The sequence below is a fragment of the Eumetopias jubatus genome, unplaced genomic scaffold (assembly GCF_037043125.1).
Source record: "Eumetopias jubatus isolate StellerSeaLion01/CBP00866 unplaced genomic scaffold, mEumJub1_p1.0 scaffold_12, whole genome shotgun sequence".
NCBI lineage: Eukaryota > Metazoa > Chordata > Mammalia > Carnivora > Otariidae > Eumetopias > Eumetopias jubatus.
Window position 1 is genome coordinate 48,252,086 of NW_028274818.1, and position 71,080 is coordinate 48,323,165.

Consider the following 71,080-nt stretch of genomic DNA (forward strand, 5'->3'; position numbering starts at 1 on the left):
GTGGCTAGCCAGTGCTAAAAGGATGGCTGCTGGAGTGTGCTCTGAAACCTAAAGACAGAGAGTATACCTTGTAAAGTGTCTGTCTATAGGGCCGCCTGGGTGGCTGTTGGTTAAGCGTCTGCCTTTGGCTCAGGTCACGATCCCAGGGTCCTATGATTGGTCCTGGGATCAGGCCTTGGGTCTGGCTCCCTGCTCAATGGGGAGCCTGCTTCCCCCTCCCCCCACTCATGCACACTGCTCTCAAAATCTTAAAGAAATAAAATTGTATTTACAGAGTATAGAGCTGGGGTTGTAACAGGATCAGGTATCCTGCATCTTCTTCCCGAGATACTCTAGACTGAGACAACATCCGTAACATGGCTCAGGCTATAGGTCCTCCCTGACTTGAGACAGTGTAAATGAGTGCGTGCCATCAAGTGCTCAATCGGAGAGAGCCCGAAGCGTTCTGTTTTTCCAGGGCTAAAGGTAGGAGGGCTTGGGGAAGGCTTTAAATAAGGGATACGTGAGGTGATGACAAATAGACCTGTGTGCAATTCCAGAAAAGCAAAAGAACAAGAGAAGGGAAAAGACACACAACGCACATCCCCTGTGTGTCTAGAAATACAATGTACACATTTATGTGTGGCCATTCAAACCTCAAAAATGACTTTCTTTTTACAGCTGGGAGCCCGGGAGTGACGTTTTCATGTACAGAGCGCTCTGCTGTGAGAGGCCCCTCAGTAAGAGGCTGAAGTAACGGTTCGGCCTCTGCGCGAAGCCACAAGAAGTGACCTGGCAGAGCGGGCGGTCACCGCGTCCGCCCTCAGCACCAGCATCCGCCCCCAGCTGAGTGAGCGTGATTACTAGGTCTCAGTAAGAAAGGAGGCTGAGGGTTTTAGAAAAATACAAACTTTTAATCTTTACACATGACACAGCCATGTCAAAGCCCCTTGCTTAAATTTTTCTTTTAAATCTGAGTACAAATCTTAACCTCCACTGACATGATTTTACACACACACACACACACACACACACACACACACACACATATATAAAATTCTTCCTTTGTGTACTTTTCCTTCAGCCTGAGGCTCTTTGCTGACAAACCTGCTCCGCTTCCCTGTGGGAACAACTTGAAAGCTAAGCCCCTGTGCCTGCACACCCGAGGTGCAGCCTGGCCACTGGTAAGCAGAGCTTGATTCTCCCTTCCCTGTCAATGAGGACCCCGCGACCTCTGGCCTCACCCCCAAGTCCAGGCCTCTGCGGGCAAGGGCAGAGATGCTAGCCAGGCCTTGGGATTCATCTGGCCTATGGCTTTCTCCAGCCGCCTGGCCCACACTTTAAAATGTGGCTCTTTAAGGCACCAAGTGATTTAAAGCGTTGGCTCTGTTTCTGATTTAAGGCCTTCCCTTTTTACACACCTTTTGTACGTGAGTGACGGCTGGAGGCCAGCCTATCCTCCTGCCCTGAGTCCCAGACAGTGCCCTGACCGGCCCCAGGGTCCTGGTGGTGGAAGACCGGCAGCTGCAGGAAGTCTTCCTCGAGCCCTCAAGGCAGGAAATAGCTAATTCTCTGGGAAATAGATTTGCAGCCCTGAGAAGAGAAGAGTTGCTCCTCCTTGGGGATATACACCATCATCTTGGCAATTTGGTCCAGGGCCTCTTCTGTGTACGGGAGTCCCTGGCTCAGGAAAGCGTCGCGTGCGCACAGCCTCACGTGGTGGTACTCCAGGGGCAGGAAGGGGATGAAGAAGTCAATCAGGTTTTCCTTGACAAGACAGCTGTGGCCAAAGCCAGTGTCTGAAATCAAGAGCAGAGTTACATGACGCCTACCTTGGGGCTGACCCCAACTGGAGTTTTAAGGTGTCCCCGACCCTAAAGCCCATGTCAAGAACTTCAGAGCGAAAGCGTGTCCTGGCTAACTCCGAATGTGTGCCCCAGGTGAAGCGGGACAGTGGGACACTGCCTGCATGTTTATGGTTTCATTTCATAGCACGAACCACTGAGCTCACAGACACTCTTGCTCAGGGTCTGCTGCCTGGGTTTCCAGGGCTGGGGCAACTACTCTGAAAGCGTTTTCAGAGGAGTTCAGCTTTCTTGGACCTTCTCTTGTGTCTACCTGGAGCTGACAGTGAGGTGATGATACGGTTGCCTTGCCAACCTCAGAAGCCCACCTTCCAGTCCAGACCCCCTCCCCCCCCGCAGCCGTCCCCAGAGGCTGGGAGCCACTTACCTGTGGACTCCGCCATCTCGGCCTGGAGCTGGGGTGCCAGCTGGTCCAGCCTGATTTCTTCCCGGGCCCCTCCGGCCTGAAGCAGAGTCAGGACAGCTTCATTGATGGTATTGCCGCCAATGTTACTGAAAGAGACAAGAGCTTGTGAACACATCTTATTCTTTTCCTATTTAGCTGTACAGACCCACTGAGGCCACTGCATGCATGACTGGAAGAATGGAGGTCGAAGGCCTCTCCTTCTCCAGGAGATCTTGTCCCACCCCCAAGTCTGCACAGAAGACATTGTCTTCCCGGTCTTGTTCCCTTTTGACACACAAGTCCATGCAAAGTGCAGGGCGCACAGCAATGGTAGGATGTGGAGCTTTCCCTTGACCTCAATGGGGAAGGACAGGGCTTGTGACTCCAGGACTGCAGGGCAGGTGCTAAAGCAGGAGCGCCTAAGGCCCAGGGAGAAGCCTTAAGAGGAAGGATGTGGCTTCTGAGTGCAAACTGACGGGACAGCATGCATGTCGCAGCCTGGATGAACAGGGGGCGTGTGGGGTTCAGGGCTGGAGCAGCAGAGGCATGGAGGTAGGTGGAGGCTACTGTCTGCCACACACACACACAGAAGTTAGCTTACAGGCCAGAGAGAACCACTGCAGGGGTTTGAACGTGGGAGTGGAGGGTGGTGGGGTGACCTGATTTGGTTTACTGCCTAAGATCATTCTAGGGCCACAGAGGTTGGATTGAAGAGGCATGGGATGGTTACGGAAAGTAGGTCAGGGAGCTTTTGGCAACAGTCCCTGTTTAGAGGTAGAGGGAAGAATTGAAGAACTAGTTGAGGAGGCCCAATGGCCAGGCCTCTGTGACTGAGGGATGTGAGAAGTGAGGGAAAGGAAGTCATCAAAACACACACGCATTTGTCGTAAGCTGCCTGCTGTTTCCCAGCCGCCGCTGGGTGGCAGGAGTGTAGGAGAAGGGTCGTGATGAAAGCTTGGATCTACGCATGCGCGTGCACACACATTTTACACCTGCTTGCGAGCTAAGGGTTGTGACAGCAATAGGCAACTGGAAGGATGGGTCCAAAGCACAAGAGAGAGGACCGGGTTAGAGAGATGAGGGAGACGGGGTAAGGAGAGAAGAAATCAGGGGCGCCTGGCTGACCCAGTTGGAGGAACATGCGACTCTTGATCTCTGGGTTGTGAGTTCAAGCCTCATATGGGTGTAGGGCGCCTGGGTGGTTCAGTTGGGCGACTGCCTTCGGCTCGGGTCATGATCCTGGAGTCCCGGGATCGAGTCCCGCATCGGGCTCCCTGCTTGGCGGGGAGTCTGCTTCTCCCTCTGACCCTCTTCCCTCTCGTGCTCTCTATCTCATTCTGTCTCAAATAAATAAATAAAATCTTAAAAAAAAAAAAAAAAAGCCAGCACCGGGGAAGCTAGGAGGAGGTGGGGACCTGGGGCCGGCAGCACTTCCTCCGTGGCGCCCCCCCCCCCCCCCCCCGCCAGCTCCTTAAACCAAGTCCTGCTCAGGCTCGCAGCGTGAGGGGGTAACTCCGTTCTCTTCTCCCGAAGCTCTGGCTGGCCATCTGACACTCACAGGTACATTAACCCATTTGTCTGCTTGTTTGGTGTTAGAGTGTGTCCCTTGTGCCAGGCTCTCCCCCTGCCTGCCGCCACTGCTGTGTGAGCCAGGACTGCCCAGTGATCCAGTGCCTCCTTCCCGTGGGCGCTGGTGCACCCCTCCCAGCCAGATTGTCCCAGGGGGCCTGAGTCCCAGCTGGGGGACTCGCCCCCACCCCTTGCTCAAGTTCAGCTGCCCAGCCAGACTTCTCGTGACACCTGCACGCAGGGAGGCTGCTGTAGGAAGGCCTGCCAGGCAGGCCATCTTCCATCAGCAGAGGCCAGAGGCAAGAGCTGTCCCCTGCCAAGGGATTGCCCCATCCTGCATCCCCCGCGGGAGGCAAGGGCAGGTGGACACAGGGGTGGACTGGAGCGCGATGCACTCATCCAGCCCCAGGAGCATGGACTGCTGTGCTTGGTGCTCAATAAACGTTATTTAACAAATCGACACATGTGTCTGCACATTTGTCTACACTGTTGCATCCCTCCTCAATTTCTCTTCTTTGTCCCATCGCCCATGTCTTCTTCCTCTCTCTCACCCACCAAGACAGACCCTGAGCCCCGTCTCTATTCACTTGCCCTAGTCTTCAGCTCCTCGGGACTGCTCCTCTGGCACTAGGACTGCTCCTTTAGAGAGCTGGGGCCTTCCTGGAGGACCTCCGTTCTCCACATCCTCCCAGGTCGTCCCTGGCTGCTGAGGCACTGAAGGCACTGAAGGCACCTCTGGAGCCCAGCCTGTCCCCTGGCTCTGGGACAGGACATGTCCTCTTCCCAGCCCTTAGCCCCAAGACCCCAAAGGAAGGGGACTTCAGAGGCCTCTCCAGAACTCTTAAACCCCAAACCTTAATTGCTAAGTCTTTCTAAAAGAGATATAAACAAACACTTACTAATCTTGTAGAACCTCAGTGTCCTTATTTGTAAAATAAGAGAATTGGACCAATTTGATTGCCCCCTTATGTCACCTTAGGTTCAATCATCAACAAATACACATTTCTACAAGGCTTTTGATTCCATGAACAATTTACATTCGTATTGCTCTTTTAATTGTTCAAAGTCCTTTCTCTCCTTTCCTTTCACGGACCGCTTCCCTAAGAAGAGGACCAGAGTTCCACAACCCCATTCCAGGAGCACTCTCTAGAATGGCAGAGACAGGTGAAAGTCCTCGGCGTTAGTGGAGGCCCTCGAGCCTGGCGCCCAGGACACCCCTGCTCCGACTGCCACCACCACGGGGCAGGACTGCAACCCCACAGCACCTCACTTCAAGCAGCACGTTTAGGAGTTTTGTCAGGATTAAACTGCTGGCCTTCAATGAATGTGACTTGTTCCCACCAACAGCTCGAATCAGCCGTGCTTTCCTTTCAAACACAAGAGCCCTCAGCACAGGGGTGAGGCCACCGTAGACCTCAAATCCAGAGACTCAAATATGGCCTTCCCCGGCCCATCCCTAGAATACAGACAGCCCCTGACTTAACGATTTTTCTACTTGACAAGGATACAAAGGCAGTAAGCATTCAGAAGTCTCACTGTGAATTTTGATCTTTTCCTGGGCTAGCGAAGCACACAGTCTGATCCTGACTCGTGATGCTGGGTAGCGGCTACGCGATCACAGGGGTTGACAAGTGACACCCTTACAACCATCTGCACCCGCACAACCACGCTCTTCCTGTCAGTACGCCATTCAGCCAGTTACATGAGACGGTCAACACTGTTAGAAGATGGGCTTTGTGTTGGATGATTTTGCCCAACTGCAGGCTAATGTGTGTGTTGTGAGCACATTTAAAGTAAGCTAGGCTGAGCTGTAGTGTTCGGTAGGTTAGGTGTGTTAAATACATTTTCAACTTAGATGAGCTTATTGGGACATAATCCCACTGCAAACTGATGAAGACCTGTACCTGGAAACCTTCACGGTTTAGAAGTGCTGCTCTCTGGGTGCCCGGGGGCAGGGGTGGGGATGGCGCTGAGCTGCACGGGGTCAGCTGGCACCCAGGCCTGTCAAACCCCACTGACTCCCTAGGCCGGGCCCAGGCCTGCACCAGAGCCCCTGGAACCGGAGACCACTCCCTCGAGCCTTGTCACAGGTGTGTGTCCTCCCCAGGGGTTCCGCATGGAGAGCTGGCACAGCCTCTGCATCCCCCAGCAAGTGTGGGTCCCACGGGGTGGCTTCCCCCCACCCCCGGTGGCTCTCCCCACAGGCCCGGCCGCCACCCCAGCCTCCTGTCCATTCCCTGGTGACTGCCTGGCCTCGGACACTGCACAGAGGCCAGGTCACTGGGGGAAAGGGCAGGGGTAAAGGAGACTAGGGCACTGCCCGCAGGTCAATGACCAAAATACTACAAAGGCAAACAGTTGCCTAGAGACCGCAAGGTCACCTGGGTCACATTAGGAAATGCGGTGAAGCTGCCGTCACCACACTGAAATCCCAACGGGGCAAGTTTCAACTGGTTCCATCTTGTCTTGTGGGTCCACAGTGACACAGGATCTGCCTCCACACGTTCCAAACTGGATGAAAATCCAGACTCCCTATTTCTCTACCTTCAGAGGGTGCATGCAAAACTGAAGAAAAGCCCCTAGCCAGCCCGTACTACCAAACGGGAGAAAGGGGTTTGGGGAGCGGGAGCAATGGGTTATTCTTCCACTCTGAGTGTAAGAAGCGGCTTGTGAAGCATTTCAGGCTGGGCCAACAAGAACCCAAACTTGACTTCTAACAGACGTTAGGCAGGACTTTCCCAGTTGGAGCCACCACAAAAAAGATAGGATTGGACAAGCTGCTTTCTCAATTCACTTTTTACAAAGCCACTTCCAGAGTATACAGGCAAACAAAACAGGTAATGTCATATAGTGACATTAGAGTCCTGCATGGTCAGGGTGCAGATCTCAGCACAGGTGTGAAAGCATGAGCTTTTCATTCAACACAACATACCCTGAATTTTGAGCCAGTGACTTCCTCTCGTGATCAGAGAAGAAACAGACCTTCCAAGGCTGGAGAAAGAACCAGCCACATTGGACTTAATGGGACACCATCCTCCAACTGAGTCTACCTTGGGAATTTTCAAGGATAGTTTGTACTTAATTTTCAACAAATGTGCTGCTTTGAAAACTTAATGCCCTATTTAGAAGGGATTCACAGTATGTGAGTTATATTCCAAACTATTACAAAGCTGTAATAATCAAAACAATATGGTATTGGCATAAAAACAGACACCCATAGATCAGTAGAACAAAATAGCCCAGAAATAAACCCAGGCACATATAGTCAATTTATGACAAAGGAGCCAAGAATATACAATGGAGAAAGGACAGTCTCTTCAATAAATGGTGTTGGGAAAACTGAACAGTCAAATATAAAGGAATGAAACTGGATCACTACCTCAAACTGTACACAAAAATTAACTCAAAATGGATTAGACTTAAATGTGAGACCTGAAACCATAAAACTCTTAAGAAAAAAATCAGGCAGTAAGCTCTCTGACATCGGTCTTGGCAATGATTTTTTGGATTTGACACCAAAAGCAAAAATAAGCAAGTGGGACCACATCAAGCTAAAAAGTTCTGCATAGCAAAGGAAGCCAACAAAATGAAAAGGCAACCTACTGAATGGGAGAAAATATTTGCAAATCATATATCTGATAAGGGTTAACATAAAAAATATAAAGAGCTCATACAACTCAGTAGCAAAAAATAATCTGATTAAAAATGGGTAGAGGATCCGAATAGACATTTTTCCAAAGGAGGCAAAGAGATGGCCAACAGGTAGATAAGAAGGTGCTGAACATCACTGATTGTCAGGGAAATGCAAATCAAAAGCACAATGAGATACCACCTCACATCTGTGAAAATGGCTATACCCAAAAAGACCAGAAATACCAAGTGTTATTGAGGATGTGGAGTAAAGGGAATGCTTGTGCGCTGGGGGTGGGAATGTAACTGGTGCAGCCACTGTGGGAAACACTGTGGAGGCTCCCCAGAAAGCTAAAGGTAAAAATTACCCTATGATCCAGCCATTCCACTTCTGGGGATTTATCCAAAGGTAACAAAAATATTTAAAAAGATATACATGCCCCCATGTTCACCGCAGCATTATTTACACTAGCCAAAATATGGGAACCACCTAAGTGCCCACTGACGGATGGATGATGAAAATGTGCTACACACACACACACACACACACACACAGTGGAGTATTATTCATAAAACTCCATAAAACAATGAAATCTTGCCATTTGCAACAACAACCTTGAGGGCATCATGTGAAATGAAATAAGAGAAAGACAGTAACAGTAACAGTAACTCCTAAAACAGTAACAAGAACAAGGAACCAAGCTCACAGAGACCCAGAACAGAGGGCCGGCTGCCGGAGGCCGGCGGCGTTAAGTAATGAGTAAGTCATGGGACGCAGAGTACAGCGTGGTGGCGACCGGGGTTAGTAACACCGCATCACATATTTGAAAGCTGCCCAGAGCAGATCTTGAAAAAAGTTGTGTAATCATGTATAGTGACGGGTGTTAATCAGACTTACTGCAGTCATTTCGCAATACCGCATACACAAACGCTGACTCATGTTGCACACCTGGAACTAATGCTGTCTGTCAATTATAGGTCAATAAAAAAGGCCCGCAAAATGCCCTTCGAAGGGGGGATTCCTATATGTGAGTGGTCCGTCCCCGAGGGGGCTGTGTGCTCTAGGGAGTCGGAGGGGAGCCTCACCGCCCTCAGACAGCCACGGGGGTGCTGGGCAGGGGAGGACAGGTGAGGGATAGCTGCTCTGCTCTTCCGGCGGGTGGCCCGAGCCGGCGATGGGGGGCCGGGAGGTGGGAGTCAGTCCTTCCAGGAGCCTTAGCGGTAGAATCAGGGCAGGACCAGGGAGCCTAGGGCTCCGCACCGCTGCTACCACCCAAGCAGCCAGGCTCCTGTTTCCTCTCGGTTTCCCGAGCAAAGAAGGGTCTGCAGCCCCGGGGAGCGTGGAAGCACCGCCCCTCCGTCGGCTGACTCCCAAGCCCGGCCCAAACGGCACCTGGACGGAGGCGCCTCCCTCCCCTCCCCCAGCCCTCCTGACTACTGTTCCTCAGACCTCACCTGAGAAAAAGAAAGATGGTTTTCTGGGACTCTACCCTGTGGTTCTCGGGAGCCTGGCGTTCCAGGTGTGGCCTGAGGGCCTCCAGCATTCCCGGATGTAGCTTCTCGGCCTCATCGAAAATGAACAGGGTCTGGTGGCAGCGCTCCTGCGTCTCCTTGATCTGACTTGCCAGCTTCTCCTGCGCGGAATACAGGGAGCTGTTGCGAGCTGGGGGGGGGGGGGGGGGCGGGGGCGGCCGTTCCCATCCCCCAGCCCTGAGGGCCGCGCTTGGCATCTGCAAAGGATCACCTGGGGTCCCGCCCGACAACTACCAATCCACACGTGTCGGGGTGGGGCTAGGGCCCACACCTCTGATGAGCTTCCCAGGTGATTCTCACGCATCCTGGGCTTTGGGGAGAGGAAGCGGGCTCGCCTGGCCTTGGAAACAGGCCCCAGGCTTCGCCCTGCTCCCCGCGCTCCAGGATGAGGTCCCATCCCAGAATCAACGTCCAATCAGCCTCCCTGGGGGGCAGGAGCCAGGCTCTAATATCGGGGAGGCGGGCACAGCAGGTTCACGTGCCCACAGGCCACCCCAGCCCCCTGTCTTGAACTCCCCGGACTGGGTGCTCACTAGTACCCAGGCTAGGCTGAGACCTCAGGGGAGAAGCCTGGGTGGGACCTGTCCGGGACTCAGCCAACTGGCCCCCAGGGGTGCCCCACCCCCGGCCAGAGAGTCGAAAGCCCTCTGAAGGCTACAGCAGAAGGGGGCCAGCTCCCGAACCTGGTGGGTGTGTCAGCAGAGCCCCCACTCCATCCACCTCTGGCCTCCCTGGGTCTGACCTCGGCCCCTCATCACCCTACTGTGTGTGGGGGGGAGAGAGGGAGAGAGAGAGAATGCACAGGTCTGTTTTCACAGTGGGGAAGCAGAGATCCAGAGCAGTTCTGCCACAGAGCCCGTTTGTTCTTTCTGGGAAGGCCTGGCGGACTAGCCACCAGTCGCTGGCCCTCCAGCACCGTGCTGCACCTGCAGCTGGCTCAGCCGGCTCTGTGCTCGGAGCCTCACAACATCTTCCCAGGGTAACACACTGCAGAAAGTGGGACGGAAACCCAGAGACAATGTAGTCCTCTCTGTCACGCTGCAATGGGGTTTTGCCCATCGTCCGGCTTATCTGAAATACATGTCTGAATGGAAGAAAGCCAAAAGAGCAGAGTGGCAAGGACAATTTTTGTCTCCCTACCTGTTGGCGATTTGGGGAAGACATGGAAAATCGTATATGATACGCCTCTTAAAAAAAAAAGGGCAGGATATGGGTGCCTGGGTGGCTCAATCCGTGAAGCGCCTGACTCTTGATTTCGGCTCAGGTCATGATCTCAGGGTCATGAGATTGAGCTCTGCATCGGGCTCCACGCTGGGTGTGGAGCCTGCTTAAGATTCTCTCTCCCTCTCCCTCTTGCACAGCCTCCCAAAAAAACAGGATCTACAACTTTCTGTCCAGTATTAATCACAATGACATAAAACCTGAAGGAAGTACACCCAAATGCGAACTGTGCTTGTGTCTGTGTGTGGAGATTCCGATAAAGTTTTTGCTTTTGTCTGTTCCCCATTTCCTGCACAATTACCACTACTTCGAGAACAGACAACTATCACGTGGATTCTCTGTTTAAACTCAGTGGGCAGCTGATAAGGAGACAGGGCTCAAGACGCGCAGTGTTTGAATATGAATCTTTCCTCCACACGCTCAGGGCCGTATCTCTGTGGAGTGGATGTCTCTGTGGGTTACAGGGCTTGTCACCAGGGCCGCCAATGCCCACACTCAGGCGTCTCCGAGGCCACCCCCTCGCAGGGAAGGGCTGCTTTCAGGGCGTCCGTCCCATCCCAGAAGGCTGCGGCTCAGGTTGGCCGAGCCTCGGGCCCGACCCGCTGGCAGAGCCCCCCGGCAGAGCACCCCGCAGCCTCACCTTGTACAGGTCCACATACTTCGGGTGAGGGAAGTGTAGGGTGGCGATGAATGTCTCAACACAGTTGCTCCGCAGCCCGTCCCTGTATAGATTCTCTGCCAGCAGCCGAGCCACGAAGTTCTTGCCTGTGCCCGACCAGCCGTGGAACGACAGAGCCAGGGCCTTGTCCGGCCGGGGCAGCTCTAAGTAGTCCCTCACCGTCGTCAGGACCAGCTCCCGGGCCAGATGCTGGCCGTGCAGTCGCACACTCAGGTCCCATTCCAGGCCTAGGAGGGGGAAAGAAGCCGCCATGGTGCGGTGGCACAGATGGGGTCCCCACCAGGCTCTGTGATGGCTGGGAGACACCTCTGAACATCCCTGAGCTGGGGGAGGGGTTGGCAGAGGGCGCCTGGGTGGCTCAGTTGGTTAAGCGGCTGCCTTTGGCTCAGGTCATGATCTCAGGGTCCTGGGATCGAGCCCCCTAGGGGCTCCCTTGCTCGGCGGGGAGCCTGCTTCTCCCTCTGCCCCTCCCCCCACTCGTGTACACGCTCTCTCTCTCTCAAAAAAATAATCTTGAAAAAAAAAAAGAATGGTTGGCAGAGTCCTGTCTGGAGAAGGAAGCCCATCCCTGATGCCCAAGAGGTTGCTCCCACCCAGAGGTTTCAGGAACCCCTAGGTGATTTATGGAGACTCCCTCACATGAATAAATTCAATTCAGCAAACACTTGTTGAGGGCAGCTAGTGTGTTCAGAGTCCTCTGCGATGCCTTCCTTCCAGCCATGAGGTTACAGGGTGTGGAGACAGGGGCTCTGGGAGCCATGGCGGAGACAGGAAGGGCGTGCTGTCAGCTGGGGGCAGGACGATGAAGGGTGCCTTGCATTGCCCCCGGACTGCCTCTCCTCCCCACAGATCCCCAGCCCCTCAGGGCCATGCAAGGTGCCACCTGTGAAGTTGTTGGAGATCCTGCAGTCCCCACTGTCGCAGCAGGCCTGGAAGCTGCAGTACCACGAGGTCAGGATGTCCAGGTACTGCTGGCCCAACAGGGGAAGGCTCCAGCCTGGAAAAGGGGGAGCTGTGAGACCGGGACAGAACCCAGGGCCACGGGGAAGGTGGACACTGTCTCCCCGCAACCAAGCAGAGCAGTTCTTCCTGTCCTTGGTCCTCCCTCCAGGGCTGCTCCTGACTGCTCTTCCCTGGGCCTTCCTTGTGCCTAGCCAGGGACTGAGCAGGAGGGGGCGCCCCCAGCTTGGAGGAAGTCGATGGCCTTGTTGCGGATACAGATCCAGCAAAGGTCAATTTGCTCAACATATATGCCTTAAGCACCGTGTGCCAGAAGCGTAAGAAACCCAGAGCTGCCCACAAGGAGTTTGCAGTCTGGCAGGGAGACCAACAGCCGCTGGTGATGATCATTCTGCCTACTTGCTGTGAATTCCAAAATGGTGTGATCCCAGCCAACCCCAAGGGCCTCTCAATTCTTTTGTCAAATGTCAGTTTGAACATTGCCAGCACTAGCAGAAACGCAACCAAACAAAGCCCAACCACTGGGATTTAGAAATCTTTTGATTGAAATGAAAGACATTTACAGCACCATTGTAGGATTGCCATCAGAATTGCATTAGGGACCTAGAATGATCTCCACAGACTGCAAGGAGCCTCAGAGAGCATCTGGTCCATGCCAGATTTGTCACTGACGGAGTGGGAATCAGAACACAGGTGTCCAGCCGGGGACTTTGCCGAAAAGCCCAGAAGAAGGCGGGAAAGAGCAGCTCCTTGGAATAATGCCAGGTGGGCTGGCCGACTCAAGGAAGTGTGAGCTGTCTGGAGGGGTCACGGACGGGCGCCGAGGGCGGGGCACCCGGGGGAAGGAGATGGTCTTGTGACGGACACAGGCCGGGGAGGCGGCCGCGTCCCCAGAGGCGCCCGAGGCCGGGCGGGGCGGTAGGGCGGGCAGCCTGGGCGCCTGCCTGGTGGCCGCGGCCCGGCGGCTGGGACAGCGGCGCCCGGCTTCCCCCGGCCAGCGCACGTCCCGGCCCCCCGCCTGCCCCTCCCCCCAGTCCCCCCCCCCACGGGGGCCGCGGCCGGAGGAGCCCGGGCGGCCGCTCTTACCCAGGAGCCCCGCGCCAGCCTCCTCGGCGCGCTCACAGTCTTTGGGCCACACGCGGCAGCGCAGGAGCGCCCAGTACCGTCGGGAGAGGGCGGCGGCCTCCCGCAACCGCTCGCGCAGGCCCGGGAGGGGCTCCTGGGCCGCGTCGGGCGGGCTCGCGTCGTCGCCGGGTCCCGGGGCGCCCGGCCGCGGCAGGAGCAGCAGCAGCAGCAGCAGCAGCAGGCGCAGGCGACGCATGGCTCTCCCGCCGCCCCGCTCCCGGTAGTGCCCGGACGGCGGCGGGCGTGGCCGCGGGAACCGAGGCCTAGGCCCGCGGCCCGAGCGCACCCCGAGGCCGCCCGCAGGCACCGCCCACCGCCGGGGCTCTCTTCCGGTCGCGCGCTGAACTGGGGAGCCCGCGGTCGCCGAGGAGGCGCAGTCAGGCCTCGGAAAGGTCACCGCCGGCCACCCGGCGACTCCCTTCGGCAGCCCCGGGGCCCGTCCGACGCCGACCCAGTAAGGGCCCCCCGTTTATGCCCTGCCCCTGGCGGCAGCTCAGCCCCGGGCCGGCTCGGGCGGCGTGTCACCCGGCGCCGGGTGGAGAGAGGCCCTGGGGGCGGGGGGCGGGGAGCCACACGGGTCCGCCACCCCGGGAAGTGAAACCGCTGCGAGCAGCCCCAGGTTTCCACGGCTGGGAGTCCGCCCGGGGCCAGTGGAAGCCCGAAGCCTCCAGGCTGGAGATCCTCGGCTTCTGGAAACTCCCAGCCGGGGGAGCATCACGGAAGGAAGTTCGGCTGATTACTGTGTGCGCTCTCTCGGCCCCGCTTGCCGCTTTGAAGCGCTGGTGACATTGAGCAGCTCCTCAGATACCACAGGCAAGACCTGAGGGCGCCTTTCCTCTGGGGCCCCTTCTCCACAGCATGAGCCTGCCACGTGCCTGTCGCATTTCAGAAGAGCTTAATGCATTTTTCAAAATCACCTGAGTGACTGAAGCCACTGGCCCATCGGGGCCCTCTTGCCCTTGGAACAAAGTGCTGTCTAGAAGTCGTGGGACTCGACTGATGGCACAGGCTCCGCGGCTTCGAGGCTGGGTTCTGCGGCATCCCGGGGCCAGCTCACGATGTCCCCGTCTCTCAGATCGCACTCGGTGCCGCGGCCACTCGTCCCGCAGCCGCTCACCACATCCGCCCTGGCTCGCGCTCAAACAGCACCGGAACTCAGCCGTGCACCTGTTAGGACACCACCACAGACTGCAGAGGGCTTAGGGATGTGCGTACTGTAGGTCTCAGCCCCTCCGAGTGATGGCAACACCGAAGCCAAGCCTCCCACGGAGCCGCGGCCAGTTCCCAGCCCTGCTGCGAGCGCAGTCAAGCCCAGGAGAGCTCGCGCGGACCGCTACCAAGGAACATGCCCTCCTGCTTATCTGGAAATTGAAAACACGAACTCATCCAGTGAATGCGGGTGAATGGCAACCCAGTATGGCCCCTGCCATTTTCTGTGTGTCACCTCGGGTATTATTTGCCCTATGCCTGATTCCCCACCGATCAAATGGCAGAATAAAACAGTCACTTGACGGGAGGCTCTAAGGGTTCATGGGCTCACTCAGTTACATGCTGACTTTTATTATGTATGAGGCTCTGGATGGTCTACACAGGAGGCTTGGATGATTTTATAGTAGTGATGTTTACAAGTGAATTTATGGTGATAAAATTACCAATAGTAACACTAGTTTCTTTTAAAAACCCAAGTTTTAGGACTGTGAAAATAACAGTCTCTGCTTTTAACTTTCATGTAGGACTAACTGCTAATTTCTGCAGTGTTCTGATTTGAATTTGGCACTTAGTGGTAAATAAAGGAGATAGCTGGAAAGTTCTTGGACAAACATCTTGATTTCAAGATGACTTTTTTTTCCTAAAAGTAAACATTTTTTTTCCACCGTTGTCAGTTCCACACAGAAACAATGGATCCAAACACCAGTTTTTAGACAAGCCTCTGGTTTCAGTAAACCGCCAACATTTCATTCTCAGGGCTTGGAGGCAGTTGGTTCGGAGTCTAGGAGCGAGATCTCGTGGACGATGGGGACATCTAGAGGCTGTCTTGAAAACTACAGGTCGCCATGATTCCTTAGCAAGCAAACCCCGCTCCCTGCTGCTACTCAAGCGTGCTCCAGGGACCAGCAGCACTGGTTTCATCCCGGAGCTCATTAGAAATTCAGAATCCCAGGGGCGCCTGGGTGGCTCAGTCGGTAAGCGTCTGCCTTCGGCTCGGGTCATGGTCCCAGGGTCCTGGGATCGAGCCCCGCATCGGGCTCCGTGCTCCGCAGGAAGCCTGCTTCTCCCTCTCTCGCTCCCCCTGCTTGTGTTCCCTCTCTCACTGTGTCTCTCTCTGTCAAATAAATAAATAAAATCTTTAAAAAAAAAAAAAAAAAAGAAATTCAGAATCCCAGGCCTCAAACCTACTCAATCAAAATCTGCATTTTAACGAAGTCTAAGAGAAAATGGACACGCAACACCTATCTGAGGTCATTGAAATGGCACCAAGCTTTGCCACACACCGACACGGCTGGAGGCAGGCAGAACTCTCTCTGCCCTGAAAACAATCTCTGAGTAAAAATCAAGCCTTTATCTCGTTACACTTGGCATGTAAAAAGCAAACTCTGAAAACATAAAATCAATATTTCACAGCTCATCTCTACACCAGTGGCTTATTTAATGTTTATTACTAAGGAGCAACTGAAACGACAGTGGACTCGGAGGGTCCTTTCAAGAGACAGGACGTGCCCGATGAAAACCTTCCCATGGTTTCCCGCAGCCCTGAAGGGATGAAACAGGGTACAGGCCCAGGAGGCTGTGTACTTTGGAAATCGGGCTTCTACACACACAGCAGGCCTGGCTCACTCTCCCTTTCTTCCATGTGGGCTCTGCCTACCTCTCACCCTTCTGACCCCCAGTGATTTGTTCCTGCTTGCATTTCTACTGTAATTCATTGACATCATTCCTGACACATTGGGTGCTTCACAGTTTCCTTCTGTTGGGACCGTCAGTTCTGAGGGGACTCCCAAAGCCCAAATATCTACCGAAGACTGAACACTCCAGGAACCCTCCCTACTCCCAGCTGCCTTTCCCGAGTTTTAATACCAGTCCTTCTAATACGCCTGAGAAGCAAAGCCGGAAGCCCACCTGAAAAAGGATCGCAGGGGAGTCAGTGAAGAACACAAGGTGGCAGCCTCCCACCGGTATCCAAGTGCACGGGACAAAAGGCGGCGCAAACAAAAATGCGGCAAACCAAGTAAAAACTTAAGAAGTCTGCTTCGTTGTCTAGTTGAGGCTTATGATGCTGGATTTCTGTTTCGAAAGTTAAAAACCTGGCTGTCTGAAGAATAATAATCAGGGCCCTGGTCTTCTCCCATGTCTGTACAGTACTGTGCTGACATGTTCTTCAGGATTTATAATGTTTTACTTATAAAAGCTGCAGGAATGGGCTGAACTTATACCAAATATACAAAAAGCACCCAAGAATTATCCAATGGAAATTTCTGGTAGAGCCACAACCTGGGATTGGCCTTTTGGAGGCTAGCGAGCACGTGCAAAGGTCTTACTCATCAGATACTATGGAACAGTCCCTGCGAAGGTTGAAGTGGGAGCAGAAGGGGTCTTTTTCCGTCCCCTAACAAAACAGGAAGTTGGAACAGAACATTGAAAATAGCTTGAAAGAAGGGGAAAAAGGAGTAAGAGGAAAAGATGATACATCGATACTTATTAAAATCTTTATTTTTTTTTTTCTTTTTCAGAATTGAAACCCATAGAACGCATTAGAAATTTCGGTGCGTATCTGTCCTGTATGGTGTCTTACCAAGCCCAATCCCCTACCGTGTGGCAGCGCTGAGAGGAAATCCTTGGCAGATCAAAACAGAGGGTAGTGGTTCCTACACATCCCTTTTAAGCAAATAAATTAGCTTCCCAGTAAGTTATTCCCGGCTCCCCCCCTTATGTTTGTATTTGTGAGTAACACCTTAGTTCCTTTAAAAACCTGTGGCAGTGGCTCCCCAGACCCTGCCTTTCCAACCCAGACTGGAGGCATCGAAGGGAGAGAAACTGGCCTTCCCCTGGACAACAGGCTGCACGAAGTCAGGTGTGTCTGGCTCCCGCGTGTGCCTAGCTGCGGCCGGCTCACCACAGCTGCCCAGCAGGTGCCGGCTGAATGGTCTTTTATGTCACGTCGGGGCCACTCGCAGAGACTGAGGAGTGACCCTTTCACTAGCTTCAAGTTCTTCAGCAACATAAGTCAGTGTTTCCCTGTGTCAAAATAAATACATTTTTTTCTTGCTACAATACAGATATGACTATATACATACATATGCCTTTACTCATGTTTCCTGAAGCTCAAGCTCACAAGATCACGCCTATAGGACAGCTCACTGACAGACGCGGTTTTATCGCCACTGAGGTGTGGTCACTTACAGTCAAATGAGATGATACAGGGGCCACTGAGAATGGACAGTGAAGGAATATGGTGGATGCGAAGGAAAAGCCAAAAGCCTTTTTTCTTTTCTTTTCTTTTTTATGGAAAAGAAAAGACGAATTTCCTTGGAAGAACTTGTTCAGGTGACACTGAAAAACTGCCACGTACAGGATTCATCTTTCCTCAAATAATATGCAATGGATGTACCTGAATTCTTCCATTTCCTCCTTAAATTTCATTTGATCTATTAGTCCTGAGTGCAACAGGGAGAAATGCCTTATTAATATATTATCGAACAACACTCTGAGCAAATCACAGATCCTATTAATTTGTTTTGCACAGAAAATTATTTACACCCAAACCCACAATATAGCCTCATATTAAAAGAACAATTTAGAATAAAACTTCTATACCCATATTTCCCCACTCTAACTCTGGAATAAACGTATTTATGGAGTGGGAGGAGATGAGGAAATGGCAGTCAGTTCTCATTTTCCTAATGGGATTATATAAAATGTATCCACCTCTACCTTTAGATGTTGGCTAGGCACACCCAACCTAGGGCTGCCCAAGAATCCTTCTAGTGACTTGTCTGAGTATATTAGTGCTAAAGAAACCACAAAGAGGACCCGGTGACAAAACTTACAAAAAAAAAGATATCAGCCTCTGTTTTTCAAACAGAATTTGGTTTTTGTGCATTTCATGGCTATAAGCTTTTGGTCGGTTTTCTCTAAGATTTGCCTAAACTTAGCTTAATCCAATCCTGATGAGAACATAAATCTATGTTCCAAGAGTCCTGTGACACCACCCTATCAGCTTAAGACTTCAACCTCAATAGATCTGAACACCTCTTAAGATCATGAATTTTAAAACAGTAGGAAAGAGAATGAAATTATACATTTTCTGCAGTGTTTTGAAAAAACGATGCGACATTCCCTCCCGTTTCCTTAGCAATATCTTCTGCCTTCAACATTATGAATGAAGCTCCCAGTTGGGGAACAATTCTTACTCATTCCACTGTGGCAGACTACAGGCACCCTGTGTCTGCAAGAACACTGGTCCATCATTTAGTTGAACCAACATTCACCCAGGCGAGCGCGCTGCCTCCTGCCCGCTGCCTCCCTCCAGCCAGCTCCCCGACGCTCTGCGTGAGCACCATCCACGGTATTCTCCAGCTCAACTGGGAATTTTACTTGACGCACACAGGAAATGACCTTAAAATTGGAATCTAAGGCCTCCTTTTGTTAACACCGTTTCAGTGTTTAGTGCTAATACCTGGTTTCTTAGTTAAGTTCAATACCTTCTTTTTATAACTCAACCCATTCTTGTGGATGTCTCAAAATGTACATACAAAGTACAAAAGCATCCTGACCTCACGCTGTTAACAGTTATAGGTTACTCAGCTGTCTTTCAATGCGAGAAAGTGAGAACATAGATTCTAGGCTGTTTTTGAAAGGGAAGCTGCCCCACACTGGTCTCCACTGGCTGGCATTACATTTGCTCCCCCACACTGTTTAAATAGCAGCCCCTGCTTGACAGGAGTGCAAGGCTGGCCCGGCCCCCAGGCAGGCTGCGACGGCTCACAGGTCCGAGAGGCTCTGCTGGAACACAGACGGAGCTGAGCCTGGGCTTCTGTCGCCCGGGCCAGGGACACCGGCGCTCCACCACCACCTCCGAATGCCCGATGAAATTAAACAAGGAAATGAGGGCTTGACATAAATCAAAATCTTAAGGCTCTTCCTGGTAACCTCCTTCATTTTGAGGCTCTGAGAGCTTCAACTCTTCGTTCCCCGTCATCGGCACGGCCCACATCACAAGACAGGCCCAGCCACCAGCAGAACGCGCGCGGTCAGCCGAGCCAGGGAGCTGACTTTTCCCACGAGAAAGATACAGACGGGACTGCCAATCTCTTGGGAAGAGCAGCTTCAGTGAGTGAATGCCTTAAAGGCTGAGGTGGAAACTCATCTCAGATGAGAAATCATGGTGGCAGAGATCGCAGGCAACTTAACTCTCATTCAAGGGGTTAGCTCAGTTTGCTTTGTTAATTCAGAAAGGATTTGCCTGCTTGGGGCAAAAGGGAGAAAGAAAAGTCTCCATGAGAGAATCCTGCTTGGACAGTTTGGGGGCTAACTGGGACACAGCTGTGAGCATGCAGATCTTACTGAGGTTCCAGTCATGTTTGCTTTTCCACACCCACAGAACTCAAATACTGGGAGGCCCCCCCCCCGCTTCCGGTGCCGTCTCTTCCTCCCTCCTCTAAGAGATCAGGAAAAGCACTACCAGCCAATTGCTTAAAAGCCCAAGCATCTTGCCTGCTTTTGTCGTTCCCACTAATTCTATCCCAAACACGTATCCCTTCCCAAAGAGCATGCTATTCTGGCTCAAGAGAAGGCCAGGTTTTCCCGGCTGCCCCTCCTCAGGAGGCCGTCAAATTCCCAGTTGGACTAGTCCCAGTGAAAAAAGGACTCCAGAGCTGGCCAAGTGTTTTCAGAAACTCCACACGAGCGGAGAAAGGATTCTAAGGATGAACTCAAACTACACACTCCGGAACCAATCCCAGCATTAGCCTAGCCAAACGTCACACCTCTGTCTGTCCCGCAGCGCGCGAGGGAGGCCGGACCAGCCAGGAGGCCTGCCGCTGGAGGGGCCGAGGCCGGGGACGCCGGGTGGTTCAGCAGCAACGCTCCTGTGCTTGGACACCTGTAGTCTTTGCTTTCGCTTCTCCTACAGAAATCGCCAAAGGCATCCAAGGCCCCCCTACCCCCCGCCCCCGTCACCAGAGCTTGCTGCCGGCCGTTTCCGATCCACCCCAGACCGTTCAGAAGTGATTGTGCTGTTTCTCTCGCTTTGTAAAAAGGAGTCTCGCTTATCCTGTGGTGCGATTACAAGTGGGAAAGAGGCATCCTATCTTCCACCAGCACGGCATCTGCCCCGAACTGGTCAGTGCACTGCTTCACAGTGGCCAGGACACTCAGGAGCCGCTGGTCGGCGGCGTCCAGGTGAGGCTCAGACAGCACGGGGGCGATGGGGTCGTGGGCCGTGGCAGACTTTAAGGCAGACTTGAGCACACCATCCTTCAGGTAGTTCAGTCTATTCCAGGTGGACACCCGAATGCTGGAAGAGAGGGTTTTAAGGCAGATTATGTGAAACCTCTTACTATCGAGAGGAGATGAAAGCCTGCTGGGGAAATAATTATGTAAAATGCTTCAACTAAAAAAAAAATCTGTTTCTGAAGGACCTCTACATGATGAAAAAGTCACATTACCACATTTTGATATGTTTTTCTAGGTAATTCATCAGAGGTATATGCAAAGATGTTCATCCCAATGTGTACTAAATTTGTAACGGAAAAATGTGAAAGATCTGAATGTTCAGCTACCGGGAAACAAATGTATGACTTATCCATTCAAGGGAATACCATGCAGCTGTTAAAAACAGTTTTGAAAATTTAGTGGCTTGAAAAATGCCTGTGATATAATATTGGGTGGGAGAAAAAAGTTAAAGGGAGAAAGTTTTACTCCAAATCTGTGGGGAAAGAAAATGTGTATGTATGTACAAACACACATACATACATATACAGACAGACACACATGACTGGAATGAAGTCACTGCAATGTTAACAGGAGTTACCCTTACATCTTAATGGATAGTTTTAATTTTCTTCTTTTTGTGTTTCTGAATGTTAAAAATTCCTACCATTAATATTATAATTCAGTTATAATATCAATATTATAATTCTACCCACTTCCTGTGGGTAATGTGGGAATTACGAGGTAGACATAGAAGTCTGACTCTGCAAGAGGCAGCCCGTCCTGCGTCTATTGAAAAAGGAAGAGCGACCTTTGGACAAAGCATGGAAGGGGTGTGATTTTGCTATTGTCAAGTCCATAAATGCCCAGAGCATCAGAGCTTCCCTTGTGTGACTAAGGCATCCCTTGTCCGCCTCTCAGCCCCACATTTGCTCTCCATATATGTATGCTCTGCTATAACGCGGAGAATTCCTTGAAGCATCTCTCCTGTCAAGCTTTCTCCGTCGATGTCACTGGAGGGATACTGCAGACACTTCCGGTTGCTGCACAAGCGGGTCGGGAGTCAGGGGGAGGTGTCACCAGACGTCGCTCCGCCCCGGCCACAGTGCCAGGATTAGCAGGCCCTCTTGACATGGAAACCCGGGCCCCGAGGGCCACTTGCCCATGCTGGCGCCCCAACTCCCTTTGCAGGCCCGCACATGTGCCCTGCCTGCAGCCCAGGTGGTTTCGTCCCTCCCTCCATGATGCCCTGACCCCAGGTGCAAGTCATTGCCTCAACTTGCACCCCAGAGGGTTGCTTCCTGCTCGCCCAGGGCCTGCAAACTGGCCAACTTCTCCACTCTCCTGTGGACCGGACTGTCCTTCACGGAGGTCCACACCCTAGCCTTGGGGACAGGGTTCCCTTCCAAGTTTGTCCTTCCTAGGGTACTCTCCCTCAGCCCTAAGAAGTTTCCTTTTATAGTTACGCTTGTATCAGAGCTTCTTTATACTCAACTTTCCCATTTAACCTACTGTGTTTTTTCTAGCTTCTGACTGGATCAGACGGACAACACTGACTATTACACAAAAACATCTTCTTTCAAAGACGTGGTTTTTGACTGGCCGTACTATCGCCTCCTATTAATGAAAACAAGGGGTGCTTGGGTCAGTACTCAATGCAGAATACCGTACTGCTGCTATTAAAAAGAGAGACAAGAGAAAGAGCCCGGCTGCCAGGAGGGGCAGTCGGATGTGATGTGAGTGTCTCGGGCAGTTACCCGGGAGGATGTGGTGTGCTCCTGGATTCCTGTTTCCTTGTGGCTGAGCGATGTACAACCCAGCTGATTCTTAATGCTCCCCTTTAAATTTTAAACCAGCAATAATCCTCTGAAAAGGAGCTCCTTAGAGCCCGGTCTTCATCTCATTTTGATTTACCTTTTAATTTCTTTGTTTTCTAATACAGTCTTTAAAAAAACACATGACTAAATGCCTCCGAAAAAGTTATATCTGGTTTATACAATTTCAAATTGAGATCTGCAAACCACAGATGATCTGTGGTGGGGAGTGAGAGCACTTCAAACCCCAAGGTAAACACGGTAGAGCAGCCAGGGACACAGACTGTACTAGAGTTCTGGCAAAGGATCATATTCTGATATTAAAACAAACATGAATACATATTATTTAATAGGCTGAAGATTCCTATTCATATAAAATTTGAAATGAATTTTGAGCTCCATGGGTTCTGGGATGGAAAAGCATGAAAAGCACTTGCTCAGGTCTTAGGAAGTTTTAAGGCCCAGGAAACGGATGTACTGTTACGTGAGCCTGGAAAGGAAGATGACACAGGCCCATGTATTTGCTGTGCGGAACTTACATGCAACACTGATAGAGGGGGGCAAGAATGCTTCTCTCATCCAGCGACGGGTTCCCAAAGCTGAAAATTAAATTAAAACTTAGTGAATTACTCAGTGGCACCAGTTGCCTTCTTAGCATCAAAGCGAGAGCAAATTCTCTAAGACGACCCAAATGTGATCCTAGATAATTTCATGCTCCCACGGCTCAAATCACTTAAATTAAAAATAAACAGGGCGCGACCAATCAGACACAGGATTCCTAACAGTCTGCACGTGGTATCAAAAACAAATGCCCTCATTTACAAGCCTCCTGTCTTCTGCCAGCTACGGCGAGGTGCTGAAGCATAACCACACAACACAGTGCGGAGCCCATGGACCAAAGGGAGGACCCCAAGACCTGGAGGTTTTATGGGGGCGGGGAGGGGGAGAGAGAAATAAAGGCTATCCACATGGTTCCCACTAACACACAGATAGTCGTCACTTGTAACAAGTTTTCTACCTTGAAATCACCTATGAGAAAAGAGCAGGATTATCTACCCCTACAAGTAAGTATATGGCCAGATTCAAACTGGACAAACGGCTCACGGAAGCTGAGAAAACAGTAATTCAAAACATCTGTAATAATGACCTTAGCAGTAATTCAGAGTTACACGAGGAGAACCGGTTCTGGGAAAACTCTCAACTTTTATTCTTCTCCTGGAAGCTCACCGTGATAGCTGGAAGGTCTGGGAGCCCTGAGCACAGTGCAGCCCTCCAATAGTAAACAGCAAAGACTATTTCCATGTGTATTTCCACAGTGCATACACTCATTAAACACACACAAAAAGATCATGTGTGTAAGTCACAGTGCAGGTTTTCAGGAACACACGTAGCACTGGCCCCTACCAGCTCTGCTGTGTGTGCCGGCACCCACTTTCTGCAGGCGTCAGGCCCTTGCTCGGGATAATACGGGGGCGCCACCCACAAGTGCCACTCGGCCATTATTCACTGAGGTTATTCAGGGTTATTAACCGTCTCAGGTTATTCTCAGCAACCAATGTTAGTGATAGTGACCTAGAGCCTGGACAATTCTGGGCTCCAAGGAAGTATTCTATTTAGCAAACACTAAATGTCACTAAAAGTACGGTACTGAATCAGGCACCACAGAGAAGGCACAGGGCAAACTGAAAACATTATATGCTCTTCAAAGAGCGCACCCCTAAAAAAATTAAGGACCATCCATTTATTCAAAATAAATAAGACTGTCTTAATCAAGACAAAAGTAACTTGTTTTTATATATCAAAAGGCACTACTCTTCTCATGATCGCAAAAAGTCTGGGTCTAGACTGCCATAAATACAGCAAAACATCCTATCAAACAAATTAATTTTTTAAACTGCATGAGCCTTTGGACAGCATCAATTTAACAGGAATTATATTTCATGTTTTTTCTTTTTTTTAGATTTTATTTATTTATTTGACAGAGACACAGCGAGAGAAGGAACACAAGCAGGGGGAGCAGGAGAGGGAGAAGCAGGCTCCCCACTGAACAGGGAGCCCGATCCAGGGCTTGATCCCAGGACCCCGGGATCATGACCTGAGTCGAAGGCAGATGCTTAATGATTGAGCCACCCAAGCACCCCTAAATTTCATGTTCTATTAAATATGTATCTCTCAAGATTCTAGACATCACAGTCAAGGAAGAACGATATAGGTAGCGATACATCAAAGACCTTGGCGTCCAGTTGTCTGTGTTGAGAATCATAGAGTCTTGGCCTCCTTGGAAAAAAACCCACTTCTCCATTTTTTAAAGTCCTCAGAACCCTGAGGGCAGAAGGAGTACGAGCCCTGAGCAGGATGGAAGGATGGGTGCCAAAAGCAAAGACCCTGACCAGGCCCTAACTGACGAGGATGGTCCTGTGGTCCTACCTTTTGGCATTATCAAGAAGGATGAGCATACTGGCGCCTTCATCATCTTGAAAACTCTCGTAGTGATGGCGGTCAGCATTGCCGATCAGGTAATCAAAGATGGCGGTGTCAATAATGTCCAAGAGGCGGGGACCTGAGTCATAGGGGGATGTTTTCTTCACAGCATCACAGTAGCTCTCGTCGTACTCCCACCTGGAGGCAAAGAGCACCACCAGGGTTACTGGGTGCCAGCCCTGTACCTGGCACTGTTTTGTTCTGAGAGAGAGAGAGAACGCAAGGGCAGGGCGGGGGCAGAAGGAAAGACAGAATCCCCAGCAGGCTCTGCGCCCAGCGCACAGCCCTACACGGGGCTCCATCTCACGACCCTGAGATCACGACCTGAGCCGAAACCCAGAGTCGGATGCATAACCAACGGAGCCACCCAGGCACCCCTGTAGCTGGCCCTGTTGAAAACACAGAGAAGAGGCGTCCCTGCCTGGCAGGTCTGCCCTCAGCCCCACCTCCGTGGACAGAACGAAGTGGGGGCTCACGGGAGACTCACCTGGCCAGTTTGCCCTCGCGGTAAGTCCTGCCCCATGGGTGTCGGTGTTTCTGCAGAGGCCACACATCTGGAAGCCAAAGTGTGACAGATCCCTCCATCGTGTCTCCATCAGCACAAGCCGGCTCTGTTTCTCGGCAGTAATAACACTTCCCATAGAAACAAGTGTTATTTCCTACAGGAGAGAAAGGAGCCAAATACACTTAAGGAAAAAAGGAAGACTCTGAATTCTCCCTAATGATGTAGAAGGGAGCAGCTAAGTGAACAGATCCTGTGAAAACAATGATCCTGAATGATATTTAAACATTTATTTTCTATACAGGTCATAAAAAAAAAAGCACACAGTGGGAAAAAAAAGTCAAAGGGCAGGAAAGGATGTATATCAAAGTCTCCTTGCCCTCGGGGCCCTGCTACCCAGTCCCTCTCCCAGGAGTCAAGTCTAAGTAAAGGAAAGTCATGCCCTCTCCTCTTCTGTCAGAGCCGACACTTTGGCCAGAGTGCCTGCGGGAGGGAGAGTGGGCCCATCCAGGGACAGGCTCTGGGCCAGGAGTGTGGGTACTGGGGGGTGCGGTGTCAAGCAGATAAATAAATACACTGAGGATAATGGGAACAAAGTTTTTCACAGATGGAGAAGGGAGGTTAACTCATAGAAAGGGAGAAAGCCAGAATAAATCTTGTGGTGTTGAATTAGAACTGGACTGGAGCGACTGGTCAGAAGAGAGATCTAGAAAAAGATACAGATGCTTGTGTGTGTGTGTGTGTGTGTGTGTGTGTGTGTGTGTGTGTGTACAGCTTTCCTCCCTCTGTCCCTCAAGAGAGCCTAGAAACAATGGAGACCAGGCAGCAATGGCAGTAAACACCTAGCACTCACACATCAGTTTCTAAATATCATTTTACTACTGTATTAAAGGGACCCAGGGCTCCTTGGACAAACAGGTGACTCTAGGGCTGGGGCAAAGAAAGTACAAGATAGGCCTGCATCTGACTGCTATGCCAGGGTAAGGAAGCACTGAGAGAATGATGGGGACATTCCAAAGGACTCACGAGACAGTGTGTAGGAGTTTCCGCTGGTCAACTCTGGGACAGTTTGAGCATCAAAATAAATAATAGCAAATCATAACTGAGTAAATTAAGAGTCTGAGAGTTCATAGTGATATACTCCAAAGTACTCCATTAATAAAATACTTATTAACTGGACACTGGAGAAACCTTACAGAGACCTACCACCTTAATCGAGGGATACAAGCTAGTATCACCAGTAACGGGACACAGCAACAAATCTCCATCGTGTGTCTCCTGACAGGACGTACCAAGAAAAGCACAAGAGCACTTCTCTAGTATTCCTGCCAGCATTTTTAAATCATGAGGAAATATCGGAAACACTCAAATAAAGAGATGCTCTTTAAAGTAACTGACCTACACTCCTACCGAATGTCAAGGTCACAAAAAAAATGAGAGTGAGGAATTGTTCCAGAAGGACAGAGGCTAAAATGACATGACAACGAACACAACGTGTGATCCTAGACTGAGTTCTGGACTTCTACAGGGCATTACAGGAACAAGTGGCAAAACGTGGACGGGGTCCATGGGTCAGATGCTGGCGCTGCATCAGCGCGCATCCCTCACTGTCGATGACTGGATGCGGTCGTGCAGGAGAGGGTCCTGGTGGTTAGGGAGTACCGAAGTCTTCACACGCTGGTGTAAGGAGCACTCGTGTCACACGTTATTCTCAAATGGTCTGAGAGTGTTACTAATTAAGGAATCTGGGGGACTCTGGACCACCTCTGCAACTTTTATATAAATTCCAAATTATCTCAAAATAAAAAGTGTAAAAAACGAAACGATCTAAAAAGGTAAGTAATGCCTTCTTGACACTCCATCCCTATTAAATACAGCCATCAAATGAAATGAGCCGATTTCCTGCCTGTAAACCCCTCACATACTCCTTTAATGACTGTTCGGTTCTCACGCACGTGTGTCCCTGAAGAGACGAGCAGCCCTCAAGCCTTAGTGTTTCCAACCCCTGGTACAGCGCACACTCCACACCCACCCACGAAGCTGATGCTATCATTCTTCTACCTTAAAAACGTTTCTAAGTAAAGAATATTTGAACTGATGGAACAATATACCACATATATAATGTTTATAACTATAAAAATATAAACTTATAAATTTAACTTGATCTCATCAGAAATACCAACAGATCTTTTAAAGGGTAAAATGGATTTTTAAAAAAAAGATTTTCTTTATTTGAGAAAGAGAGAGAGAGCACAGAGGGAGAGTGAGACAGAGAAGCAGACTCCCTGCTGAGCAGAGATCCTGATGCAGGGCTCGATCCCAGGACCCTGAGATCATGACCTGAGCCGAGGGCAGATGCTTAACCGACAGCCACCCAGGCGCCCCGGATTTTTTTTTAAGATTTTATTTACTTGAGAGAGAGAGAGCAAGCGAGAGAGAGAGAGAGAGAGCATGAGCCAAGGGGTGGGGAGAGGAAGAAGCGACTCTCCACTGAGCAGGGAGCCCGATATGGAGCTCGATCCCAGGACCTGAGCTGAAGGCAGACACTTAACTGACTGAGCCACCCAGGCACCCCTGGAAAGGATGATTTTTAAGGTTATAAGGAAAAAGAAAGAACTGCTAGCAAACTCTTAAATAGCAAAGAGAGGGGACTAATCTTACCAGGTATCAAAACAGATCAATTCATGAACAGACAGGAGAACAGAAAATCCAGAAATGAAAATACATAGAAACGAAAATTTATTTCAGTGGAAAAAAAAAAACCCCAACCAGCTGGAGCCATACTTCATTCCACATACTAGGATAAATTCTAAAACTATGTCAAAAACTTAAACATGAAAAATAAAACTATAAAAGTACTTAAAATAAAAAAAGGCGGAATTCTTCCATAATCTTCGAGTAAGCAAGGCTATGATTCACAATCAGAAAATCTCTAAATGGACTGATTATATTAAAAACAAACAAAAATGTCTATAAAGGCAAAAAAAATTACCATAAGCAAAATCAAAAGAAATAAAAGAATTGGGAAAAAATATTTCTATCACAAAGGACTATTTTCCCTGTGTATGAACTCCTATACACTGAGAAGATCAGGGCAGAGCTGAAAATGAACAAAGGATACACAAAGACAGGTAAAAGAAAATACAAATGCCTCTTAAATATAAAGCTGCTACACGTGAAACAGACAAAAGCCAAAGCTGGGAAACATGGCGCTGGTGCCACTAGTGGAAAAGAGACCTTCTCTCGCGTCACTACCAGGAACATAACCTTTGACCTGTGCCCTTTGACTCTGTGCTTTCACTTCTGGATATATTTGATCATGTGTGAAGTAACATCTGTTCGTGTTAATTCTGGGCAACACTGGTAGTAAAAAAAGGATTGGAACGTGTATGTGGACTAAAGGTCTGGTTAAATGAATTAGGGTAGATCCATAAGACGCAGCACTTTGCAGCTAGTGACACAACAAAAGAATGAAGAAGCTCTTTATGTGATAATAGATTTCCAAGATCTGTTAGGTAAAAGATTTATCAGGTAAAAGAATAAGATGCAGAAGTATGTACAGTGTGATGTTTTATATAATGGCAGTTAAATAAAAATATATATTCCTATTTTGTACAGAAAGGACATAAAGAAATTACCAATAGAGATGACCACCGGGAGGAAGGAGAAGGAACAGAGGGATGAAAGGAAAACTTCTCATTTCAATCTTTTTTTTTTTTAAGATTTTATTTATTTATTTGACAGAGAGAGACACAGCAAGAGAGAGAGGGAACACAGCAGAGGGAGTGGGAGAGGGAGAAGCAGGCTCCCCGCCAAGCAGGGAGCCCGATGCGGGGCTTGATCCCAGGACCCTGGGACCATGACCTGAGCCGAAGGCAGACGCTTAACAACTGAGCGACCCAGGCGTCCCTCATTGCAATCTTTCTAATATTTTTTTAAAAATTTTGAGTTATGTGAATGTATTACTGATTGAAAAAACAATTAAAAAACAAAGCAAAACACTGCTTGGTGTAGGAAACCTGCTGCCTACACGATAAAATCCAAACTCCTGAGTTTGGTAAGACCCTTCATAAGTGAATGGAGTATGGTGTATTGGTTGAGTGGGAAGTAGGGTCATGTTTCTGGGATTAAAATATGGACCATCAACAGTCATTAGACGTGAGACTTTGGGGATGTGATTTTACCTCTCAAAGCTTTCTCTGCAAAATGGATACCAGTCCCCTACCACTGGACTGTGAGGAGTAAATGAGATAAATAAATCCACAGTAATGCTCAGCACAAAGCCTGACATAGTGTCAGAGACCAATCAATGCCGGCTATTTATTATTAATAATCTCGCTCCAATCTCTTTCCAGACTTCAATATCCCCGTTTACCTAGGCTCCGAAATCTTTTATTATTTCCTGGATTTTGTAACTTTTATAACTGGTTTTCTGATCAACAACCTGGTCTCTGTGCTCTCCTTGGATGAACTACCACCTCTAATAACCAACTCTAAACCTCCAGCCCACACTTCTCTCCTAAGCTGTAGACTAAGTCTAAAGCACCTAAATGACCAGTCAACATTTACTCCTGGATGCTCCTGTCGAGGTAAGATTCTGTACCCAATTCCATTGTGGAGAACTGCATTCTTGGACACCAGCTGGGTATCCCACAATTCCACTCAATTCTGACACTGTCTACCCAGAGACAGGAACCGATCCCACAGGTTGAAGGCTCGGGCCCACGAGACTGCGCTCCAATTCAGAGGCCAGCTGCAAGTCTGGGTTGTCACCTGCGCTTCTGACCTGGCTGGCTTACAAATCTGAGGTTTCCATGAGCCCCATCTTGGGGTTTGGTTAACTTGCTAGGGCAGAAGAATATACAACGGGGAAAGGACAGTCTCTTCAGTAAATGCTATTGGGAACACTGGACAGCCATATGCAGAAGAATGAAACTGGACCACTATCTTACACCACAGACAAACATTAACTCAAAGTGGACTGAAGACTGGAACGTAAGACCTGAAACCATAAAACTCCTAGAATAATACACAGGCAGTAAGTTCCCTGACATCGGTCTGGGTGATGAGGTGAAGATTTTTTGGCTATGACACCAAGAGCAAAAGCAACAAAAGTGAAAATGAACAAGCAGGACTACATCAAACCAAAAAGCTTCTGCACAGCCAAAGAAACCATCGACAAAATGAAAAGGGGCTAGTATCCAAAATATATAAAAAAGTTCTACAACTCAATAGCAAAAAACAATCTGATTAAAAAATGAGCAGAAGATCTGTGAATTGGCGTAGCCACTATGGTAAACACTATGGAGGTTTCTCAAACAACTGAAAAATGGAACTACCATATGATCCAGCAGTTCTACTTCTCAGTATCTGAAAAAAAGAAAAGAAAATACTAACTTGAAAAGATATCTGCACCTCCATGTTCACCGCAGCATTATTTATAATAACCAAGATATGGAAACAACTTAAGTGTCCACTGATGAGTGAATGAAGAAGATGTGCCATATATACACAATGGAATATTATTCAGCTATAAAAAAAGAATGAAATCTTGCCATCTGCAACAACATGGATGGACTTTGAGGGCATTATGCTAAATGAAACAAGTCAGACAGAGAAAGACAAATACCGTATGTTCTCACTTACACGCAGAATCTAAAAACAAAAACAAAAACAATCCAAAACCAAGTTCTTAGATACAGAGAACAGACTGGTAGCTGCCAGAGGTGGGTGAAATGGATGAAGGGGTCAAAAGGCACAAACTTCCAGTTATAAGATAAGTAAGTCCGGAGATGGAAAGTATAGCATGGCGCCTATAGTTAATAATACTATAATGAAAGTTGCTAAGTGAATAGATCTTAAGAGTTCTCATCACAAGAAAAAAATTCCGTAACTATGTACAGTGATGGGTGTTAACCAGATGCTGTGGTGATCATTTCACAATATATAAAATTTCAAGTCATTACAACGCATACCCGAGACTAATATAAATGTTGTATGTCAATCATACCTCGGTAAAAAAAGTTGCTGGGGAGGCTCACAGGACTCAGGAAACCAGTTTACTCACTAGATTACTGGTTTATTACAAAGGATACATGTCAAAAGCCCGACAGACACACAGGGCAAGGTCCCAGACCCAGGAGCTTCTGTTCTCATGGAGTTCGGGGCCTGGTCAGTGACACATGGAAGCGTCCTGGTTCACCAACCTGGAAACTCCCAAACCCCATACTATTGGGATTCTTATGGAGGCTTTCTCACGTAGGCATGATCTATTGCTAACTCTCTTCTCAACCCCTCTCCCCTCTCTGGAGAATGGGAGGTAGGGAGCTGAAAATTCCAAGCTTCCAATTATGGCTTGTTTTTCTGGTGACTAGCCCACTTGGAGTCACCTCATTAGAACAAAAGCTATTCCTTGTGCTCTTATGGCTTAGGAATTTACCAGGGTTTTACGAGCTCTGCTCTGTGTCAGGCACCCGGAGGCAGAGACCAATACATGTATTCCTTGTTATTTCACACAAGGAAACAAAATGTCCAAAATTTGATTCACAATCTTCCTCCTCTTCATACATTCCTAAGACAGCTAACAGCTTTGTTATACACTGAGTCATCCAATCCAGGAACTGGGGAGTCATTCTTAATTTTTTCCTTCTCTCTCAGTTGTCCCACTCAGCCCAAATGTTCACCAAATTCGTTCCATTCTAATTGCTGAGTGTCTCTTAACGCTTCCTCCCCGCTGTCCTTGCTCGAGCCGTGACTCGCCCTGCACCCACAGGGGGTACAGCAGCCGCCACGTCCTTCCAGCCCTCACCTCACCCCCTTCCCAGGGCAGCCTCCACGATGCTGCTGCGGCCGGTTTTCCAACACTCCAATCTGATTTTCCCAAGCTCCAGCTCTTTTCATGGCCTCTGAGTGTCTAAGGAAAAGGTGTCCCGTTCTAAGCCTGCTGCATGAGGCCCGTCAGTGACACCGTCCTGACCACCCGCCTTCCTCCCTCACCAGCCCCACATCTCCCTTCACTTCGGCTCAACTACACAGTCCCCCGAGCTTGCCACGGGCTTCTCACTTCTCATCACCCTTGTCTATGTGCTGTCCTCCGCCTGAAGCGGGGTTAACTTGGAGCCTGTGCACTGGACGGGAACAAAATTACATTCTTATTTTCATTAACTTTTTTTTTAAAGATTTATTCATTTTTGAGAGAAAGCATGTACGAGTTGAGGGAGAGGGGCAGAGCAAGAGGGAGAGAGAGAGACTTTGCTGAGTGTGGAGCCTGACATGGGGCTCAATCCCACGACCCTGAGATCACAACCTGAGCTGAAACCAAGAGCTGGATGCTTAGCTGACTGAGCCACCCAGGCGCCCCTTTACTTTCATTAAGTTCTATCTTAAACTTCAGCATTCCTTCAACTATGATAGTAGGAAGCAAACCATGGTGGTATAAGCATTACCTGTGACTTTTTCACCAGAAGAAACCACAGACTTTTCATAGCATATCAACCATTGTTGCAGACACTGCAAAGTATCATTTATACTCAGTCTGAAATTATGAGTTACTGGATCACTGCGAGATCTATTATTTAATGTGTTAAATAATAATGAAGCACATGCTAGTATATTTTTGATAACAAAACCAGATTTCAGTATTATTGGTTTCATTTGTAAGTCTATGTATTCGAATGTATGCATTGAAAAACACTATTGTGAGGAAAGATCCCCAAGCTTCTCTAGCATGCCAAGAGTCTGCAGTACAAAAAAGGTTAAGAGTCTCAACACCTAGGACGTTCTTTCCCACTGTACCTCCCTGGGGGATTGCTATTTTCCCTTTAAGACCTGTATGAAACGCCACCTTCACCAAGGAACCAACACCTTGACCAGCGCATCTCCCCTTTCCATCCACACTGTCATAGACCCTCTGTACATGTCTGGTTTCCCCATCAGACAAAGCTCCTTGAAGGCAGGGAGGTGTCATTCATTTCTGGATATTCAGCACCTAGTTCAGAGCCTACCACACAGAAGTGAAATAAAATTGTGTTGAAAGAATATAAGCAGATGAAATATGTGAGAGTCTGAAAATCCAGGTCTGAATCCTGGCTAAGAGGTAGTAGCTATGTGACTCAGGAAAGTCCTCGAACTCTTCTGAGCCTCTTTCTCAGTATAAAATGTGGGTAAATCTCCCTTACTTACTGCACTGTTTTGTCAAGAGGATCAAAACAAGGTAACTGTGTGAAAGTGCTTTGTCAAGCTGCAAGGGTTACTCAGAAGTTAGTTGTTATTATATCAAGTTATCTAAAAATACCAAGTTGTCTAAGAACATATTTTTAAAAATTGTGCTAAGGTCAGCTCATTATTTAAAGCCTATCTCCCGTGCAATCCCTCTATCTGCCCGAATGTTTGTGTACCCCCAAATTCAGATGTTGAACCCCTAATCCCAGTGTGGTGGTATCTGGAGGTGGGACTTTTGGGAGGAGCCCTCACACTGGGATTAGTGCCCTTCTAAGAAGAGACAGGAGTGACGACTCCTCTCTCATTCTCTCTCTGCTGTGTGAGGACACAGCACGACAGTGGCTGACTATACACCAGGACGAGGGTCCTCACCAGAACCCCAGCGTGCTGGCACCCTGATTCGGACTTCCCACCTCCAGAATTGTGAGGAATAAATCTCTACTGTTCAAGCCACATCGTCCATGATTGTCTTGTGACGGCAGCCCCCACTAAGACACTGTCCTGCGCTGCAGGCTGTATCCAGGAGCTCATTCCCCAAAGGTACCAATCCTGTGTACTTTCAGGTCTTTAGGCCCTCGTTCTCATTATGACTTCCTGTTATTGTGCCTCATGCCCTTTCCTCTTTGCTGCCTGGGTAGCTCTTATTGATTCTTCAATAATCAGTCTAGTTGCTAAAAGCCTCCTCTACAAACCTTTGCCTGCCCTCTCCGTCCCCCACACCTGGCACCATGTACGAGAGTTAACCTTCTGTGAGTCTCCAGAGAGCTGGGACTCTGGCCTATTCTTCCTGACCTCCTCTCATCCATCAGGAATTCATGTCTGCCTGAGCATAAAATTGGACAAGCAAAAGTGATTAGAAAACATATGAAACAAATCAGTGACACCGTCCGCTTTGGATTATTTGTAAGAGCAGCCTTAGCCTTAGCCTTGGAGGTTTAAAGTCTGAAAGATGACTCTGTCACAAGTCCTTTAAATATTCAATTTCACCTCATTTCAAATATAAATCCATTCATTCTGGCAAAGCAAGGTGAAATCCATCTGGCAATGTCTGTTTCAACAGTCATATTGTAAAGCAGAGCTCTGTGTCACTGAGAATGTCACCACAATGAGGCTGAGACAAGAGACCCCGGCCTCTCTGACTTCTTCCCATTCTCACTGTGCCCATGAGGAGAATAGGAATAAGAATTTTAGCTCAAATGCCTTACTCAGAGCGAGACAACAGAGCACCGAGGCCAGAGGGACCAGGGTCAAGTCCATGCACAGTGGGTTGTATACAGGCTGACCCTTGTACGGTAGAAGGACAGTGGTGACCTTCCAGGCCCAAACCCAACCCTCCAAGGGCATTTCTAACCCTCCTTCAGAGCTGCCTTACAGTTCCCTCAATTCTAAGGGGACAGTTCCCAAGAAAGTACACGTATATGAAAAAACCACCAAGTCAATGATATACATACAATAACGGATTTAGGCCAAAATCAGAGTTTAGATCAGGCAGCAGGAGAGGTGCCTGGGTGGCTCAGTCAGTTAAGCGGCTGCCTTCGGCTCAGGTCATGTTCCCAAGGTCCTGGGATCGAGTCCCGCCATAAGTCTCCCTGCTCAGTGGGGAGCCTGCTTCTGCCCCTTCCCCCTGCTCATGCTCGCTCTCTCTCTTAAATAAATAAAACCTTAAAAAAAAAAAAAGATCAGGCGGAAGCAAGTAAAGTTATTTATCACCTACTTACACTATCAGTAAATGACCTCACTTCCGAACTTCACAGACACAACCAAGCATGTTAGGGAAAATTTTCACTTTCTGGCCACCTACTGTTAGATCCATTTCCCCCAAGAGCCTGAAAACCCAAATGGCCCAATTTACTTTTGTAGTCCCTTGAGTTCTTCAATTCTTAAAAGTCACAAACCAGCTTGCTCAATGATGTCCCACTTAACTTATTAACTATTCCCCTATTTAAATGTCCTCTATAATCTTACCTACGGTTAGGAAGGTGCTCAAGAGCTGCTCCGTGGCAACGGGCTTGATCTCTGTCCGTAGATTAACATATCTGCCAACAACCAAGGGGGCTCGGCGGAAACCCAGAATCCTGGTTTGGGAGGTTGAAGAACAGAAGAGAAAAATCTTTGGGGGGTGTATTTTATAAAGTAGTCTTAGAAAAGACATTGCTGATTGGTAGGTATATATGTATATTTATACTTACACGTATTTTAAAGATTTTATTTTTTTAAAGTAATCTCTACCCCCAATGTGGGACTTGAACTCACGACCCTGAGATCAAGAGTCCCATGCTCTACTGACTGAGCCAGCCCGGCACCCCTGCAGGTCAATATATTTTAAAGGTACATATATTTATGAGTTTAACATCAAGATGTATGTAATGTATTTTAATATGCACTTCAGCAAAAAGGATAAGGCAAATCTAGCAAAATGTGAGCAACTGCTAAATCTGGGGAATGGGTATATGGATTCATTAAACTATTCTAATTTGTTAGAAATTTTTCATAGTAAAAGTTTTAAATAAATTTTAACAAAGCATCAAAAAAAAAATGGGCTTAAACCCATACAAAGGTTCAAAGCTTTGGATAAAAGCACACTGACAGAAAACTATATAGATTAATCTAAAAGGACAAGCCCATAGGACAACTAAATACAGATATATTGGAAGATACTTCTCTCTAATGGTCTAAAAATACAACCTTATGGTTGAGCAAAATCATTTTTTAAAAAATGAAATTTCCTGGCTAAAAAATACACACTCCCTGAAGAAAAGTTGGAGGGGCAGGATTTGGAACATACAGAAAAGTTATGATGAAGAAAATAAAGATCATCCATAATTCCACAGCCCAGAAATAACTACTGACATTTTGGCATATGAGCATTTTTTTCCTTTACTCATATATATATAAACACATACACACTCTTGTGTATAGACACACAATTAAGATTACATTATGCGCAGTTTTGTATCCTGCTTTTCACTCATCATTATAAGCCTTTTCTCATGTCATGATAAAACCTTTCGAAACAGCTGCACAAAGAAATAATCCATTATTCAGGGCTCCTGACTGTCTTACACTCAATCTTTGAAAAGCCACAAAAGCAAGTAGATCAACAGATGGGTCAAAATAACAGAAAAATCTAGAGAACCTCCCGGGGCCAGAGAAGGTGGTTAAATCCTAATGTAATGGAGAAACAGCAACCCAGAGCAGAAAAGGATCAGGAGCCGTGGATGGCAAAGAGAGTGGAGAAGTCCTTTTTCTCCCCCACTGACCACGCCAGGCCAACGACCAGCAGCCAGTGGAGTGCTGAGGGGCCACGTCACTTGAGCTCAGCTGGGGTAGCAGTTAACAAAACAGGTAGGGGCCCTGGCTAGAGAACTTTTCAACTTTGAGGTAGGGAAGGACTTTTAAATGCAAGACCCCCCAGAGCACAAGTCATGAACTAAAACATTAGTATATTTAATTAACATCAAAGGGAGTGATTTCTGTACAAAGACTATTTCACTCTAAGTTAACGAATAGCTGTTATGCTATGAAAAGATAAGGAGATGTTAAATTTTGCTAACAATAATAACTGGGGAAAAACAAATAACTAACAATGAGGTACCATTTTACATAGATTAACACAAATTTGTGTGTTGGATGAAATATTGGTTTATGAAATATTGGTATAGATAGGGGAAAATGATCTTCATGCATTGCTGGTGTCCGTCAGTTGGGAAATAGGGTTTGGGAATGAAGACAACAGGGAAACAAATGAGCTCTTGGAAAGACTGATTCTAGCATGCCTTTAAGTGAGGAGCAGGATTTACCTAATTCTCTACCACTAGGTCCTAAAAGAGGCAGTGAAAATTCATGGTATTGTGAACAAACATTTATTTAACCTTTTCCATTATCACTCGATATTTAGACTGCTACTAGTTTTTCACTACTGAAAACTCTACAGCTAAGATCCTGGATATATGTAACTCTGGATTTCATTACTTCTCCAGGGTACTTCCTAGAAATACCTTCCTAGAAATATCTTAGATATTTGAGTAAAAAGGTAGTTACTCATCCAAAGGGTAGGAGCATTCAGGTTTCCAATACATAATGCCAGAGTTCTTCAAAAGACTGAACTGATTAACAATGCCACAATCTCAATGCATTCCTGCCAATAAAATACTACTTTTTTTTTTTTTTTTTTTAAATCCTGGCCATTTTCAGCAGAAGAAAATAGTATCCCATTGTTTCAACTGGATTTGTTCTTGTTACTGGTGAGGATGAACCACCCCCCTGCCCTCCATATTTATCAGCAATTGATAATTTCTATTCAGTCAATTGTGTCCTTAGATCATTTTCTATTAAAGTTTTAGCATATATATAGATTTGTATAAACATTTATATATTAAGGTTGTTAATGCTTGGATTACATTAGATTCAAGTATTTTCTCCTAGTTTGCTTTCAAACTTCATTTGATGTTTCCTGACACAGGAGTTAATTGTATTTAGCTGAGTCTACTGAATAGCTTTTCCTTTGCAATCTTTTAATTATTGCCTTTATGCCTACAAAATCCTTCCTAATCCAGAAAACGACAAAAATTCACCTTTATTTTCTTCTGGTTTTTATATATTCATTTAACAAATATTGTGAATATTTCTTTTAAAGTCTGTCAACATGCCCTGATGGAGATGTTGCTCAGACGGGGAAGTGGGCTACCAGACGTTCCTGTTACCAGGCTCCCGGCTAGCCCAGCCCCGCGGTGAAAAAATATTAATCTTCCTAGTTAGCTTACACATTTCGAATTTATATCCATTTTTCTTTTGGAATTATTCTGGTTACCGAAGCCAAGCGTATTTTGTATGAAGGACAATAAAATTCATTATATATGTCATGCTGTATGCTTCTAGCATATGGGGTAAGTGACTTACTTACTCAAAACAAAAATAAAGCAAAACAAACAAACAAAACAGTACTCTCAGGCCCAATTAATGATCAATTCAATTTAGGGACTTGAGTTCCAACTCTGGTTTTCATCCTGCCATTTTATTTACCAAGAATATCTTCACTCATGGTGGCAGAGGGCATACCAGAATGAAATGATCTTAAAAAGTTTGAAGTGAAGATATTTACTCTGGCATTCCGAGAACCACTAAGGTTCTCGCTAAGGACTCATGCAAATTTAGTGGGATCCGTCCATCAGCTATCTCACGTAGGTACCAAGTCAAAGTTATGAGTGTTGCTCCCTTTCGAAGGAGTCCACAAGTCCTCTCCAAGAGGTTTTTAAAAAAGGAAACAAAGCAAATGTAACCCTCCGTGGTGACACATACCTGTCCAAGTGAAAGGCTGCTACCTCTGCATTGTGTCTATCATAACCAGCATAGGGCTCCCCTTCTACCACATAGTCTCGGTTATACCTGCAGAGTGAATGGGAAGCACAGATGTAGACGTGAGTTACATCGGCACCGCACGAGACAGCACAAGAGAACATTAGCAAGCCTGACTCCGCCCTACAGACGCCTTCCCTGTCAAACCTGAGCAGAGGTGTGGATTCAGACGAATCACTGGTAAAGGGGGTGGAGATGAAGTGGAGAAGGGAAACTAGATTTCTCTATCTGCTGCAGCAGTCACTCTACGAATAAAACATGCAAGATGTTATTTCTACCCCTCTTTCCATGGAGTTTGAGTAAAACTCAAAGGTCATTTTCTGGAGGGCAAGGACTATCTCTGCATCTCTACCTACAGCTCGTGCTTAATAAACGTTTGCTAACGTTTTTATTAGACTGAACTGAAGAAATGAAGGAAAACATACAATTAAAATGTTTGTGTTACCAGAATGGCTATGGCAAGGCTTATAAGAGAAGTTTAAATTTCTTGGAAATAAACGGTCTTGATATGCCTCAGTGTTCGTTTAATGAGTAAGCAAAGGTGCATTTGAAAAAAGCTGTTTGAATAACCATCTTTTTTTTTTGTCTGTTTACATTTATGATGATGCAGCGACAGAAATACTGGACTGGCGTGAGAGCCAGGTGTATAGTTCTGTCATTACCTGTCTGGGTAACCTTGAGCAAAACTGTTCTCTTCTCTGGGTCTTAGATTCTACATCTATAACATACTAGACTAGGGGGCAATTTCCAAGATCTCTTTCATCTCAAACTCCACTCTGATGATTTTTCCATCACATGCATGACATAAACAAAAGAAAATAAAAGCTGGCATATTTCTTTCTACCAGTCATAAAGACAGATACCATTTAATGGTTAATTGGGAAGAAAGAGATACTAAATCCACTTATGACCTCTACTGTTCGCCTGCATTTCCCCAAATCAAAAGACCTATTAGGCTTTACAGGCAAGTGTAAAACAGAAATGAACAGAAGCTGGAGGGAAGAGGCAGCTGCTCCGCTGGGGACACCTGGATTGCGGGAGTGGGAGACGGTGCTATCAAAGGCTGTGAGCTTCAGTGTAAATGACCTTGGCGTCTAAAGTGAAACAAACCATACCCACAAAACACATTTTCAAGGCAAAGTGACGGAACACTTCTGAGAGAAGACAGCCGTGCGTCACCCCCTGGTTGGAGGCCAGTTTCTTCTTAGCACGGTCAGCATCCTCAAACATCGCTTGCTCATTCCTAGTGTCAAAGCATTAGTCAGGCTACCTAGGATTCCACTGGCTGCCTCCCCAATAAAGCCTCCATTTTTAAATAGAACTGCAGCAAAAGCGGACACTATATTCGAGCACGTCTCTCTTCACCACAGCTGCAGGCTGTCCATAGAGCTGGGGGACAGTCCTGAACGCTTTCTCTGTCAGGGCTCCAGCGGAGCCACAGGGACATGTGTACACTGTGCGGTCCACTCCTTCCAGTGAAATGTTCGAGAGCTTTCCAATACCTCGAAAGGCGGCTCGGGGTGGAATGTTAAACCCTTGGGGAATCCAGGGACATTGGGGGTGGCCTGGAGGGGAAGGGAGGGAAAGAAGAGGGAAGGAATAAGAATCAAAGAGCTGCGGCAGAGTCAGGAGATCTAACTCCCTGGCTCCCCGTGGGCTGTGTGAACTGTGGCACGTCTCACCCGTCAAAGGAACAGCTGGCCCGGCCGGCCCATCCCCAAGGTCCCTTCCCGCACATGCTAGGATCACTCCCTCACGTCTCCCCACTCCGAGGCCTACCCTGCCATCTTGTTGCCTTCCCACCATAACTGCAGGCTTTGCCTGTGAAGGCCCATCTACTTCCAGAAGGCCGACAGCTACACTGAGGAAAAAAAAAAAAATCACTTTTCTAATGTAAGGCAAAACGTGCAAATAAAAGCATCACCGTCTTCCCATAAATTCCACCCACCACACGCGTCTCCTGTCTCTGACAGGAGGACACGGCCATCCGGGCTCCGGAAGCGCGGGAACCACAAGCGGCTCGTAAAGAAGGGTGCACGCGCCGCCTCAGCAGCAGGGGCGTGGAGCCTCCTCTCAGCAGAGAGTGATCCATCTTGTCACTGGCAGAGCAGCAAAATTCATACACCAACTGCCAATAAATCACTCCTACCCTTCTGCTGAAGGACATCGGCGTCTGACCAAGGACATTAATTTGCACTTACACTAGGACTAAATAGCCTCGGAGGCCCCCAGGGTCAGAATAGCAATTTGCTGGGCGTCTCGGGGCCAGAGTCAATTTCTACAAGCACTGAGACGTGCACCCACCACCCGCAGCCTGCAACAGGGCCGGGTGTCACCAGCGCAGGTCAGCGTGGGCCGTGACCAAGGGCGCGACCCCCCACGGCAGGGCCCTTGCAGCTGGTGGGTGGGGGGAGGACAGTTCCCTAGGGCTGGGAGTGACGTGGGCTGGGGGGGGTGCGGGGACCAGTGGGGCAGGAATTGAGAGCAGGGTGTAGAGGGGAGGACCGGCCTGCCAGGGGTGGACCATGACGCTGTGGAGGCTGGGTTTTGTCCGGTGAGCAACCGGAGGTCCCTGGACGTTTTAAAGCTGGGAACACAGTGCTCACATGGGCATTTGGAGGGGGAATGAAAGGGGCCCTCAGCAGGGTGTGGGAGAGGGAGGTAAGGGGACAGCTGCGGTGGTGGGAAGAGACAGGAGATGAAGTGACAGTGACCAGGTTAGTTTGTGCGGTCCTCTGCTGCCACCTCCCCTGGTCACCAGCCAGGCCTCCCCTCCCTCCACTTCTACCCGGTCTGAACACCCTGGGCCTACCTGCCAAGCGCCTGGACTAGCACGGACAGTGCACACTACCCAGAGTACCTGCCTTCTAACGCCTCCTGCTGGCCCACCTTACCCCCAGTGCCCCCAGTACAGACGGTGCTTATGCAGGGGACATCCTCTTCTTTAAACACGAAATGCCCACAGCTCATCTCTGTCCACGAATTTCATTTTTGTTTTTACTCTGCCTTCTTTCTGCTTACACTGCTACTCGCCCAGGCCACCAACCAAGACGTCAAGAACTACATTTCAAAACCAAGCTAGTGATTTTTGATGACGGGTGCTGCCTGTCATCACACTCACAGGAAGGCAAACAAACTGAAGAGAACTACACGTGTGTGGCAGAACACCAGCCGCTCAGACTCAGATCCCAATGCCACTTACGGCGGGATGACCCTGTCAAGTTAGTTATTCTCCCTCAGGCTCAGTTTCTTACTCTAGAAATAAGAGGTGTAACTGCCCACAGTTGTGATGGAGGCTGAAAGCATGGACAGAGACAAAAGTACTTAGTGTGGTGCCTGGTGAACGGTGTGTGTCCAGTGGAAAATATATCGCAAGGCCCACATAACCACACTTTTTCCACATCACCTGCCAATCAGACTTTTCTATTCTCCAAAAGCATACTGTATTTTTAACTTTCCTAATTTCCATATCTTCCATACATCACGCTTCCCAGTTCCAGGCAAATACAGACTTCCTCCCTTTCTGGGATCCCAATAGATTTGCTCTCCGGCCGTCTATTATCTAAGTGATGGTAGGGTTGTGAAGACGGCTAAGCTAACTACTTTTGTCACAGTTGAATTCTGTACATCTTTACCCCATATTTCTTATCCCATCCCAGCAAGAGACTCAAAAGCTCTATTAAGGAATGAAAAAAACGTTTAGTACATAGAAAATTTCAGACATTACCGACTTTGAGAAAATTCACTGGTAACTAATTCCTAGCAAAAGAATCTGAATCACCATCATGTTAACCTATTTCAAATTCATATACTCACAGAAAACGATTTAAAAATTGCCACACAAATTATCTCTGTAGAGCCTTAGAGAAGTCCCCAAGGGATCACTGTCTAACAACATACGACTCAGAGCTCACTTTCTCAGATTTTGGACTGAGGGAGCTAAAATGCTCAGTTCTCTCCTTAAACCAGGTAGAACAACAACAAGGCATCACTACACACATATCAGAATGGCTAAAATCCAAAACACTGACAACACAAAATGTTAGTGAGGACGTGGAATAACAGGAACTCTCATTTCATTGCTGGTGGAAATGTAAAAAAGTACAGCTACTTTGGAAGACAGTTTGGCAGTTTCTTACAAAATTAAACATACTCTTAGCATATGATCCAGCAATCGTGCTCCTTGGTATTTAACCAAATGAGCTGAAGACTTCCATCTACAAAAAAAATACAAACATGAATGTTTGTAGTAGCTTTATTCGTATTTGCCAAAATGTGGAAGCTTGGGACCAAGATGTCCTTCAGTAGGTAAATGGATAAACAAAATGTGGTACATCCAGACAATGCAATATTGTTCAGTAATAAAAAGAAATGAGCATCAATCCACAAAAAGACGTGGAGGAAACTTAAATGCACATTGCTAAGTGTGAGAAGCCAATCCGAAAAGGCTACAAAGGTATGATTCCAATTATATAGCACTCTGCAGAAGGCCAAACTATGGAGACTGTAAAAAGATCAGTTGTTGCCAGGGGTTTGGTGGGGGGACAGAAGGATGAGTAAGTGGAACAAAGGGGATTTTTAGGGCAGGGAAGCTGTTCTGTAGGATACTGTAACAGTAGATACTTGTCATTGTATGTTTATCAAAATCCACAGAAGGTACCACATAGAGTGTGAACCTAACTGCAAACAAGGAACTTGAGTTAATAAATTAATACTGGCTCAACCACTGTAACAAATGTGCTACACTACTAGATGTTAATAATGGGGACACTGGGGGTAGGTGGGGAAGCTCTCTCTATACTTTCCTCTTGATTTTTCTGTAAACCTGTAACTGCTCCAAAAAATAAAGTTTATTAATTGAAACAAAACCCATGTGAAAGAATCATTGCTTCAGTACTTCAAGGGGACTTTAGTCACCTGCCCAAACCCACTCCAGCTCTGGCTAACTCCTGCTCTACCGCATCCCTGACATGTGGTTAGTTATCCAGCCTCCAACTGCACACTTTTGGTGACAAGTCACTTAGTTCCTAACCAGTTCATTTTGTAACGCTCACATCTGGCACAAAGCACACATTTGATAAATTCAGAAATTAAGGAGAGCTTTAAGTGTAAAATGTTCAAGTCTTATACAGAACCAAAACACGTTCCCATAAATTTCCCCTACTCAAAGAATTATAGAACATTAAGAGCTAGAAAATACATCAGAGATCTTGTGGTCTACTCTTCTCATTTTATGGAAGAGAATACCAAGAGAAGGAAATAAAGTCTTATATAAATTGCAAGCTATGTGAATCAACCAACTAGCACATAGAACTTCCAAGATGAAGACTTACCGCTTAGGTTTGAAGACAACTTTCTGTCCTCCTTCAAGTATGAGTAAGGCTTTCAGTTGTGTCCCTTTATAACCCACATCAGCTTTAATGATTTTCTTGGTGGCCATGGCATGCATGATTGCCCCCAGCTCTGGTGTCTCTTCTGGGTACACTTCCCGGGGAACCACCCACTGGGCTGCAATCTCCCAGGGAGACTGCAAGGTGTGGTCCAGCTTGGGCACCAGCTCCACCCGCAAGCCAGCCATCATTCTGTGAAAAGCCCTCTGGTCCTCTCGGTTTGCAGCTGATGTGTCTAGGTTGTCAATCAGGAAAACTTTGGTGAAGATAAAGATGACAAGAAGAATCGCTAACAGCACGACTCGCTGCTTTAGCTTCATGTTGACCTCTTTTCCTTCTCCCCTGACCCACTCTCTCTCACTTATCAAGGAGAGCAGGTGGTGATGGTCAGCAAGGAGAGTCCATGATTATGCACACTGGTCCATTTCTTCACTGAAGCGCCTCCCACAATTCCTGCAAGCCCAAGTACAAAGCAAAATTCAGTCAGAAATTCTGTCCCTTCCACCCCTGAATCTTTCACAAGCCTCCACCATATTACTCATTGTGTTTCATCCTCGGTAATCCCATGCTTGAGAGGATCCAATAGTTTAAAACAAACTAGTGTGGGGAAGGACTTCATAGGTAAGAACCCAGTACAATAAAATTTTTAAAGCAAATTCTCGTTTTAATAGGGTGCAGAGTCAGCTAGGATCCATGGGACTGCCTACAAATTCCAGAACACCAACACAATGAGAAAAAGCAAAACGAAAGCAACATGAAGAGATGCCTAACTCCTTCACTTTCATTTTTACCTTTCAAAATCCATAAAGGACTTCTGAACAAACCACCAGTATTAGGAAACTTTCCAGTTCTTATCTTCTCTAAATGTATGTTTTATGACATGTTGTAAGTCAGGAACTCCTAAAAACGCCACAGAGGATCCAGAGGAGAGTACTAACTCCTCCGAATCCGAATCCCCAGCCACCCTGGAAGTGTCCTGTCTGTTGCTCACATATTTAAATACAACACCCAGACGTGTAGCTCTACTTCATCAGTCTTCCACTAATTATTTTCCAAAATTAAAATCCCTGTAAATTAGGGGTAATCAAAGCTGGATAAATTAAGCAAAGCAAAAACATATCCCTATCCCAACTAGCTATTAGTAGAACACGACCAGAAAACGAAAGAAACCTGGTGCTACAGCAACACTATGGAGTCTGGACTGGTCGGGCAGAGGACAAAGGGACTGATGCCACAGATATCAAGCAGCATCTGCCTCCGGTGTGGAGCAGACCACACTCTGGTCAGGTCTCAAGCTCACAGACTCCAAACACTAGATTTCTGCAAGGGTGTCAAGAACACACAGTTCAGTCTCATTTGCATGCTGACAGGTGGCTTTCGGCTCCGCGCATGAGCCTGCTGTGCTGTATGCCTATGGACAGCACGGCCCTGGGCTGAGACAAAGGAGACAGAAGGTAACAGGGAGCGGCTTGACCCCAATTCCTTTAACAACTCAGACCATTAAAGACATAATGCCAGTACAAACGACAGGGCAGACTCCCACCCCAACTGGAGACCCCGTTCGATTGCAGGAAGAGGCGGAAGGTGAGAGTTGAAGTCAAATTCTAAGGGTCGCCAGCCACCTGTTTTGTGTCCTCCTCAACTCCCGGGAAGTACGTAACACTTCTGGCTGAAGCAACGGTTATTCAAGCGCATCCAGAACGCAACTGTGAGGGTAGCGGGTTTGGTGTGAAACTCAGCACAAGAGCTCTGTGGGATTACAGGCACGCGCAGTGCGAGGAGAGCGGATTTCCGAGGTTTCTGCTCGTCCCAGCGCGACCTCAACCACACAGCTCCTCCAATGATCCGTTCCATGGGACACATCACGGCCACGGTGACAGAAGGTTAACGTGGAAATCTTGCTCTGCCAGGGGTCCCTTTCTCAGCCCCTCCGGCTGCAGCAAGCAACAGGCCTGGGATACTTCTGGTGCAGAGGGGGAAGCAGGGTGGGCGGCCTTCCTCCTCCTAGAACGCAGTCTTCAGGACTCAAGTCTGGTTAACCCCTAAACTTCTGATGATGCTGCTCATTTTATTTAGATAAGTTCCTCCCTCATGTTATAAAACATTTCATATCTAAACACTCACCATAAATGCTAGGGAGATTGAGGTTTTGTTTTAATTACTAATGCAATAGGAAATTCCAGCAACTCCAAAATTCGGACACAACAAATTGATTCTGTAGTCTTTGTGTGCTTTTAAGTTCCGAAACCTCGCTACCCTTTGAATAGGTCCCTTCCTCAATTCGGGGCTGCAAACAACGCATCCACTCAACTAGGAGAGGAGTTTCTATGATGTGAACTGAAGAGTTCCGCTGTTGGATTGTTTCACTATTCACCTCTGCAGGTCAGGAGTGAGCACAGGTTGCGAGAGCCTAAAGGAGGTTTCGTTCGCAATTAGTCACCACATCCTGGTAGAACAAGATAGCAATTTGGCATGGTTCTCTACAACTGCCCTTCATTCCCACAGCCACCGCCTTGATTTAGTGCTCAGCCCCTTCTACTGAATCACTGCAAGAACCGCCTTCTGGGCCTCCAGGTTCTCTGATGCGGACCAGATGAGGCGCCATACTCACTGTTCTGATCATACGCCACTTCTGCTTTCTACAGATTCCTTAGTGAGGCGGGAAAGCCCTACCCTAAATGGCTTCAGCCAGTCGGCTTCGCCAGGCATCCCTCTTCTCAGCTTCAACCCAAACGGACCACGACCATGCTCTGCCCTCCCCGCCAGGTGTGGGGCTGACCTCTGCCCTTGTCATTCCTCACCCTGGGACTTCCTCAAAATTCTTGCTCCTACCCTTTTTCCCCATCTACTCCTGTTTAAAGCCTAATCTATTTTTCGAGGGCCATCTCCAAAGCCATTTTTGGTCCCTCTCCACACCCTAGAGTAATCTTTCTCCTTTAGACCAGCACTTAACTACATTCTGCCTTGTTCAGTATCTTCTCCTATGTAGTTTTCAATTGCCTTCTCAGAAACTTGGCTCCTTGCTGATCTCAACTGCCTTCCCGATCCCTATAGTACCTAGCATAGTAAGGGGAGATGCTTTATTCACCTGAACAAACCAATACAAATATCTTGGGACTCTGGTGTTTACTTCCTTCGATATGTGGGATCACGAGTATGTGGCACCTTCAAGCTGGCACTCCTTTATCAGCTTTCTTCTTTTGTTTGGCAAATCTATTTCTCTACTGACGCTCTAACTACTCGGTTTAGTTCAGAGTATAGTTTCTTTCTTTTTTTAACATTTTTATTTATTTGAGAGAGAGAATGAGAGCCAGAGAGCACAAGTAGGGGGAATGGCAGAGGGAGGAGAAGCGGGCTCCCTGCTGAGCAAGGAGCCTGATGCGGAGCGGATGTGGGGCTTGATCCCAGAACCCTGAGTTCATGACCTGAGGTGAAAGGCAGACACTTGGGGTGCCTGGGTGGCCCAGTCGTTAAGCATCTGCCTTCGCTCAGGTCATGATCCCATGCTCCTGGGATCGAGCCCCGCATCGGGCTCCCTGCTCAGCGGGAAGCCTGCTTCTCCCTCTCCTGCTCCCCCTGCTTGTGCTCTCTCTCTCGCTATATCTCTGTCAAATAAATAAATAAAATCTTAAAAAGAAAAGAAAAGAAAAGAAAAGAAAAGAAAAGAAAAGAAAAGAAAAGAAAGAAAGAAAGAAAGGCAGATGCTTAACCGACTGAGCCACCCAGGTGCCCCTATAGTTTCTTTTTCTGAAGAAACACAGTTCAGAATGAGGTTTTCTTTTAGCTGGAAAGTTGTTATTCCTTCAGCCCACAGGGCAAGCACAAAGATATTTAAGAAATCGACAATGTAGGGATTATAGTGGAATTTATACTGAAGAAAAGTCTCTCCAACTCCAGAAAAATGTCTGAGATGCATGATACGGAATCATACCATCCTCTAGTGATGGTATACTTCTTACTCTTCACAATGATCCCCTTCACCCCTGTATGCCTGAGAAGGGAGGGTACCCAGGACGGGGTTTCCAGGATACCCATGGGGCCATCTTCTTGTCTTGCTGGAAACAACAGCATACATGCCATGCACTCTGCAAACTGGGTTTCTAAGAAGATACCCCATTACAGATACTGAGGAAATTAAAGCAGGATCACTGAGTATATTCCAACTTACTCATGAAAATTTCACTTGCATTCCCAGAGGACTCTGTCTGCTCTATTTCATGCCTTCACCTTCTCCCATAAATGCTTCCAACAGTGTAACACTGTCCGGTTTATATTATGGTCATTTATTTTAATGGTTCTGTTATGTGGAACAGAGCCCAGCTCAAAGAACAAATAGACTCAAGGCAATAACATAAGTCAAAAAATGTTAAGCACAAAAAAAGGCAATGCAAATGGTAGTTTTTGCACTAAAAGCTGGCATAAGCTCTCAAATTGGAGCTCTGGAAAGTAGACCTTTATGAGGAATTTTGCTCCTGAACCCTGGTTTCACCCACAGCTCCATCACCTCAATAAGGCTTGCTATGGAGGCTCATTCTTCACACTCTCTCTCTCACACACACACACCATCCTACACACATGACAGTTGTTTTATGAGGACAAACTTATGACTATTAAGTTGCCTGGGGAGAAGAGACACAGATTCCACAGAACAAAAGTGAAGTCTTAGTATGAAGTCCTCCATTCAGTGCTGGTGGAACGTTTCCAGAAACACATGTCAGTGCACAGGTCTAAGTCACTGTGTGACAAGATACAACATCTGTGGCTGCTGAGGAACATGAGAACACCTGGCCCCTTACTCACTACCTTACTAGAGACTCCCCACAAGCCACCAGTGAGCTTCCGGGTCTCGTTGGCAGCAGTACCCCCTTGAATCTCCCTCTGATCAACGGACACCCTCACACTATTTCTCCTCAGGTCATGGAGAAGAAATCCCAACCTTTGCGCAGAGTAACTGAAAAGTGAAAGCTTCAGGACTAACCCTTCCTTGTGCATTCAGTTCAATGGTCAAATCAAGTTCTTTCCACATAAATAGAATGTAACATGTCTGCGAGTGTAAAGTACTGTGAGGAAAATGTTCAGAGGAAAAACATTTCATGCAGAAGGCTATTAACAAAGGAGATTTCGGGCAGAGCAGGTGGAATTTATTATATAACTAGTGTATATATATATATATATAACTAGTATCGTTATTTACTCACATAACCTCCTTGCCCTTGATCTTCGGTAGGAGTTAACAAGGACCGTTTTACAAACTTCTTCTTTAAGTAACTGTTGGTTTCAGCAAAGCTCTGATGGCCTGGTGAGTATAAGAAGAGGTAAGGCCTGAATTTACTTAAGAGTTTTTGGTTGATTATCTACAAAGACAGACACCAACAATTCCTTCCATCAAGAAGTAGAATCTAGGGGTGCCTGGGTTCACTTGGTTAAGTATCTGCCTTCAGCTCAGGTCATGATCCCAGGGTCCTGGGACTGAGTCCCAAATCAGGCTCCCTGCTCAGTGGAGAGTCTGCTTCTCCCTCACCCTCAGCCCCTCGCCCCACTCGTGTGCTCTCTCTCTCTCAAATGAATGAATAAATAAATAAAATCTTAAGGAAAAAAGAAAAAAGTAGAATCTATTTTTTCCTCCCCCGGAACCTGGCCTGGCTCTGTAACTTGCTTTGGCCAACAGAATGCAGTGGAAGCAACTGTGTGCCAGGTCTGGAACTAGTCCTTAAAAGACCTGGCAGCTTCCAGCTGGGACCCAGCCACTACGTAAAGCAGGTTGGGCTAGACTACTAAATGATGAGGGACCTATATGGAGAGAGAAGTCTGACCAGCCCCAGCTGAGGTGCCAGACACAGAAGTGAAGCCATCCCAGTTCCACTTGAAGCCCCAGTTGAATGGGGTCATACATGTGATCCCAGTCTATAAACCCTGGGGACAGAAGAACCAACAGGCTGAGCCCAGCTGACTTGCATGATTGTAAGAAATAACCAATCACTACTTTAAGCCACTAAATTTTGGGGTAGCTTGTAAAATCCAACATTCTCATGTCTAGTCTGTCCTTATTAACTATTTTGGAGACATTAAAAATATTGAGGGAGAAGACACAGGGAAATAAATCATGTGACTGAAAACAATTCTCTCAGAAAGAAGGAAAACATTATAGTAACCATTAAATATAAATAAACATTGGATTAATAAATTGTTAGGTCTTATTTGTAAATGATTATTAATGCCTTCTACAGAGCAATAAACTCATTATGAAAGTTACACACCATTTCTACTTATTTTGTCTTCGTTGTAGATGCTTAAGAAGATACATAATTAAGGTCTCTTTAAGGTAGCACAAGGAAAAAATATACTCTCACCTGGATCATTTACTAAAAACCACTTACATACTTTAGAATAATCAAGGCTAACCTGGCACCCTCACACAAATACACATGCCCAGTTTATAAAACCTACCATTCATACTTCAGCCAAAGCATAAATAATAGCAAAAATCACAACCTGTACTGAAGTACAAAAAAAAAAAATTAGAAAACAATATACTTTCGCCCTGGGCTGAATCTAATATAATGCCCTTTTGGGGTTTTTTTTGTTGTTTTTCTTTTTTAAAGATTTTATTTATTTAATAGAGAGAGACACAGTGAGAGAGGGAACACAAGCCGGGGGAGTAGAAGAGGGAGAAGCAGGCTTCCCGCGGAGCAGGGAGCCCAATGCGGGGCTCGATCCCTGGACCCTGGGATCATGACCTGAGCCGAAGGCAGACGCTTATCGACTGAACCACCCAGGCACCCCTCCCTTTTGTTTTCTAATTGGTAGTGACATCAGAGCATTGTGCTGTCCCCTAGAAATAAATGCAGTTTTTCCTGATGGTTACTGGCAATTCTAAGTAAAATCAGAGCATCCAGAAATCTTTCCATTTAGCACTGTATGCTTCTTTCTATACAGGAAGTCAAAGCACCAATACCAAAGGGCATCAAGTGTTTAGTACCTGAATAAATCCTGAGTATCCCCAGAAAACCAGCCCATTCCTGCACTGCCACCCACTGCCCACCACAAGAGCGTATTCTTTTTATCTTCAAATAGGTCTTCAACTAAAACAAAAATACCAAATAATATTAATCAGTATCTACATATAGTTTTCCTTTCTCTGCCAATTCTCTGCTTAAGAAATACTTCTTAAAGACAAATACCATTATGATTTCACTCATATGTGGAATTTAAGAAACAAAACAAATGAACAAAGCAGTGGGGGTAAGAGACAAACCAAAAAAAAAAAAAACAACCCAGACTCTTAACTATAGAAAACCGGTGGTTACCAGAGGGGAGAGGGGGGTGATGGGTGAAACAGGTAAAGGGGATTAAGAGTATACTCATCAAGATGAGCACTGAGCAATGTAGAGACGTGTTGAATCACTACCTTGTACACCCGAAACTAATATAACACTGTACATTAACTACACTGGAATTAAATTTAAAGAAAAAAAAAGAGGTTCTTAATTCACCTGCTTATTCTAAATATAAACTCTTCCGAGGCAGAAGGGTTAAGAGGGGGGTGCTCTGGATTCAGAATGTCTGCTTTACCACCTACTATGGGACTTGGGAAAGTAATTTAATGCCGAACCTCTCTGGACCTCAGTTCTTTCATATGAAAAGTAAAATAAGACTATTACCACTAACATAATAAAATTAAATTAAAAAAAAAAAAACACTACTACCTAACTCACAGAGTTGCTAAACATGAATGACGACATTACCACATATACTGTGCCTGGACAACCCGTAGTGATCACTTGTTCGTCATTACCACCAGATCAAAAACCCAAAGAGGACGACCTGAAAGGAGAAAGAATGACAAAGAAAATAACCCTCCCTAGTCATGTTGTCTTCTAGGGTGCAGAGTGAGGGGCTGAAGTAGAACACTGGGAGGCTATGTCACTAATGGGACCAACCTATTTCTCTTCTCTACAAAGTTCAATTCTACCACAGTCAATGATTAATAAAAGCATTAGGATTCTTCTATTCTATTCCATGAAAAAGGCTGAAATAAAATGGTTTCACAATCTTCTTCAGTTTGGAAAATAAGCTCTCTGTTTTAAAGATGACAGCTTTGCATGTCCTAAAGCTCTTTTTTAAAGATTTATTTATTTAAAGAGAGAGCATGTGCACAACAGAGTGGGGGAGGGGCAGAGGGAGAATCTTCAAGCTGACTCCCTGCTGGTCATAGAGCCTCCACAGGGCTCGCTCCCAGGACAGTAAAATCATGACCTGAGCAGAAACCAAGAGCCCATGACCCTGAGATCGTGACCTGAGCTGAAACCAAGAGTCGGATGCTTAACTGACTGAGCCCCCCAGGCGCCCCTGTCCTAAAGTTAAGGTAAAGCCTTAGGAATAACTTAAAGCTACAGGTATAGAAAACTGAACTCCCACATAGTCCAAATTACTGAGTGTTACATTTTCCTCACTGTTTTCACTTCCACTTAAACATTTATTCATATCTGTAAACTCGCAATGCCCTACATGAAATCCTCTAACAGTTTTTCATGAAGGAAGGCAACTAAAATGATCAGTAGGCATTAACGAGGCATTAAGGTAGCCTTTCTTCCTGGGCGTGAGAGCAAAAACAAAACAGGCAATAAAGAGTTTGCTTCCTCTGAAAAAATTCAATTCCTGTAACCTGTCCCATTTAAACCCTGATTTAGGGCAACTCTCTAACCCTATTCCTTGAAAAATGAAAAGAAAAAATCTTTAGCTCATACTACTAGTGAGGTCTGTTCTAAAAAACCAACATAGGCTGTGTTTACTGATCTAGAAACTCTGTGGAAATGCCCAAGAATTTGCATTCTGTTTCAAATGGGCCAGGTACAATGAACCTTCCCACGTTCTAGGTATTTCACTGCTCAGTTGTCACTATATAACCACCATTGAAGACTATAGCATAGAAAGTAATTCCCATAGAGTGCAGAAATATGGAATTTCAAAGAATATAACATTTTCCTCCAGATTTTCCTATTTTCCGCCTTTACCTTTCAGTTCACCACAGTTTACAGAAAGGTGTATTAGCTTTATGCAACAATAACACCTCACATTATTAACCTTACGTTCCAGGTGTGTCAAGCTGACGGGCCACAGATCACTCTAGAAACGGCAACAGCAGAACCCCTATGCAGGTCCGGGCTGAATTGGGGCTGAGTGGCTCCAGGCATGATCCCTTTGTTAAAATATGAATATAAACACATACACACATACATTTTTGGGCATGCCTGTCTCCTCTACTATTCTGAGTTCCTCGGGGATAGGGGATATATTTTACTCTCCTTTGTGCCTCCACAGAAGCTGGCAGAGTGCGGGGTGCAGGAGAGGTACTCAATAAATGAATACCGAATAAAAGGAGTGAAGAGCAAGGAAGAGAAAGCTTTAAGGTTAGAAAAATTTCTTCAGCTCCTCGGTCTAAAGATGGCTTCTTTTACAGACAAAGAGAAACTAAGTCCTGTAATGAATTCAGATATACAGTACAGTATAAAAATGCAGAAATATCAGACATAAACACCAACTTTAAATCGCCGCCTCTGTATACCCTGCTTCCACCCTTCAAGGCAACAACTACTGCCAACCTTGTTCCTGCCGTTGGTTGGGACTGGGAGTAAAGACAATCTGCAAATACTAAGAAGACTGGAGATGGTCCAAGACATTGCCCAAGAATGACATGAGACGGGGCTGGAACCAGATCTTCAAGTGTTCCTGGCCACGCTTTCTGAAATGAGAACTGACAGTACTTCCGTATCGTTTTCTCTTTTCTACAAGAGACCCACAGGAACATCAATGTACCCAGACAGTGTGCAAGGTCGCTATCTGAACCAAGAATAAGAAATGAGGAATCAACGAAGAAAAGGTCTTGGGCTAGCCAAAGCCGTGGTCACAAAGCTCATCCCCGCTGGGGAAGAGCTGCAGACCCTCGAGAAGCCCGCTTAGCTGTCTCACAGTTAAGCAGGAAGCACAGTGAGCCGGGTGGCTACTCCACCAAAGATCAGAAGCTGCCCATTTAAAAGAGGGCAGCGGGGACACTAACAAAAGCAAAAGCCCAGCTTTCCCACCTCTGAAAGCAGAGACTGACTATTAAAAGTGGATTCAAGAATTCAAAATGCAGAGGGGGCACACAACCTGCATGTCTCAGGGGCTTCAAAGCCTTGCTCGATTACGGTCAGTAATGGATACTAGTAGCACCACCTCAAGTCACTAAAGAAAGGTGAAACCATACTGTTTAAAAAGCAAACAAAGCACATAATATATTGTGAACTTTTTTCCATAAGTCTAGCCAAAACAAGAATTTGCACACCTAACACTTAATTCCCTAAAAACAGAAGACAGATGAAGCGCTGCCATATACGTAGGGTGGGAAGCATTTGAGAGCATGGTATGATGGGCTGGCTCTGTATAAGGTCTGTTACACACGCATAATTCCGGATTCCTTGACCTTCTTTTATCATGTCCCCAAAGTAACACCCTCCCTTCTGTAGGGCTGTTACCGTGTCAGAAAGTACAAACCTCCAAACACACACCAAAGCTCTTTTCTGCATCAGGCTCCATTTCTTATCTCCTCCTGGGATGACAGATGCACCCCCAAGACTCATCAAGCCTGGAGCTAGGCCTTTCTTTCCTCTTTTGCTTTTGAATAGGCAAGACAAAATCACAAGTGAGATCTCTGCATTATATTCTCTCCGGGATGGCTCTAGCAGTCGTGGTGACATTTTAAGTTGGTCAGAAGCTGGTTTCAGTTGCAAAGTAAGGTCTCCTGGACACTAGATCTGTGTTAGTGAATTCATTAGTCCTTGGGGGTCACAGAGGCAGCGCAAGTACGGAAAAGAGGGAGAGATATACAGGTCTGCAATAAGGAGCTGCTGGAGAAGCACTTCGGGGAGGGACAGCTCTCCTTTCCCATCCCACCATGTAAGGGATGAGAAGACAGACAATCAGGGTCAATGATAATGGCGTGGCCATTACCAAGAGCTCCAGTTTTTTTTTTTTAAGATTTTATTTATTTACTTGAGAGAGAGAGAATGAGAGACAGAGAGCATGAGAGGGAAGAGGGTCAGAGGGAGAAGCAGACTCCCCCGCTGAGCAGGGAGCCGGATGCAGGACTCGATCCCGGGACTCCAGGATCATGACCTGAGCCGAAGGCAGTCGCCCAACCAACTGAGCCACCCAGGCGCCCTCCAGTTCTTTTCTTAAGGCAAAAATATTGACTACCAATCCAACTGCTCAATTAGTCTAGCCAGAAAGGCTCCAGGAGCCAAGTCTGTGAAGCTGAGCCTGACCAGGGCACCATGGGCTGCCCCCAGACTGCTAGAATACCATACAGTCACAGAGTCAAATCGCAAGGTTGGTCCAGTATGGTATACCCTTTACAGGTACCCATCTTTTTTTTTTTTTAAAGGAATATTTAGCTATTTTATTCTATTATATAATACATTTTATTAAATGTTTCTATTTTCAAGATTGTTCTCAGTTCGGGGCGCCTGGGTGGCTCAGTCGTTAAGCGTCTGCCTTCGGCTCAGGTCATGATCCCAGGGTCCTGGGATTGAGCCCCATATTGGGCTCCCTGCTCAGCGGGAGGCCTGATTCTCCCTCTCCCACTCCCCCTGCTTGTGTTCCTGCTCCCGCTGTCTCTGTCAAATAAATAAATAAAATCTTAAAAAATAAAAAAGATTGTTTTCAGTTCAATCGAGGCTCAGTTACAACAGCACGTAGTTTTAACTCTTAAAGATGTTACAGTAAATGGAAAGCTCTGGATCATATCTGCCTTTGTATGAAATTTAATCAGATTATTAATATTGGTAAGCCTTCAACTCTACCATTTAAGCAATATACAGATACCCAGCTCACCAGCAACTTTCAACAGTAATCTGCAACACGTTTTCTTGTCCTTTTTCTTCTTAATGAAAAGAGGAACTAACCAATTTATGTACTAGAGTATCTCCCCCTCCTTCATACTGTATTCCATTCACTCGTTCAACCACCAAACACTTCCTGCACACCTACTCTGCACTATAGGTGCGGAGAAAAAAGTATGCCAATTATCATCACTGTTACAATATACTGTAGTGCCTTGTTGTTAAGGCCACTTCCTACCTCAATCTACAAAACCACATGGCACTTGGTCCCAGGGTGACCTGACATCAGCTTCAGAAGACTGTCTCCTTTTTATTGTTTGCAACTGCGGCCACAGGATAGAGGGAGCAGCCTCTGCCTCTATGATGAGACTGCACCAAACAAGACAACCACTGTGGTTGCTATTTTAAAAAGTTATCAATTCAAGACCTGAAGTATCTGGCTTCAGGGCTCACACCACAGAAATGATGGTCACACAAAGTGTAGGAAGCTGAAGTCTGCCCTGCAAGTAAACAAACAAACAAATAAATTTCATTTAGAAATTCATAGTTCAAAGACAGAAAGCAGAAGCTTTCAGGCTACATGAGAGAGCTGGAGTCTACAAATGGAAATGAAGAGAACCAACTGAAAGTCAAAGAGTTTCAACTCAACATAAAATAATTCTAGGACGTAAATGATTTGTTCGTTTGTTCCCTGATTCAAAGTACCCAGAAAGAAGAGCAGGGCATGTGTTTTCAAGTTTTCACTCTTTAGGGCGCCTGGGTGGCTCAGTCGTTAAGCGTCTGCCTTCGGCTCAGGTCGTGATCCCAGGGTCCTGGGATCGAGTCCCACATCGGGCTCCCTGCTCAGCTGGAAGCCTGCTTCTCCCGTTCCCACTCCCCCTGCTTGTGTTCCTGCTCTCGCTATGTCTCTGTCAAATAAATAAATAAAATCTTAAAAAAAAAAAAAGAAGAAGCAGCTTTAAAAAAAAAGTTTTCACTCTTTAGCCAAATCGTAGCTAGTTGCCTACTGGCTTCAGAGAAACAGGAGAACAAATCAATGCCACATTTTCACCAGCCGCACTAAAGAGAAGCTGTGAGCTCCAAGATTTGCTTATCTTTGCCACGTCCATTCTACTGCTGCACTTTTTTTTTAAAAGATTTTATTTATTTATTTCAGAGACAGAGAGAATGAGAGATAGAAAGCACGAGAGGGAAGAGGGTCAGAGGAAGAAGCAGACTCCCTGCTGAGCAGGAAGCCCGATGCGGGACTCGATCCCAGGACTCCAGGATCATGACCTGAGCCGAAGGCAGTCGCTTAACCAACTGAGCCACCCAGGCGCCCTATTGCTTCACTTTCTTGTGAGTGAGGCTGAGAAACCCAATTACTTGCTTGTGCCTTTTTATTCACCTTTGGTAAGCACTTTCAAATGGGGAAGCCCTTCCTGTTGGCTGATTCCACTGCAAAGTCCAACGACTTCATAAACTTCAGGAAAGTTATTAACTTCACACAGAACGTTAATTTTAAATCTACCTGAGGTTGGCTCTGAGTCCAGGGGAATGATTTAGCATCTTTAACACCTGTACCTCAGTTTCCCAAAGCCATGTCTTGATGATCAATAATGCATGTGGAAGTGCTCTAAGGCTTTACTCAAAGGTCCTGCATAAACTCAAGGAATAGGCAACTGAGGTCTCTACCTCAATTTTTAAAATCAACCCCAATGAAATTTATGTATTAATTTATAACACCAGGAGGACAGGAATAGTTAGCAAACATCAATCTTAATCACCAGAATACAAATGTATAAGTCCTACAATTTAAAAGCTAGTAGAAGATCCTACACTCCTATTCCTTCTTTTCAAGGTGAGATGGGAAACTGGCTGGGTGGGGAAGACACTGATACCTGGCTCTAGCTAATCACAAGTCACAGTATCAAGCATCTCTAATTTTCCCAAATTATAAACTCCTCACCCATCCAAGCGATGATATAGCCATTTAAAGGACTAAAATTCCATAACGACCAATCATGCCCTGTTCTCTCCACTTTCCCTCCAACATCCTTCCACCCCTTGTCTTCCTACCAGAAGACTTGCGGACAACAGAAGCGTGATGAGAAGGAAACTCTAATCAGATTCCCACAATCAAGGGCGCAGCTTGACAACTACTCACATTCATCATTAATGGCAACGTTTCGGCTCGCTTTTAATCGCGGGGCCATTACACCCGGAAATGAAATCTCAAGCGCAACCCACTTTGGACTACCGTATCATTTCCTTAAGTTGTGCCCGACTGCGAGTGCCGGGTGCACGACCCCAAGAGACCGCGGACCTCGGGCACAGTTACTCCGCCTCCCGCCTCGGGCCTGGTGGTCACTTGCGCTTCTCGGCCACGAGGTGGGCCCGCCGGCGCGCGATCTTCCCCGGGCCGCCACAACCGGCGCTCGGCGGGGCGCGAGGGCGGCACCGGGGCCGGTCGCCTCCGGGGACGGCGCCTGGGCGCGAGGGGCGCTCACTAGAAGGACCCCGAGCGGCCCCAGGTAAGGCCGCGCCTTAGGCGGGCCGAAGAGGCGCCCAGACGCGCCCGCCCGCAGGAGCCCGCCTGGGGGCCGGCGAGGCGGGGCGCGCGGCCCGGGCCGGTCTCCGAGGCAACAGCCGGGCCCGATCCGGGACCCGCCCGCGGTCGCTTGGGGACCGCTCGGGGCACCGGCGCGCCCGGCCCCTCGGGAGGCGCCCCGCCCCCAAGCGGCCCCCGCCCGGCGCGCGCCACGCACCGCACCCCGCCCGCGGGCCGGCCCGCACTTTCCCGCCCGCCGCGCCAGGGGCGGGGGTCGCGCGTCCTCCCCGCCCCCACGCCGCTCACCTGCCGGGCCCTAGGCTCGCTCCATGGCCTCCCGCGCGGTGCGGTGCGGTGCGGCCCGGCCGCCCCCGCCACCTCCGGGGAGGGGCAGCCCCACGCCGCGCTCACCGCCCCCAGCCGCCGCCGCCACTGCGGCTCCCGCCCACCCCCGGCCCGGCCATTCCCTGGCCACTCTCCCCGCGCAGAGCCGGCGGTCCCACACCCACCCCCCCCCCCGCCTCCGCGGCGCCCGGCTCTTGGTACCGTCCTAGCGTAACGCCTTCCCTGCGACCAATCCCAGGGCTCATTCTGCGAGGCCCCGCCCCCGCCCTCCGGTGGGCGGGCCTACCAGGCTCTCTCCGGACGGCCCCGCTTAACCCTTCCCGTCCCGGGCCAGCCCCGTTTAACTCCCTCGGCGCCGACTCCCGTATCTCCTCCTCCTCCTCCCTGCCGCCCGCACCGCTTGCAGAAACTGACCTCGAACTTCCCTCTTGCCTTCGCTTTTCCTTTCCTGATTTTCGGAAGCAGGTAGGAGACCAGGCAGCGGGACTGGAGAGTTGAGGTCCTGTAGGTCCAGTTCTACTTGTGAGAAGCGATTTCCCTACTCCTTCTGCCCATTTAATCTGCCTCGACTGATGCTTCTGCCTATCAAAGTGTATCCCCCTTGCCCAAAAGAGGCCAGCCTTCCTACAGCGCGCACAAGTCGCTCTTTCTTGGGACCAGAGCAAACTCCCTGCTACAGTTAGTAGCATTTCGCAAAACTGTGATCAGTTTACTGGACTCTTAGTTGTTTAATGTCTGTCTCTTGCAGTGGACTGTAAGCCCCACGAGGGCAGGGCAGCGTGTCCCTGTCTCCAATGCCCGACACACAGCAGACTCCCTGTAAATGGTTTGCATGAAAATTCTCCTTCCCTTTAAGTTGCTTCCTTTCCACTGACTGCATCCAGATCATCTACTGTATAATATTCACCATATGCTAAGCTTGGACTTAGTGTATGTCTGAAATATAATGCACGTTGCTTTGTGGGATAAGATGTGTGAGGGGGGGAAAGACCGAGCTAACACTTTGTTCAGGCTACGTAGTTCATTTAAGCAGTAGGGTGTAAGTGGGTAGAACGCCTCCTTATGGGTAGTGTGATATTGGGTGTGCCACTGAACCGCTCAGAGTATAGGTTTCCTTATCTGCAAAATAGGAGTTAATCATAGTCCCTATTTCAACAAGGTTGTTGTGAGGTCCAAATTAGGAAATGTGTGGGGAAAGTACTTTTGCCTTATTGTATAATATATGAGTTATTGTGCATGTGTGTATTTACTGAGCACTTACCATCAGAAGAGCCTAGAGAAATAACTGGGCTTGACACCAGTCCCAGACAGTCTAGTTAGGGAGGCTGCCCCTCTGCAGAAAACAGTCGCTGCAAGGAGTCCACTGTCAAATACAGGAGGAGCTGTATCAGCTTTCTACTGGTTGTAGTGGAAAGGGCTTGGGGGTCATTTTCTGACCATGGCATACATAATTCTTAAGGAAATGAGCTGGATAGTTGAGAGTCTACCTAATTTCTCTGCACAGGAACATTGGTCTGATTGCCATCATATAATCTCCCTGAAGCTTGTTCACGACATCAGAAGATCATAAACCGACAGCGCAAAGCCACAGTTCCTCTAAGATCCTTTACCTGAAGGAGGACTCTCCTCCTTTCTTGCCTGGAACTCTATCAAGGGTAGTGAGGGTTGACTGTCAAACCGTCACTGCTCAGGGGAAGGCCAGCACAGCCTACAGCTTCAGCTTCCTGGCGATCCCTTCTGGCACTAAGGACATTGAGAGGGGTGGGTTCATGGTTTCTCTGGGCAAGCCATTCCAGGGCTTAATTTCACATCCGTCAGATCCTTCCATCCACCCCATAGGCTGCAGGAGAGACACTCTCTCCTCTTCTCTTTATAGATGGTGAGCCCAGGATTCAGGACCTTCCTGCTTTCAGACAGCAAAATTTCAGCCCCCCACTTTTCTCTTCACTGGGCCACATGATCCAGGCTCTCTGTGAATGTGTATGCAGCACCAACACAGTCCTGACCCTCCACCGTGTTCTTTTCTGCCCTCTCTTCCGGGAATGCACCTTGTTTCCCAACCAATCGACCGTCAATATATTCTAGGTACTGTGAGGGATGCAGTCCTTTAAGAAGGGATGCTGTCCTCAAAGAGTTTACATGACTGGACCCCAGGAAGCAGCTACAAGGGATTCGGGGGACTTAACTTATGCAGCACAGACGCTGTGATCGCTGAAAGAAGCAGGGTTCAGGAATATCTTGTGGGCTCGTAGTGCCAGCGAGGGAGGATTAAGGTGAGCAAAATATGGGTGGGAGAAGAGAGGGAAAATATGAACCGAAGTTAGGTCATGTTATGTGAACTTAAAGGCAGACATCTCAGCCAATGATAGAGAATGGGAGAATTTTCTTCCTTCCTTCCATCCTTCAGTGAATGTCTACTAAGTGCCAGACACTGAGCTGGACTCAGCCCATGGAAAGGCTGAAGAAAGCCTGGTTCTCATCCTTGAGAAGCTGACAGCCTAGTCTTGGGAAATGAACAGGTCAGGCAGAACCCCCATTAGGAAGGTCTGAGACTTTGCAGAAGCTTCTGGGATGCTTCTTTCAGAACTTGTGATGTAGTTCTAGCTCTGTCCTCAGTAGAGGAATCTTGGTTAGTAGCCCAGTGCAGAATCCTCCAGTGGCTTGTCCACGGCCTGCAGAATTCATTAGCAAGTTCTCTGCTTGGCATTTCCAGGCCCAGTGCACCTTTCCAGGCCCACGTTCTGCTAATCTCTTACCTTCCACCCTAAAGGACTTACTTGCTCTGAGAACATCCCCTTTTCTGCACCCATGGTTGTAATCATCTAGATTCTTCCTCTGGGGCTCCCACCTCACCCCAACCCCATCTCCTCCTGTGAAAATGTTATATATCTTTCAAATACCATTTGTTCATGAAGGCTTTCCTGGCCTTTGCAACTGTCCGTGTACTCCTGGGCTTCTAAGACTGTCCTTTGTGCCTCTTTTGCAGTATGGTTTGTATTGTTATGTTTGGGGATATCTCTGATCCCTTCCCCTGGATTGTAAACCCTTCAGGGCCAAGGACAGTGTTTTATTCACATCTGTATCTTCCTTAGCACTAACACTGTCCGTGGCCCATGGTGAACATTCAACACTTGAAAAATAAGTTTTAGAACAGGTCCTGTAGGGCGCCTGGGTGGCTCAGATGGTTAAGCATCTGCCTTTGGCTCAGGTCATGATCCCAGGGTCCTGGGATCGAGTCCCGCATCGGGCTCCCTGCTCCTTGGGAGCCTGCTTCTCCCTCTGCCTCTCTCTCTCTCTGTCTCTCATGAATAAATAAATAAATCTTTAAAAAAAAAAAAAAACAGGTCCTGTAGACATGGGGAATCAGAAGCACCAGAGGTTTCTTTCTTGGCCTCTTCATCATTGTTTTCCTTATCCTGTTTCAGAATTTCCAGGTCCCTGCCGATTTGTCAAGCCCCAGGACTCAAATAGCAGTCCAGCAATCCCAAGGTATAAGGGGAGTAGTGTCTGAGGGTGCCCGTATACACCAGTACCAATAGAACACACACACACACACACACACACACACACACACACACACACACACTCCTTTTAAGAGAATACACCCACCGTGATGGATCCTACTAAAACTAAGTTAATACTACATCAAAAAAGATGAAGGGAAGAGACTCTTAATCTCACGAAACAAACTGAGGGTTGCTGGAGTGGAGGTGGGTGGGAGGGATGGGGTGGCTGGGTGATAGACATTGGGGAGGGTATGTGCTATGGTGAGCGCTGTGAATTGTGTAAGACCGATGAATCACAGACCTGTACCCCTGACACAAACATTATATGTAAATAAAAATAAAGAAATTAAGAGAAAAAGAAAGAAAGCTGGAAAGGAGCTGGAGGCGAGCTCTCCCGGTGCGCGGCGCTAGGAGCCAGGGAGAGGGAAACGGGAGGATTACTGAGTGAAGGAGCACAGGTGTCCCTGCCAGGAATGGGAGCTGGAGCCTGGGTCCGCTGCCTCAGGGCAGGATTGTTCTCTGCCTGGGGCTCTCTGTGGACTGCTGCTTCCGCATTTTTTTCCCAGCTGTGGCCCTTTGCCACCAGCTCTACAGAGCTACTCCTAGTCTACCGCTTGCTTACAGAACTGGGACTGCCCACTTAACCCTTCACAGAGCGTGTCTGTCATCTGAGTGGGCCTCTCAAGCCCCAGAGACCCCACCCCACCCCATCCGGCCTCTCTGCCAAGGAATTGTTCAGGATGCCTATATCTGAAAGTGGTGCAAATCCTTCAGTTGTTTCTTTCCATCCTAGTATTTTTTTAAAGCAGCTTTACTGAGATATATATAATTTACATACCATAAAATTCACCTGTTTAAATTGGACAATCCAATGGTTTTTAGTATATGTACGGAGTTGAGCAATTATCACCATAGTCTAGAACATGTTCATCACCCCAAAAAGTAATTTGGGCTATTTTCTTTTCCTCTGAAAATATATTTGTTCATTTAGCGTTTTTTTTTTAATTTGCTTATTAAAGCCAAGAAGAAAAATACCTCAAGGGGACAGTGAAACTCCTAGAATGATGAAGAACGCAAAGGAATCCTAGCTCTCGAAGCTCACTTCACTGCCGTTGTCTGGCTGTAGTCATTTAATTAACCACTCCAAGATGTACACTTTGTTGTGGTATATGCTCCTGAGTAAACATCCGGGGGCCACGTCTTGGAACATTTTCCAGTCTGTTGTGCCTTCCTCTAATGCCAATAGGCTCTTCAGTGGGTTTGACAGAGATAATATTGCCAACTCCAGATTGCTAATTCCCACAAGGCAATCATTTTGTAATGTGCTTAGGAGGGGACCACATGCACATGGGTATTTAATACACATCTTTTTTCTTTTTGCTGTGATGGAAGCTCTTTAATTTTTATTAGCCCAATTTAATGCATGAGGTAATTGCATTAATGACTGCATGAGGTAATTACAGCCACCTGGAAGTTCTGGGTTCCTCAAATTCAGCTCCCCTCACCCACAAGTGATGTGCGAAGAGTTAAGCAAAGGGCTCTTTGAACCTCTCTTATGACTGAGCCCGGGATAGGATAAAGCTGCAGTCTTCAGGGCGCCTGGGTGGCTCAGATGGTTAAGCATCTGCCTTCGGCTCAGGTCATGATCCCAGGGTCCTGGGATCGAGTCCCGCATCAGGCTCCCTGCTCCTTGGGAGCCTGCTTCTCCCTCTGCCCCTCTCACTCACTCTCTCTCTCTCTCTCTCTCTCTGTCTCTCATGAATAAATAAATAAAATCTTTAAAAAAAAAAAAGCTGCAGTCTTCAGTCTGAATCCCTATGCCTGTACCCCCCCCCCCCAAAGATTTGAGTTTAATTGTCTTAGGGGGAGGGCCTGGCAAGGGTATTTTTTTTTTACAAAGCTCCCAGCTTATTCTCATTTGCAACCCAGGCTGAGGACCACTGTTCTACCAGAGGCTAAGCCAAGATCATGTTGAACCCCGTGAAATTGCCACCTCTGTAAGGCGAAACTGGTTGAATATTGGCAGTTTCATGTGATTCAATCTACTATGCAGGCAATCGGTTTTTATTTTTGAGCGGGAGGAAAGATTGGTCTTTCGAAAGGTATTCCATAGGAAACCAGTCATTTCTCTCCAAAACCCTGCTCTGCAGTGCAGGAGGGTGAGAAAGAGAAAGATGGGACGGGGAAGCCAATGCCCTGGGTGGTCAAGATGCTTCACCTCGATGGACCAGACCCCCTGCATCTCTCCTTGCAGTGGAGCTTAAACATTCAGAAGCCCGTGGCGGCCATGCAGGGAGGGAAATGGGAGGAGCAGACCAAGGGTGAGACAACCAGAGGTGTTGAGGGAACATGACAAAGAGAATCTGGTCCCTCTTTCATAGGCATTTACATTTAAGAATATATAAATCTAAAATATGGGGCAGGCCGAATGAATCACATGGATGGAGGAAGTCTGGTGCTCAGGCCTGCAGCTTGTGACCCTGCCCTAGAAGATGGCTGTTCATGGCACAGACGGGTGGCTCAGACCAGGGGAGGACAAGATATCTGACACAGTAGGACTTGGAGCCCGGGGAGAAAGGAGTCAACACTTTACTGCCATCCGCGTCCTAAAGTTATAGATCATTCATTCTTATTGCTGAAGAAAGTTCCATCGGGAGACTATGTTACAATTTATTTATCCATTTTTACTCTCGATGGAGATGTGGGTAGTTTCCAGATTTTGGCGGTTACAAACAGTGTTGCCCTGAGCATTCTTTCTGCCATGGAGAATGTTTGGGTTTACTTAGGAGGGGAGGGGCTAGGTCACTGGGTATGCTTACGTTCAGCATTAGTAGAAAGTGCCAGTTTTCCAAAAGTGGAACCAATTTATATCCATGTTAGCAGTGTACGAGTGGCAGTAGCCCCACATTCTTGCCACCTGTATGCTTCCTGAGCCACGGAATTAACCGAACCTGGAATGATCTACTTCCAACATGAGTGTTTAAGCAATGGCTAGTCAGAGTTTGTTGCATGCAGCCTGGAGCTTGCTGGCTAAGGCACTCTACAAGGGCAAGTCAAGGGGCCTTACCCTGATTGGCATCTTCCCTTTAAAGGCCAACCATTTTCTGACATGTGGGTCACCCATCGCCACCGGGGCAGAGCATTAGGGTCTCTCTCTCTCTCTCTCTCTTTTAAGATTTTATTTATTTGAGAGAGAAGAGCATGAGAGGGGGGAGGGCCAGAGGGAGAAGCAGACTCCCCGCTGAGCAGGGAGCCCGATTCGGGACTCGATCCCGGGACTCCAGGATAATGACCCGAGCCGAAGGCGGATGCTCAACCAACTGAGCCACCCAGGCGCCCGCATTCGTGTCTCCTTAGGGAGTGGTCCGTGCTCCTTGTCATTACCCCTGCCACCCCTTGTCCAGGGCTTCCTCATTTCTTTCCTAGACGACTGCTTACTTTGCTCGTGGGTGTTCTCCTTTGGGGCTCTCCCGCTCCAGTCTATCCTTCATACACTCGCGGTATTAACTGCCATCGACACCCCTCAGTTGAACTTCTGAAGTCTTCTGGATAATCCCAAAGAAACAAATTATTTCTTTGACAACCCATTTGGCTGCCCAAGAATATACTGAATGACTTCTTTGTCAACAGCCACCGAATCACCCAGTATAGTTAACTATCATTAACTGAGGACTCATTTTGTTTGCCAAGCCCAGTGCTAAGAGCAGCACCTAAGTTATCTCATTTTGTCCCCACAACAATCTCGAGAAGATCTTTGGGCCAATTATCAATGTATGGCCTCAGAGCTCCAAGCCACACGCTTCATTGCCTACTCCGGGAAAAGTAGATCGGACCTTGTAAACACTTTTCTTTTGCTGATGGCACCATGTTGAGCTTTGTCAGTAGAGGGCGCTGGTGAGGCACGTCCTCCGTGGTTCTGGTGTGACCCGCTCAGGTGGCCAGACGCCTGAAGAGCTGTTTTCACCCAGTACCTGGTGCCTGCAGGTGCCTGCATACGTGACTTTCGTTAGCATCCTAGAGGGTGGGTTTTGAGCAAGTTTAGAGATTTCTAGCCAGTCTTCCATTGCAGCACCACCATGATCTGTCTGCCGCTACTAAGTGAGCCCCCGCTACGCCCTCTGCAGCAGAGTCTGGATCTCAGCCTCGGGAGGGGAGGGGCTGTCCTGGCGCTCTGGCTCAGCCGGACAGGGCAGGATGGTGGCTGCCCTTTGTAGCTGCTTCTTTTGGATTCTGTAGAGTTCTGTTCACTTTTTACAAGCCAATCCCTCCTTACTCCAACCCACAGTTACAGTGAATAATTCTTCGTCTTCAACTTTCTTTGTTCAAATTACTAAGTTTCTACTCCCTGGTTGGACCCTGATGGATATAGCTCTCTTCTGATTGTGCTTCTGGTTTTGTTTTTTGTTTTTGGGGTTTTGTGGGTTTTTTTTTTTTTTGGAGTAATGATACATTTTTTCATTTTGTTTAGTTTTCCCTACTGTTATTATTTCAATCCAAATGTGTCAGCCCGTAAAGTGTATCTCCTCTCTGTAAACACAAACATATTAGTTATTCTCATTTTCACCTTAAGAAATCTTTCCTTGGAGATCTCGGGCTCATTCCCACACCACCTTTTGCTCTTTTTCCCTAGTCTGCCTTTTACATCATGTTGGGCATCTGGGGCCTGCTGTGTGGATCACTCATCCATGCTTCCAGATTTTGTCATTTTTGTCTGTTTCTTCCTCCCTGTCTTTGCAGGTGTATGTCTTTCAAAATACCTTTTGGGGCTTTCCTTATAGGCCCATGTTTATGCTTTTTTGGCCTTGCTTTAAAGCAAATTTTCATTTACTTGTTATCCTTTGTATAGGATCTATGTTTATTAACCTCACTGCTAAGATTCTAATAAAGAGCTTATTATATCTAGGGAAAAATCCTTTTATTGTTGTTTTAGTAGGGTTTGGGGAAGAACCAAAAAAGCCGTCCTTACCCAGAATTCCTTGTATATATTTTTTTGAAGTCTATTTTTTAAATTTTTAACTTAACCGTGTATCATGAACAGCTTCCCACTATTACATATTCTGTTACTACAACATTTCCTTAAATTATTACAATATTTTAAAAGATCTTTGGCATTCCCTGCTGAGGATAGTAGCAGATTTCCATTTGTTGGATGTTTAGGTTGTTTGCATTTGTTACCGAGACATTTTTTTTTTTTAAAGATTTTATTTATTTATTTGACCGAGAGAGAGAGGTGAGAGCAGGAGCGCAAGCAGGGGGAGTGGGAGAGGGAGAAGCAGGCTTCCTGCTGAGCAGGGAGCCTGATGTGGGACTCGATCCCACGACCCTGGGATCATGACCTGAACTGAAGGCAGACGCCTAACGACTGAGCCACCCAGGCGCCCCTGTTACTGAGACATTTTTATGAGGGTCGTGGAGCATAACAGAGATGGAGGTGCTCACCCAGGACCCTGACACACAACACAGAGCAGCTTGGCACGTACACAGCACAGTTACACTCCCCGGGGCTCCAGAGAATCCGTAAACAACTAGAATTTTCTTTGATGGCCCATCCAGCTACCAAGGGCAGAACATCCGGAATGCCTTCTTAGCTGCCTGTACCTGAGAAAAGGCAAAGTTCCTGATTTTCAACTTGTTTTCAGGTTTTCCTTCTTCTCTTTCTCCTCTATTTCTCATTTAACTCCTAATTTTGCCTTCAACATATGAAATAAATCTATTACTGGCTTCCGTTGCACACAAGTAAACAGTGTGCTAATAATTAATTTAATGTCTTTGAGTTAGTCTTTGACACCATAACGTGCAATGTTTCTGTGCTCATTCTCCTAGCTAAATCAGTGTGCTTAGACAGGATGGTCTTCCACGGAGAAATCGGGCCCTTCTAACTTCTGGTGGGCGCTGTGCCGCCATCTTGGCCCATCGGACTTAAGCACATCATATGGGGGAGAGCCCCTTTCAGCATCTCCAGTTACAAAATGCACCAAATAATGACACAATTACACAGAAATAAATATAGAATGCTCAGTGAAAAGCTAAGTTATGGAGAAACTTACAAGGAAAATGAAACTAAGTTTGTCCCTTCCAGTCTTTACCCTCCTCCATACACAAACACAGACCAGCAATTCATAAGTAAATGCACGGTTTTCAACGTCCAACAGTTTGGAGTTAGTGAAGAAAAAATTCAGAAGTAAAACATTTTATACAGTGCCTCTCCTTGTCCTTTTTAAAACCCAAGCAACAACATTCTCCTTCTGAGTTGAAACCAACAGGAGCTGAGGCTGCTCTGGGACAGTGCTCCTTTCATGAAGTGTGAGTGAAGACTGGGCTTATTCATAGAACTTGCTGGGCAGTTAGACCACACCCTTGTGGGCCGCTGCTTGCCCCGGGGCTTAGGTGGGGCCTTGATGGGATTGCTGACCTCCAGAGGGCAATATGGGGTTTGCTTGTGAAGTAACCTTCCTCTGGCCAAGCACACCAAGGTGGGAGCTTTAATGTCAGCTCTCGTCTGTTGCTCTTGAGAGTCAGCCTTTCAACCCACATTTCCCTGACCTGCTGCCACATGCTGGGTCCGGGAATGACAGGGGGTACCAGGTTGGTGGGGAGACAGACCTTGACACCCAGTCACAAGACGTTCATGCTGTTCATGCTGCCCGCTCATTTAACAAACACCTACCCGCAAGCTCTTGGTGCGAGCGAGACGCTCGCCACAGCGGAGGTGCTCAGGGGAGCCCCTGGGGTTGGAAGCAGGTAGCCAGGGACCTGGTTGGAACAGTGTCTTCTTAGATCATACGCGAATAAATATAGCAAAGATTTCCAAAGATGCTTTCATGTGCCTAAGATTGAAAAAAATGTTGGTTTGCCGTATTACATAGATCACCGCTTTAAAAATGTTTTCCTTATTATTATGTGGGGAAGTAGAGGAGGCAGTCACAGCCCCCCCACCGCCCCAAGTCTCCGCCCCCCCCCCCCCCCACGGAGGAAGTTACCTTGTCCTGGGAAGTCACTATGCAAATAAAAAATGCAACATTTGCTGGATCATTCTTTCACTGTTTGAATCCTCGCTGTGAGCCAGCCCCAGTGCTGGGTCCTGAGGGTAGGAGACCCTAGACCTTGGGTTGCCTGATAAAATACATGACAGCCAGTTACATCTGATGAACAAATCACACGCTTTTGGTGTATGTCCCATGCAATAATTTGATTTGCTACATCTGGCAGCCCTCCAAGAGGAGGTCATAAAGAAGGCAAAGTGCTCAGGAGCACGGAGGGGGCCCCTGCTTCTGAGGCTTCTCCCGGTGAGGCCTCCACGCCATCCTCGAACCTTCCAGCCCGGCTCCTCAGTTACTCTCAAACTACAGTGTGGGTGTCCGTAGTCATCAGCAGTCTTGCCCAGGAGAATGGCAACTCCTCCAGGGGCAGGGTCCTTATGCAACCCGTTCACTGGCCTGATGCCCAGTAAGTGGGTGGGTGTGGCCCTTGTCGAATCAAGGAAATGTTCCTGGGAGATGGAAGGAGGGCAGAGTGGTCAGGGGAGGCCTCGCGGGGGAGGTGGCATTGTGGTGGGGTCTTACAGATGTGCAGGCGCTGAACGGGGTGACAGGACACGCCCTCGGGGGAATGGCAGGCAGGCTGTATGACCAAGGCTAAGTGCCCTCAGTTCTCTCCGTGTGGAGCAGTAACAGCTCACGGCCCCGCCCCACCAGCTGAGAGGAGGCCTGCATTGTGAGGAAGATGGATCTGGTGGGCGATGCGTTTGCCTCTGTGTCTCCGGAAGGACTCTGCTTTCGCCATGATCTCAGACAAGAAAGTCCCCCTGAGGGAGTCATGGCGGCAGCTTAGCTGCTTCTGAGTGGTCAGGTCTAAGAATTAAAAAGCAAACACGTAGGGATGGATGGTAAGCTAATGACATTTCAAAGGACAGTGACAATTCCTAAGCTGCATGAATGATGGTAGGAGAGGAAATGAAGCTTATCCATGTCTGCTCTGAGTCAGGCCCTGTCGTAGTCCCTGAAGGCCTCTACCATCTTCTTCTTTGAGCTGGGAGTGAAGGCCATGAGGAGAGGGCAAAGTTTTTTTGTGGGCTTTTCCTGTTTGTTTTGGCTTTTCCTAACATTTTTTTTTTTTTGCATATAATCAAAGTTACTTTTTTGGGGGAGGTGTACAGTCTGCATTTTTACACACATACAGATTCTCATAACGGCTACCTCAGACAGGATACAGATCACTTCCAATACCCCCGAGATTTCTCTCATGCTGCCGCTTTTTAGTCACACCTTTCCCCTATCCCTAAACTCTGACAACTACTGATCTGTTCTCTGTTCCTACATTTTTATCTTTTCCAGAATGTTCCATGAATGGAATCATGTAGTATGGAAACTTTGAGGCTGGGTTTTCACTCAGCATAACACACTGGAGAGTCACCCATGTTCCTGCATGCGTCAGTAGCCCATTCCTCTGCATCGCTGGGAAGTATTTCATTGTATGGATCTAACAGTTTGCCTGCTCATCACTGAAAGATATTCTGTTGTCCCCAGTTTTTGGCCATTGTGAAAAATGCTGCTATAAACATTCACATATAGGGCTTGATGTGAAATAAATTCTCATTTCTCTAGGATAAATAACTAGAAGTGGGATGTTGGGTCCCATGAGAGGCGACGGTTTACCTTCTTAAGAATGTGCCTGTGTTCCAGAAT

General features: G+C 47.5%; 2 protein-coding genes across 7 annotated transcripts; both read right to left on the reverse strand.

Annotated features, from left to right (window-relative positions):
• Positions 1-872: 872 nt before the first annotated feature.
• On the reverse strand, positions 873-13,466 carry TOR3A (torsin family 3 member A). Its single transcript, XM_088016881.1, has 6 exons — positions 12,908-13,466; positions 11,745-11,858; positions 10,823-11,088; positions 8,884-9,062; positions 2,212-2,336; positions 873-1,778 (listed from the first exon to the last, which is right to left on the reverse strand). The coding sequence occupies exons 1-6, from the start codon at positions 13,140-13,142 to the stop codon at positions 1,528-1,530; spliced, it is 1,170 nt and encodes a 389-aa protein (XP_087873007.1). The 5' UTR covers positions 13,143-13,466; the 3' UTR covers positions 873-1,527.
• A 3,176-nt stretch (positions 13,467-16,642) lies between these two features.
• FAM20B (FAM20B glycosaminoglycan xylosylkinase) lies at positions 16,643-58,966 on the reverse strand. 6 transcript variants are annotated; one of them, XM_088016882.1, is made up of 9 exons: positions 58,852-58,966; positions 49,335-49,432; positions 44,080-44,589; positions 38,690-38,776; positions 35,357-35,466; positions 25,157-25,328; positions 24,616-24,807; positions 22,728-22,787; positions 16,643-20,459 (listed from the first exon to the last, which is right to left on the reverse strand). In XM_088016882.1, exons 3-9 carry the CDS (start codon positions 44,454-44,456, stop codon positions 20,228-20,230), a joined length of 1,230 nt encoding a protein of 409 aa, XP_087873008.1. In that variant the 5' UTR covers positions 44,457-44,589; positions 49,335-49,432; positions 58,852-58,966; the 3' UTR covers positions 16,643-20,227. The 6 variants fall into 6 exon arrangements, with proteins under 6 accessions (XP_087873008.1, XP_027952078.1, XP_027952074.1 ...); XM_028096277.2 differs by lacking the exon at positions 58,852-58,966 and adding an exon at positions 58,162-58,365; XM_028096273.2 differs by lacking the exon at positions 58,852-58,966 and adding an exon at positions 56,254-56,494.
• Positions 58,967-71,080: the final 12,114 nt, after the last annotated feature.

Coding starts and splice junctions, on each gene's coding strand:
- TOR3A (XM_088016881.1), bottom strand. CDS start 13,142: ATGCGTCGCCTGCGCCTGCTGCTGCTGCTGCTGCTGCTGCTCCTGCCG. Junction 9,063..10,822: donor AGTATGTGGACCTGTACAAG/GTGAGGCTGCGG, acceptor TATTCCGCGCAG/GAGAAGCTGGCAAGTCAGAT. Junction 2,337..8,883: donor ACCATCTTTCTTTTTCTCAG/GTGAGGTCTGAG, acceptor TGTCTCTTTCAG/TAACATTGGCGGCAATACCA.
- FAM20B (XM_088016884.1), bottom strand. CDS start 44,456: ATGAAGCTAAAGCAGCGAGTCGTGCTGTTAGCGATTCTTCTTGTCATC. Junction 38,777..44,079: donor GTTGTCTTCAAACCTAAGCG/GTAAGTCTTCAT, acceptor TTCACTCTGCAG/GTATAACCGAGACTATGTGG. Junction 20,460..22,727: donor CCCCTCTATCAGTGTTGCAT/GTAAGTTCCGCA, acceptor CCTCTCTTCCAG/CATTCGGGTGTCCACCTGGA.